The following is a 65,914-nucleotide window of genomic DNA, read 5'->3' as shown; positions in this document are numbered from 1 at the left end:
AACTGAGTCAATGGATGGAAGACTGATTTGCGTGCTGGACTGGGCTATGTTTACAACCTTTTGTAGTTTCTTGCGGTCTTGATCAGAGCAGGATCCGTACCAAGCTGTGATACATTTTATGGTGCATCTGTAAAATCTGGTGAGAGTCATAGTGGACGTGCCAAATTTCCTTAACCTCCTGAGAAGTAGAGGCATTGCTGAGCTTTCTTAACAATAGCGATGGCATGAGGGACCAGGACAAGTTGTTGATGATCTGAAAACCTTGAAACTTGAAGCTTTTGACCATCTCCACTTCATCACTGTTAAAATAGACAGGGCATGTTCTCCCCTATGCTTTCAGAAGTTGGTGATTAGCTCCTTCATTTTGCTGACATTGAGGGAGAGATTATTGTCATTGCACCATTTCACAAGGTTCTCTCTCTCTGTCTTGTCATTATTTAAGAACTGACTCACTACGGTGGTGTCATCAGCAAACTTGAAAATCAAGTTGGAAGGGAATTTGGCCACTTAGTTTTAGGTGTGCAAGTACATGGTAAGGGTCTGAGGACACAGCCTTGTGGGGCACTGATGTTAAGGATAATCGTGGAAGAAGTGTTGCTACCTATCTTCATTGATTGCGTTCTATGTGTTAGGAAGTTGAGGATCTAGTCACAGAGGGAGGAACAGAGCCCTAGGCCACAGAGTTTGCAGATAAGTTTTGTTGGATTAATGGTGTTGAAGGCTGAGTTGTAGTCAATAAACAGGAGTCTGACATAAGTGTCCTTGTTAACCAGGTGTTCGAGGGTTGAGTACAGGGCCAGGGAAATGGTGTCTGCTGTGGACCTGTTACAGTGATAGGCAAAATGTGGTGGATCCAGCAATCTGGGAAACCGGAGTTGATGCATTCCATAACTAACCTTTTGATGCACTTCGTATTGATGGATTGTAGAGCCATTTGGTGGTAGTCAGCAAGGCACACTGCCTGGCTTTTCTTTGGTATAGGAATGATGGTCGTTTTCTTGAAGCAGATAGGAATCTCAGATTGGAGTAAGAAGAGGTTAAAGATGTCATCGAATACTCCTGTCTGCTGGTCCACGCAGATGCTAAGTTCTTGTCTGGGGATCCCAATCAAGGCTTTCTGTGGGTTGACATCTGATGTCTGTGATGGTGACGTTGGATACCGGTTTGACGGAGACTGTCGGGGCAGGTGACATCCTCTCACTGTCCTCGTGCTCAAAATGGGCACAGAATGAATTGAGCTCGTTGGGGAGGGGTGCATTGTTGTTGGTGATTCTACTCGTCTTCACCTTGTGGCCTGTTCATGTAAACTTTGCCACAATCGATGGGTGTTTGTGTGGCTAGCCTGAGACTCTAGCTTGGTCCAGTATTGTCTCTTAGCATCTTTGATAGTTCTCTGTAAATCGTATCTGGATTTCTTGTATAGGTCAGGGTCACCTGACTTGCATGTTTCAAATGTCCCTGCTCATGTTTTCTGGTTGGGAAATACTCAGATTGGCTTCTTTGGCAGTCTTCTACACACTTACTAACGAAGTTTGTTACTGTAGTGGCATACACATTTAGATTAGTCGTTGAGTTCATGAATATTGACTAGTCCATTAACTGGAAGCAGGTCCGTAGGAGATCAGCCGTTGCCTCAGACCAACATGCACGACTTTCTTTGTCAGATTCTCCTGCTTCAGTTTTTGCTTGTAAGCTGGGGAGCAGGAGGTTTGATTTGCCAAAGTGTTGACAGAGGATAGAGCAGCCTGCATGGATGAGAACAAGGACTGCAGGTAACACAAATAGCTGCCCAAAGCACTGTGGGTTGGCCATTCAAATGGGAGAGTGAAAAGGAATGTAGTAGTTGGAGACTGTCCAGTTAGGGAGATAGCAACTCATCTGTGCAGCTGAGAGAGAATCCTCAAGGTTATGTTGCCTGTCTGGTGCCAGATTTAAGGACACTTCAAGATTGAAGAGTAACTTAGGGTGGAATTTAATTCCTCAAACATGCCAAGCAAAGCAGTAATCATCAAGCTTGAGAGACAATTTGCCACCCACAGTATCCCACCCAGTGTCATGACAGACAATTTTTGGCAATATGGGGCAGCATGGTAGCACAATGGTTAGCACTGCTGCCTCACAGCTCCAGGGACCTGGGTTTGATTCCTGGCTTGGGTCACCGTATGTGCGGAGTTTGCACATTCTCCCCAAGTCAATGTTGGTTTCCTCTGGGTGCTCCAGTTTCCTCCCACACTCCAAAGATTTGCAGGTTAGGCACATTGGCTATGCTAAATTGCCCCACAGTGTCCTGAGATGCACAGGTTAGAGGGATTGAGGGGTAAATATGTGGGGTTTGCGAGGATAAGGCCTCAGTGGGATTGGTGTCAATGCAGACTTGATGGGCCAAATGGCCTTCTTCTGCATTGTAGAGTTTCTATGATTTCTGATTCATTACTGATGAATTTTGCACGCACATGGAACTTTGAGCATATCTTGAACAGTTAAATTCACAGTTAAACCATTTGGTGAAGTGGGCAGTTAGCTCACTAAACATCTTCTAAAGAAATGTTATGGGATTGCACAGACTAGTATGCTGCACTTCACAGCCTGCAAAATCTACTACGACTGGGCCTACTCTCGTCAGCACAACAACCTTTTACAGGCACAGCAGGACCATGACTTGTAACGTTAAACTCTGCTGCAGTCTAAACTTGAAATCAATGTGAATGATTCCCTCCTGTAATGCAGATCGAGAAGCCCACAGGCTTGGTCCTCTAACACCAGGTCAAAAGGTCAAGTTTCAGTCTACATGTGACTATCACCACTTGGCGGGGATCACAGTAATGCTCACAGCTGAACAGTTGCGAGGTAGTCTCAGATAATGCCCACTATGTACGCAATCGGGGTCAATTCTGCAAGTAGTCGAACCAGCACCAATTTACAGCTGAGCACTTCAGTCATCTGACCTATGGCACCCGCCCCCTACACCACGGATATGTGGATTCCTGCAGAGGCCAGTGCAGTGAATCCTGCACCTGATAAACACACAGTTGTTAACAGTGAGGACGCTATTCACAAAAGGACAACAGTATCACCAACTGGTGTAATTACACGCTCAGGGAGCCTGAGCAAGCTGAACACAAGATTTTATGACTTCTTTACCGCAGAGTTTTGAATTTCAGTATTTACTTTCAACAGAAAAACGGGAGAGGGGTAGAGATGCGATTGGCTATGCACTAGCTGCTGCAGCTTAATCCGTGCCTCAATATATGTAAATAGTCATGATTGTCAATTTGTTTAATTGCATGTAATACAGTGCTCTGTACATAATTTCCTATTTCACTGTTATATCTCCCCGACAATCACATTTTGATTTGATGTGTCTTAAGTTTCCTTTGTACCTTTGTTTTTGTTTGGGCCGTTCCCCTTCCTTTTGGGGAGCTGCCCCTTTTACTTCGTCCTAACGTAATTTGAGTTTGTCTACTTGGCTTGAGCCGAAGCTACCCCCCCCCCCAAACACCCAACTCCCAACTAAACGGGAAAGATGTAGACCGAGTGGTCGTGTGAAAACGTAATGGCATACAAAAGATTTCACGTGGCAGAAGCGCGGGCAGATCATAAATATTGTAATATAGCTATTGAGCTCCGGAATTGTTGGAAGTCCTCGTCATGGGTAATTAGCGAATGCACTACTTTATCCACTACCAAAGTGGATAGGCTGACAACTGCTGTGCCTTCTTAATGCCTTTTGACAATCCATATATACAACAGGCGCAGCATTTTCTGATTGCTATAGATTGATTTTTTTCTATGTGGTATTGACCTTCATGAATAGCTAAATAAATAACAAATTGTTCACTTCTAAATGTATACCCTATGTGATTTTTAAAGGAAAAGTTATAAAATCTGATAAATCAAATATTGAGGGCAAATATATATAATAAATTAGAAAGATATTTATGTATTTAATTTTATGAATCAATTTATTAGCTTGGCCTGTGTTCGTTTTTCACGTACCTTTATCATCCTCAGAAAGCCCACCAACACCTCCAATTTCTGAGGGAACTAAGGAAATTTGATACTCCACTACAACTCTCATCAACTTTTACAGTTACACTAGAGGAAGCATCCTTTTCGGAAGTTTTGTAGCTTGGTAAGGCTCCTGCTCTGTCCAAGACTGCAAAAAACTGCAAAGGGTTGTGAACATAGCCCAGTCCATCAAGCAAACAAGCCTGCCATTTATTAACTCTGCCTACAGTTGCCACTGCCTCAGAAAAGCGACCAGCATAATCAAGGACCCACGTACCCCGGACATATTTTCTTCTCCCTTCTTCCATTGGGAAAAAGATACAAAAGTCTGAGCTCACTTACGAACCGACTCAAGAACAGTTTCTACCCTGCTGCCATCAGCCTTTTGAATGAACACACCACATATCAAGTCGATCTTTCTCTGCCCCCTAAAGTTTAAAGTTTATTTATTATTGTCACAAGTAGGCAAATATTAACACTGCAATGAAGTTATTGTGAAAGTTCAGTAGTCACCATGCTCCAGCACCGGTTTGGCTTCACTGGAGGGAGAATTTAGCTTGGCCAATGCACTTAACCAGCATGTCTTTCGGACTGTGGGAGGAAACCCACGCAGAAACAAGGAGAATGTGCAGACTCCATACAGATGGTGACCCAAGCCAGGAATGGAATCCAGGTTCCTGGCTCTGTGATGCTGCAGTACTGACCACTGTGCCACTTTTGAATGGACCTACCTCACACTTAAGTTCATCTTTCCCTTACGACTATGCCACTATATTCTGCACTCTCTCAAAGAACAAAGAACAACACAGCACAGGAAACAGTCCCCTTGGCCCTACAAGCCCGCGCCGCCCATTTTATCACTCAGTGAGTGCCTCATTCCAATCCTCCTTCTACCTACGACTTTTGTCTACGCCTCTTGGACTCCACAATAAAGGGGTGCGAATTTAGGGAATTATATATGCACCAGATTAAGGGAGAGCCAATTTAGGGACAATTTATTAACACCAATCAGCCTAAAAGCACATTTTTGGGGTGTGGGAGGAAACTGGAGCACTCAGAGAAAACCCACGCAAACACAGGGAGAACGTGCAAACTCCCACAGACACCGACCCAAGACGAAGATCCGACCCGGGTCCTTGTAACTGCACAGCAAACAGTGATATTCACTGAGCTGTCGTGTTGCCCGTGAATTGGTCCAGTTTAAGCGTAAACTAACGACGTGAAGCACTAGGCAAATCTCGAAGCAACATCCAAGAGTAAGTAGCCCTTGCACGACCCACCGCATATATGCCCCTTGTTGGTCAACAAGGTGGACTGAATCGCCTGTGGATGTAAAAAAGAGACTTACAACAGCCTATACAGACATTAGCGGAAGATCCCCAATAGCTCCAACGTAAGAGACAGGTGAGCCATAAAATTTGTTGGTCGGCCAATAGGAATCAATTAATTCCCAGGAACGTCCTGAGGCTCTTGATCCTCAACTAGAACATTCTTTTGGATCCCTCCATCTCTAGTCTGATCACGAGCCTATCTAGGTAAGTCTTAAACATCCCTAGCGTATCTGCCTCCACCACTCCACTTGGCAGTGCATTCCAGATCTCCTTTCCATCTCTACAAATGGTATGCCTTGTCTGTATAGCATGCAAAAAACAATACTATTCACTGTATATTAACAATGTGACAATAATAAATCAAATCACAACAACACTACATTCTGCACCCTCTCCGTTCCTTCTCCCGTGTACTCTATGAACGGTATGCTTTGTCTCTATGGTGTGCAATAAACAATACTTTTCGCTGTATCCCAATACGTGTGACAATAATAAATCAAACCACTTGTTTGTAAGGGAAGCATCTTTGCTTCTTGTGTCCTCCTAGAATGAACAAGTGACGGGCAGCGGCAGAGGCAGCCGGCATCCGGCGAAAGTGAAACAAGGCTTAGCGGAGTCTCTTCCTGCTTCTGGAACCGAGCGACCGAGAGAGTGAGGAAGGGGGGAACTATGGGCCGCACCGGGAGCTGGTGGCTGTTTCTGGCGGTGCTGATGATTCTGGTACCGCTTTCAGGTGAAGGACGAGACGGGCGGCGGAGGCGGGGAACGGGAGGGAGCGCACATTCCGGCGGATTGCGGCCAGGTCGGCCAAGCGCGGCGCGGCGCGGTGCGGGGCGATCCGGAACCGCACCCCGCCCAGGGTGGGGTCTGCACCGGGGACTCCTGTTGGTGATTCTGCGGGGCTACAGATTAAGGACAGGGGCCGAAGAGGTTGAAGTGAAAGCCACAAACATTGAGTTCACCCTGATCAGGGCCATTCGGCCTATAGTGACTAGTACAGCCCTTCCGGTTAGTCCCACTCTTTACCCATTCAGCCCCTTTTCCCCAACAGATTTCTTCCCCCTTCCCCCTTCCCCCACCCCCCGTTCCCCCACCCCACTTCCCCCTTCCCCCACCCCACTTCCCCCTTCCCCCACCCCACTTCCCCAACCACCCCATTTCCCCCACCACCCCATTTCCCCCATTCGACTATTTAGCCAGTTTCCTTTGGAAAGTTATTATTAGGTCAACTTTTTAATGTCGTTTGCAGTTTCAAAGTAAGAGTTGTTTCTCCCGTGTACAACAGGGTTGTTAGTTTGATCTGTAAGGGTGACAAAAGGTTATTGGGTGGGTGGTCACCCATTGAGAGGCAACCGTACTGAGATATGTTGGATTTTTCCCCTTGAAAATCCTGTATGTCTCAGTAAGGTTGCCTCTCCGTCAAAATTACAATGAATATAGCCCCGAACATTAGAAAATCCTCGGGATCAACCGAGTGAACCTTCTCTGTATTGCCTCAGATTCCAGAATTATATCCTTGGGTAAGGGGACGAAAACGGTTCACAGTTTTCCAGGTGTGGCCTAACTAGTGCCTTTTATAGTTTCAGCAAGTCTTCCTATTTTTATACTCCACTCCTTTTGAAATAAAGGCCAACAATCCACACGCTTTCCCTATGACCTGCTGAACTTGCGTCCTAGCTTTTTGTGATTTATGCATGAGGACCCCCTCTAGCTGGAGCTTTCTGTTGTCTTTTTCTATTTAAATAATATTCAGCTCCTTTGATCTTCTACCATAAGTACATAACTTCATATTTTCCTACATTATATTCTATCTGCCAAGTGTTTTGCCCACTCATTTAACCTATCTAAATACATAAAGGACAAAACAGTAACAAAGAGAGAGTAGGGCCTCTTAAGGATCAACAAGGTCATCTATGTGCAGATTCACAAGAGATTGATGAGATCCTAAATGAATATTTCTCATCGATATTTACTGTTGAGAAAAGCACAGATGTTAGGGAATTTGGAGAAATAAATAGTGATGAGGAGTGTACATATTACAGAAAAGGAGGTGCTGGAAGTCTTAAAGCGCATCAAGGTAGATAAATCCCTGGGACCCGATGAAATATATCCCAGGACGTTGTGGGAGGCTAGGGAGGAAATTGTGGGTCCTTAGCCGAGATATTTGAATCATCGATAGTCATGGGTGAGGTGCCTGAAGATTGGAGAGTGGCAAATGTTGTGCCTTTGTTTAAAAAGAGCTGCAGGGAAAAGCCTGGAAACTACAGGTCAGTGAGCCTCACATCTGTAGTGGGTAAATTGTTGGAAGGTATTTTGAGAGATAGGATCTACAGGCATTTAGAGATGCAAGGACTGATTAGGGACAGTCAGCATGGCTCACAAATTTAATTGAGTTTTTGAAGAGGTAACCAAGAAGGTAGATGAGGGCAGTACAGTTGATGTTGTCTGCATAGACTTTAGCAAGGCCTTTGATAAGGTACCACATGGTACATTGTTGCATAAAGTTAAATCTCACGGGATCCAGGGTGAGGTATCTAAATGGATACGAAATTGGCTTCTTGACAGAAGCCAGAGAGTGGTTGTAGAGAGTTGTTTTTCAAACTGGAGGCCTGTGACCAGCGGTGTGCCTCAGGGATCAGTGCTGGGCCCACTGTTATTTGGATAAGAATATAGGGGCATGGTTAGTCAGTTTGCAGATGACAACAAAGTGGATAGTGAAGAAAGGAGAAAGTTATCTCCAATTGCAGCAGGATCTTGATCAGTTGGGCCAGTGGGCTGACGAATGGCAGATGAAATTTAATTTAGACAAATGCAAGGTGATGCATTTTGATAAATTGAACCAGGGCAGGATTTACTCAGTTAATGTTAGGGCGTTGGGGAGAGTTACAGAACAAAGAGATCTAGGGGTACATGTTCATAGCTCCTTGAAAGTGGAGTCACAGATGGACAGAGTGGTGAAGAAGGCATTCGGCATGTTTGGTTTCATTGGTCAGAACATTGGGACATCTTGTTGAAGTTGTACAAGACATTAGTAAGGCCACACTTGGAATACTGTGTGCAATTCTGGTCACCCTATTATAGAAAGGATATTATTAAACTAGAAAGAGTGCAGAAAAGATTTAGTAGGATGCTACCGGGACTTGATGGATTGAGTTATAAGGAGAGGCTGAATAGATTGGGACTTTTTTCTCTGGAGCGTAGAAGGCTGTGGGATGATCTTATATAAGAGGTCTATTGTATCTTATAGGTCTATAAAATAATGAGGGGCATAGACAAAGTAGATAGTCAATATCTTTTCCCAAAGGTGGGGGAGTCTAAAACTAGGGGGCATAGGTTTAAGGTGAGAGGGTAGAGATACAAAAGTGTCCAGAGGGGCAGTTTTTTCACACAAGAGGGTGGTGAGTGTCTGGAAGAAGCTGCCAGAGGTAGTAGTAGAGGTGGGTACAATTTTATCTTTTAAAATGCATTTAGATAGTTACATGGGCACGATGGGTATAGAGGGACATTGGCCAAATGCAGGCAATTGGGACTAGCTTAGGGGTTTTAAAAAAAAGAGTGGCATAGACAAGTTGGGCCAAAGGGCCTGTTTCCATGCTGTAAAACTCTATGAACCTCTATGACTCTATCTGTGTTCCTTTGTAGACTTCTTTGTCATCCTAATTGCTTGCCTTCCCATCTATTTTTGTGTTATTGGCAAATTTGGCAATAGTACCTTCACTTCGCTTGTCCAAATCATTAATATATATTGTAAATAATTGTGGCCTTACACTGATCCCTGTGACACTCCACCATCCTGAAAACGTCCCTCTTATCCCAACTCTCTCTTCTGTCAGCCAACCCATCTATGCTAATACACTGCCCCCAATGGGCTTTTATCTTATTAAACAGTCTCTTGTGCAGTACCTTATTGAATATCTTTGGAAACTCAAGTATATTACATCTACTGGTTACTCTTTATTTATCCTGCTTGATACCATCTCAAAGAATTCTAATAAATTTGTCAGGCATGATTTCCCCCTCATGAAGCCATGCTGACTCCATTTGATAATATTACGTATTCCTAAATCCATCCTTTATGAGCAACTCTAACGTTTTGCCAATGACAGATGTTAAGCTAACGAGCTATAGGTGGCTCTTGTCATCATCCTCCCTTTTTGAATAAGAGTGCTTTCATTGACAATTTTCAAATCACCTAGGACTTTTCCAGAATTTAAAGATTCTACTAGTGCATCCACTAACTCTGTAGCTACTTCCTATGATATCCTAGGATTTATTGGCCTTTAGCCCCATTAGTTTCCTTAGTAATTATCTAGTGATTTTTTTTTATTTCCCCGACCCCTTTTGCTCCTTGATATCTCGTATTTTTGGAATGTTATTAGTGTCTTCTACTGTGAAGATTGATGCAAAGTATGTCCTGATTTCCCATTATTATTTCCCCAGTCTAATTTTCTTATGGGCCGATGATCACTTTGGCCTCTCTCTTTTTAATATATTTAATGAAGCTCTAACTGGCCATTTTTATGTTGTTAGTTTACCCGAATAGTTTACCTTCTCCCTCATTGTTTTTTTTTGATCATCTTTTGTTTGTTTTAAAACTTTCCCAATCCTCTGACTTACTGCTAATCTTTTCCATTTTGCATGCTTTTTCTTTCAGTTTAATGCTATTCTTAACTTTCTTGGTTAACTGCGGCTGATTTATATCCTTCATAGAATCCTCCTTCATTATATTTGCTCTGAGTCACGAACTATTTTCATAAAAATGTCTGCCATTGCCGATCAGTCTTTTCTGACAGACTCCTTTCCCAGTCCGCTCCAACAAATTCTGCCCTTTTTTTTGTTAATTACCCTTATTTAAATTTGGCACAGTTGTTTCAGGCCTTCAAAGCAAGGGGACTTGAGTATAGGAGTAAGGATGTCTTGCTGTAGTTTTCCAGGGCCTTGGTGAGACCATACCTTGCATATTGTGTGCAGTTTTGGTCTCCTAGTCAGAGGAATTCTTGCTATTGAGGGAGTCCAGCAAAGGTTCACCAGACTGATTCCTGGAATGGCAGGACTGACATATGAAGAAAGACTGGATCAACTAGGCTTGTACTCACTGGAATTTTTGAAGAATGAGAGGGGATCTCTTTGAAACATATAAAATCTTGAGGGGACAGGACAGGCTATATGTGGGAAGAATGCTCCCAATGTTGTGAAGGTCCAGAACTAGAGGTCACAATCTAAGAATAAGGGGTAAGCCATTCAGGACTGAGATGAGGAAGAACTTCTTCACTCTGAGAGTTGTGAACCTTTGGAATTCTCTATCACAGAAAGCAGATGGGGCCAGTTTGTTAGATATGTTCAAGAGGGAACTGGATGTGGTCCTTGCAGCTAAGGGATCAAGTGGTATGGAGAGAAAGCAGGAGTGGGACATAAGAACATAAGCAATAGGAGCAGGAGTAGGCCATCTAGCCCTTCGAGCCTGCCCCGCCATTCAATCAGATCATGGCTGATCTGTCGTGGCTCAGTTCCACATTCCCGCCCTCTCCCATAACCCTTAATCCCCTCTCTTATCAAAAACCCATCAACCCGCGTCTTAAAAATATTTAGCGAGGTAGCCTCCACCACTTTAACGGGCAGAGAATTCCAGAGATTCACCACCCTTTGAGTGAAGAAGTTCCTCCTCAACTCCGTTCTAAACTGCCCCCCTTTTATCTTGAGGCTGTGCTCCCTAGTCCTACTATCCTTTCTGAGTGGGAAGAGTCTCTCCACCTCTATCCTATCCATCCCATTCATCATCTTATACGTCTCAATGAGATCTCCCCTCATTCTTCTAAACTCTAACGAGTACAAGCCTAATTTATTCAGCCTCTCCTCATAGCTCAACCCCCTCAACTCCGGCATCAGCCTAGTAAACCTCCTCTGCACTCCCTCCAAGGCCAAAATATCCTAGTGCAAGTACGGCGCCCAAAACTGCACACAGTACTCCAGCTGCGGCCTCACCAATGCCCTATACAGCCGCAGCAAGACCTCCCTACTTTTATATTCAATCCCCCTCGCTATGAAGGCCAGCATCCCATTCGCCTTCCTGACCACCTGCTGCACCTGCAAGCTGGTTTTTTGCGACTCATGCACAAGGACCCCGAGGTCCCTCTGCACCGTCGCCTGCTGCAGTTTTTCGCCACTTAAGTAATAACCCTTCCTACCATTATTCCTGCCAAAGTGGACCACCTCGCACTTGCCAACATTAAATTCCATTTGCCATTTCCTGGCCCATTCTCCCAGCCTATCTAGATCCTTCTGCAGACTCTCCACACTCTCCACACCCTCCACACAATTTGCCGTTCCACCAATCTTGGTGTCATCAGCAAATTTCAACACCTTACACTCGGTTCCCTCCTCCAGATCATCTATATAAATGGTAAATAGCTGAGGCCCCAGCACCGACCCCTGGGGCACTCCACTAGTCACCATCCGCCAATCCGAATAGCACCCATTGACCCCCACTCTCTGCCTCCTATTTGACAACCAATCCTCTATCCACGCTAACACCCTACCCCCAACTCCATGTCCCCTGACCTTCTGCACTAACCTCTTGTGAGGTACCTTGTCAAACGCCTTCTGAAAATCCAGAAAGACCACATCCACCGGCTCTCCTCTATCCACCGCCCTAGACACATCCTCATGGAACTCCAGTAAATTTGTCAGACATCACTTCCCTTTAACGAAACCGTGCTGCGTCTGCTCTATCAAGCAGTTCCCCTCAAGATGCCTCGCTATTTCCTCCTTGATGACGGATTCTAACATTTTACCTACAACAGACATTAAACTAACCGGCCTGTAATTCCCTGCCTTTTGCCTGGCACCCTTCTTAAACAACGGCGTAACATTAGCCGTTTTCCAATCTTCCGGCACTTCCCCGGAATCCAGCGATGTCTGGAAAATAACCACCAAGGCATCCACTATCACCTCCGCCATTTCTTTCAGAACCCTCGGATGCATTCCATCCGGTCCTGGGGACTTGTCCACAATCAGCCCCTCCAGTCTGTCGAGCACCACCTCTCTAGTAACAGTAATGTCATTAAGACCCTCCAGTCCTACCACCTTTCCGTCGCTAACACCCGGCAAATTATTCACGTCCTCCTCCGTGAAGACAGAAACAAAAAAGTTATTCAAGACCTCAGCCATATCCCCATCCCCTACCACTAAGTCCCCCTTCTCATCCTCTAAGGGACCAACGTTCACCCTAGCCAGCCTCTTCCTTTTTATATATTTATAAAAACTCTTGCTATCCTTTTTTATATTAAGCGCTAGCCCAGCTTCATAGTTTATACTACCCTTCTTTATCAACTTCTTCGTCAATCTTTGTTGACATTTAAACCTCTCCCAATCCTCTTCTCGCCCACTACTCTTAGCTACTCTAAACGTCTCCGCTTTTAATTTAACACTTTCCTTTACTTCCTTCGTTATCCACGGCTTATTACCTCTTCTCCTACAGTCCTTTTTGACCATCGGAATAAATTTCTGCTGAACACCAAGAAAGATCTCCTTAAAGATCCTCCACTGCTCCACTGAGAGTGCATGATCAGCCATGATTTATTGAATGGTGCTACAGACTCGAAGGACCAAATGGCCCATTTCTGCATCTACTTTCTATGTTTCTGTGACCGAAGTTTCTCACATTCAAACTGAATGCTAAATTCTACCATGTTATGGTCACTGTTTCCTAGGAGTTCTTTTACTCTGATATTGAATATTAAACCTGTCTCATTCTACATCAGATCCAAAATACCCTGATCCTTGTTTGGGTCCAGAACATATTCTTCGAAACTATCCCGAATACACACTATGAATTCTTCCTCATGGCTACCTCTGCCAATTTAATTTTCCCAATCCCAAAGAAGATTAAAGTCACTTATGATTAAAATACTACCCTTTTTGCATTCTCTCCTGATTTTTCTTGGTCCTACATTATAGCTACTGTTAGAGGGGCCTATAGATTACTTCCACAAGGTCATCTTCCCCTTGTTATTTCTTGCCTCCACTCAGGTGGATTCTACATCTTCCAATCCAAGATCTGTTTTGTGCTATTGTACTTATTCCATCTCATACTAACAAAGTTTCCTTCCTATCTGTCCTCATGAAAAGTCACATACCCTGATTATTTACTTCCCTGCTTTGATCTCTTTGTAACCACACATCTGTAATGGCTTTAAGATCATACCCAATGACCTCAGTTTGTGCCATTCATTCATTATTTTGTGATGCATACTATGCATTTAAGGAAAGAGCCACCAATTTTGCTTTTTTTTTAACCATCCCCCCCCTCCCCCGCTCTTACCCTATTTGCTGCTGTTGTTATGTTGTACCTTTTCTCCCTTCCTATCCCACTCTGGGTATCATTACCTAAATAGCTGCCTTGCAACACTGCCATTTCCTTTTGCTTTGTAAGCCTACTCTTATTCAGAATGATTTTCCTGAACACCCCACCCCACACCACACCACACATACATTTAGTTTAAAGCCCTCCGTACCTTCCTAGCTATGTGGTTTGCAAGAACACTGGTGCCAACACAGTTCAGATGTAGGCTGTTCCAATGGTACAGCCCTATTTTCCCCAGTGCTGATGCCAGTGCATCCAAAAACCAGTCCTCCCAGAGGAGTATGGTCACGCCTTGTGCCTTTATTGGATTGCCCAAAAGCACAGAAGCCTATGCTTCTGTGGTTGCTTTCTGCATGGCAGCATCCACTTGATGTGGGTATGCCGGCGTTGGACTGGCGTAAACACAGTAAAAAGTCTGACAACACCAGGTTTTAGTCCAACCTATTTATTTGATAATATTCTCACTAGCTTTCGAGGGGACAGCCTCTTCGTCAGGTGAATGGAGAGTTCTGGCCTCAGACAGAGCATATAAAGCACAGACAGTTTAGAGATTACTGATTAAAATGCGAATCCTTACACCTAACCTGCTGTTCAAGACCTGAAGTGGCTGACAATGTGAGTGGTAGGAGCACTGATCACAGTTTAAAGAGATGTGTATTGTCTCCAGACAGTACAGTAAGTGAGGTTTTGCAAACCCAGGCAAGTCACGGGGGTTACAGATAGTGCGACATGAACCCAAGATCCCTGTTGAGACCGTCCTCATGTGTGCGGAACTTGGCTATCAGTCTCTGCTCAGCGACTCTGCGCTGTCGTGTGTTGTGAAGGCCGCCTTGGAGAATGCTTACCCGAAGGTCAGAGGCTGAATGCCCGTGACCACTGAAGTGTTCGCCAACAGGAAGGGAACAGTCTTGCCTGGTGACTGTCGAGCGATGTTCATTCATCCGTTGTCGTAGCGTCTGCATGGTCTCCCCAATGTACCATGCTTCGGGACATCCTTTCTTGCAACGTATCAGGTAGACAATGTTGGCCGAGTTGCAAGAGTATTTACCATGTACCTGGTGGATGGTATTCTCACGTGTGATGATGGTGTCCATGTCGATGATCCGGCATGTCTTGCAGAGGTTGCTGTGACAGGGTTGTGTGGTATTGTGGTCACTGTTCTCCTGAAGGCTGGGTAGTTTGCTGCGAACAATGGTCATTTGTTCGCAGCAAACTACCCAGCCTTCAGGAGAACAGTGACCACAATACCACACAACCCTGTCACAGCAACCTCTGCAAGACATGCCGGATCATCGACATGGACACCATCATCACACGTGAGAATACCATCCACCAGGTACATGGTAAATACTCTTGCAACTCGGCCAACATTGTCTACCTGATACGTTGCAAGAAAGGATGTCCCGAAGCATGGTACATTGGGGAGACCATGCAGACGCTACGACAACGGATGAATGAACATCGCTCGACAGTCACCAGGCAAGACTGTTCCCTTCCTGTTGGCGAACACTTCAGTGGTCACGGGCATTCAGCCTCTGACCTTTGGGTGAGCATTCTCCAAGGCGGCCTTCACAACACACGACAGCGCAGAGTCGCTGAGCAGAGACTGATAGCCAAGTTCCGCACACATGAGGACGGTCTCAACAGGGATCTTGGGTTCATGTCGCACTATCTGTAACCCCCGTGACTTGCCTGGGTTTGCAAAACCTCACTTACTGTACTGTCTGGAGACAATACACATCTCTTTAAACTGTGATCAGTGCTCCTACCACTCACATTGTCAGCCACTTCAGGTCTTGAACAGCAGGTTAGGTGTAAGGATTCGCATTTTAATCAGTAATCTCTAAACTGTCTGTGCTTTATATGCTCTGTCTGAGGCCAGAACTCTCCATTCACCTGACGAAGAGGCTGTCCCCTCGAAAGCTAGTGAGAATATTATCAAATAAATAGGTTGGACTAAAACCTGGTGTTGTCAGACTTTTTACAGCATCCACTTGCCCACCAATCAGCAACCTATTCTCCTGTAGTATAAATTATCGTGATTACTTGAAATTTGCTATTCTTATGTTTGTTCTGTGAATGCAAGACAGAAAGCGTCAGCAACATGTCTGTCTTTTTATTGATGCTCAAGTTCTGTCCTGTCAAACAGCTAGTTGATGTTAGGACAGTTGACCAAAATGTTGGCTGAAGATGCACGTTTGAAGGACCCTCTAAAGAAAGAAAGAGAAGAGGAGAGGTTTAAGAAGCAAATTCCAGAGCTTAAAGCTGAGACAGTGGAAGGCATGGCCACCATTGATGGAGTGATTAAAATTGGGGATGAACAAACGGGCAGATCTGGCAGGCTGCATCCATCTCAGATGGTTTCAGGGACGGAGAAGATTACAGAGGTAGGAAGGCCCTGGTGGGATTTGAAAATAATGAGAATACCTCACCTTGATGAACCAGTATCAGCAAGCACAGGGATCAGGTGAGATAAAGGGTAAATGGGATTGGGTGGGTAGGAAAAGGGCAGTGAAATTTAGAATGAGCTGAAATTTATGGAGGTTGGGAGGTGGGAGAGTGACCAGGAAAAGCATTGGAATAGATTGAATAAGCAAATGAGGGGGGAAGGAATAGGAGGTTAGATGAAGCAATGTGCGAGGAGACTGATGTAGAGCTGTTAAGCTGGGATGGTGTTTTTACATTCTTTATTACATTGAAATAAATGTAGACATGGTCTTGTCTGGTGGACACTAACCAAAATGGTCTGTTCTTATTAAATCTGCAGAAAGCAAGTTGGAATTGAGAGTGAGTCAAAGTCCTGTGGAAGTAAATCACAATGAAAATGGTCTCCTGCTGTGCGAAATTGCTCAACTCACTGGGGCTACGTTGAACTTGAAAAACTTGGGCATATTATGGACTGTCACTCGTGGCACTGAAACATCAACAGCCTTTTCCTACGCTTCTGGAAATATAAAGGAAGCATGGCCAGAAGCTGAACTTTTGGAAAGCTCCATTCTACATGGAAACATGTCACTGTTGCTAAGAAATGTCACATTTAAACACACCGGACAATATAAATGTGAAGTTGTTATTCCACCAAATGATAAGGCATTTAAGATAGTGAAGTTTGAGGTTTTAGGTAAGCTGAATTACATGCAGAAACAGTAATTTTTTATAACTTGCAGTGCAACCAAATGCCAGCAGTTTCACATTTAAGTTTGTCTTTATAGCTTTTGGAAACATAATCTGGTGGAGGGAATGCCCTTAATTATAAAATCAGACTGCTGCAGATGTTGGAAATCCTGAAATGAAAACGCTGTAAATAATCAGCATGTCAGGGAGAATCTGGAGAGAGAAGCAGAGTTCGTTTCATCAGAATAGTTAAAAAATAAATAGTTTTTAACCTAGCGTTTAATGCTTTCTGACCTGATGCGCGTTGATATCAAGCTATGTAATTTAACTATGTTGTACATCATCAATTAGTTGAATCAATAGCAAGAGTAAAATTGGAAATATTGGCTGTGTAAGACAGCATTTTGAGAAGGAAATAAAAAAAACAAATGTGTGTTTAGTTGAGGGAGTGACATTTGCCTCAGATAAGCACATTGTTGCCTAGGGATAAACACTTAACTACTGTTAAATATGATTAATTATTTGTAAGAGCCATTGAAGTATTTTTCACATTTGGAACTGAAACAGATTAAAAGCGTGCACATCCATAGTTAGGCTTCTCTGAAATTTTAATGTTACTCTGTATGAAGAAAGAAGGAGCTTACATTTATCTAGTTCCTTTTACTTCTGGAAGATGTCATTCATTCAGTTATGTTGAGTCTGCAACACAGCAACAGGTCTTTTGGTCCACCTGGTCACGAAACCTTTTTGTTATGTTGAAGACAACTATCACCCTCAGCTTCTCGCTTCTAGAGAGAAAAGCCCAACCTGTTAAGTCTTTCTTGATAATTTTGCAGTTCTGGTATCATCCTTATGAATTGTATTGACACCTTCTCTGATGGCTGTATATTCAGTGTATAGTATGGAAACCAGAACTGTGCACTGTACTTTGAATGGGGTATAATCATATTTCATTGCAAGTTTAACACTGTTTTTCAACTGTATTCTTCTATAAATGAATCCCAGTACTGGATTTGCCTTTTTTAATAGCCTTATTAACTAGAACTGCTTCTAGTGATTAATGTATCTGAACCCCATAGATTCCTTCTTCTCTACCTCACTTCCACTTATTATCCAGCCAGTATGTGGCCACCTTATTCTTCTTGCCAAAATGCACCAGCTCCCACTGTTGCAGGCAAATGAATTTCAGTGATCCATTTTGTTTAATAGTTTATTGATATATATTTTTGTCACTTCTTCACTGAGATGTCTATAGCTTCCACTTTGCTGCCTCGTGCAAGTTTTGGAATTGTACTTTGGTTCCAGTGTCCGAATTGTTAATGTAAGTGGTGAACAAAGTGGTCCCAGCAGTGACGAGCACCACTTCCCATCTTTTGGCAGTCTGATTAGCTACATCAAGCCCTACACAGTGCATTTTCGCCATTCGGCCGTGTGTTCAACTCTCTTTTTAAATATAGGAATCACACCGGTTGTGCTCTATTTCTCTGGCACCATTCCATTTACAAATTATTTATTTATATAAATAGCTAACAGTGCCTCTGCTATTTCTTCACTAATTTAGTTTAGCACGCTCATATCCAATCTAATGCATTACTGTTCAAGTGTAGCCACAATTGTTAGTGACACTAACTGTATCCTTCTATTTTGGCAGCACGTCCTACAGTGACTGTGATTTCAGAAAATATCGTGGAAGTTGGCACGGGGGGAGAGATGGCCTTGGGTTGTCAGTTAAGTGGATATTATCCTTGTGACAGCAGTGCTGAATGGTTTCAGATAATCCCGTCACGAGAAAAGACAAGATTATTAAAGGACATTTGCATTGCCCCGCCAGTCAAAAACCCTGATGGAACATGTAACATAACCACTGAAGTTAGGTTGGAACCTCGTGTAGAAGACATTGGCAGCATTTTCGAATGCCATGTCACACACAAGACGTTTTCCGAGCCCCTCTCTGTGAAAGCTTCGGTGATTTTGAAAGGTCAGTTGCAGTGACACATGCAAAGTATAACTTTTTTTATTCAGAAATGCTTATCGTTATCCAATGTACTGCAGTTTTTACTTTTTGTGGAAACAACTAAATTAGAAACTTTTAGATGGATTTGTTTGATGCTGACAGCTAATGAATTTTGAACTTTCTTGTGTTTATTAAGATATGTTTTTACAAAAATGTTGATATTTAACTCAATCAACTTCTTTCTATTGATGTGATCTAATTAGATTACTTGTATATTATGAATAATTATTTTGTTACAGTTCTAAGCATGTGGGAGGTTTATCAAATTCATAAATATGTATTTTTAAATACAAAATTAGCATTCCATCGAATGAGTTGAACACCTTTTCCATACCAAGCATCTATTTCTGACCACCAGATACATCTTGATGACTGCCTGATCTAGAGAAAGTTTAATTGATTTCAATTTTCCACTTCTTTATCTGAACAAATCTTTTGAATGGAAAATGATTGTTTCTGAGACTTGGCTCCAATCTCACCTAAGTTTTTTATATCAAGTTGCAAATTAAATATAGCACTGAAAGAGGCCATTCAGCCGGCTATTCTGCTGGTGTTTATAACCACACTGGTTGTAAGTTGGAGTAATTCACACTGTCTTTTTTAGTGGGAGTTCACACTGGGATCTCCTACACTTTGTGCAATGCATTGGCCGCCAGCATGTATATCATTAGATTTCAGGGCCCGGGCCCTATTCCTGCCTGGGTGCTGAAATCAGCGAGTCTCTGCGCATGCGCAGTGGCTCCAAACAGTCAGCCTTCCTGTTTTAGTAGCCAACTTGGTCATTGGCCAGCTCTGGGAACCCACAGTGCTGCCCGCGCCCTGCCCCCCCCCCCCACACCCCAGGTCCCCACAGCCTGATTGTGGGCCCTCTGGCAATTCCCAGGCCAGCCTTGAACCCCCTTCCTGTCCTGGATGGCTCTGATCTCCAACAACTCCCCACATGTAGTGACAATACCCCCCTACCCTCCCAGCCCGCCTGATTTTCAGCTCACCTCCCCCCAGCAGTCCTGATCTGTCTTGATTGCTGGCGTCCCTCCAGCCCCTATCAATCCCCATGCAGAGTGGCAACAGAACCCCCCTACAGGGCACACTCTCCTATTGGCCCCATCCCCTTGGCACTGCCCGATGCCTGGTGGACAGTGCCAAAGTTTTCCATGGGTATGGGCTTGCATTGCCAGGGTCCCCATACCCAGGGGATGGCACCCTATACCACCCGACCCCCTAGGGGGGGCCCCAATTGCCTCCCCCTTCACTGCAGTGGTGTTGGGCTGCTAGTTTCCCGAAAGTGGGGAGCTAGACTGAACCCCGCTGGAATGAAATACTGGGGTGGCACAGTGATTAGCTGCCTCTCAGCACCAGGGACCCGGGTTCGATTCCTGGCTTGGGCCACTGTCTGTGTAGAGTTTGCATGTTCTTCCCGTGTCTGCATGGATTTCCCCCAGTTGTTCTGGTTTCGTCCCACAGTCTGAAAGATGTGCTAGTTGAGTGCGTTTACCCGAACAGGTGCCATTAGTATGGTGACTAGGGGAATTTCACAGTAACTTCGTTGCAGTGTTCATATAAGCCTTACTTGTGACTAATAAAAAGACTTTAACTTTAAATACTCCTTGTGGGGTAGGAGATGTTAATGGGCCCAGAGAATTCCGTTCTGGGCCCTCTAATAGCATTAAAATGACATTAAAGTGAGATGTAAAGTACTTATCTGGTGTTCCTGTCGTTTTCCAGCGCAAATCAGATGGCACCAGAAATCCAGCGCTGGGAGATGCGCACATGGCGGGAACGCATGTGTGAATCCTACACATGTCTTGATGTGAGATTCTCCCACCACGCAGTGCTAGAAAATTAGCACGGCAGGGTGGGAGAATTGCCCTCATTGTTTCATTTCTATCTTGTCCAACTGATCTGTAATTTGAAAGACCGCTATCGGGTCACCTACAAGTCTTCTGGTTTCCAAAGATGATGGCTCCAAGCTATTCAATATTTCATCAATAATCTGTTAGTTCTGGTACCATCCTTATAATTTTTTTTCCACACTTTCTCCCATAATTGTGTGTCTCTTTTCCTAGTACATGACCAGAACTGTACATAATACACTGAATGCAACCTGACCAGGTTCCTATACAAGTTTAACAAATTCTGTACCTCTAGAAATAAATCCCAGAGTTTTCCTTACTTTTTAAATGCTTTTTGTTGCAATGCTGCTTTGAGCAATTTGTTCACCTCTTTGCTGAGATCCTCTTGCAGTTCTACTTCATTGTGTTTTTATGATTGTAAAGTGCAGATGATGATTCTGTTTTTTCTTCACAAGTGCACCTCATTTATTGAGGCTAAAGTTTATTTTTAAATACCTGGTCTGCAAATATTCCAATATCTTCTCTAATTATGTTGCAGTATTTTTCAGTGTTAGCTATGCCCTCTTGATGTTTGGTATCAGTTGCAAGTTTTGATCTTAAGTTACATGTTTTCTGTGAGCACGTGTAACAGTGTTAGATAAGACGGATGAGTTTACTAATTCACTCTTGTGATAACAGGAGACATTGTTAGATGGGGAGTAGAGGGGATGGAAACTTGGGGCACCTCGAGCCAATAGGGGAATGACAACACATAGATGGGACAGGGACCACCAATTAGGGGAGAACAACACATTGCAAAGCCATTACAATGCTTGTAAAAAAGTATAAAATGTGCTGCAAATCTATGTAAGGTGTGCCTATTTTATTGGACACCCGGTCTTGCAAGAACGTTAAATAAAATATCTTGCTCCTTCGGAACTTGACTTGACTAAATTGTTTGACTGTGAGCTGCGTTTCTCACATTTTCAATTCCAAAACATCAGTGTAAATTATAAATAACAGTTTCAGCACTCACCCTTGTGGAACACTGCATTTATGTTACAAGTAACCAGTTTTCCAAGTAACACAATTGGGGTACAAACAATATAAGATGTTTGGGTTTGAAAATAAATGCCAATTAGCCGTGAGCACTGGCTGGCCCAGAGCTGTGCTAAATATTTATTGACTATTCTTTATCCTGTTCTACAATATTACATGGGTGAATTGTGGTACAATTGAAACCAGTTGTGTGAGAAATATGAAACTTTTCTTTTACAGAAGCAGAAATTCGTCTGTCAACTTCATCAATAGTCGGAAGCGTGATTGCGAGTATTATTATTTCTGTTGCCTTAATAGCACTTGGAATTTTCCTCTTTATGCGGTTCAAATATAAAGGTAAGGCTGCATTCTAGGCATTGTGTGTCAATTTGGACAGTTTAGGGAATAGCCTTGACAGTAAGATGACACCAAAGGAAATTCGGGTTATGGACTGGGGAGGGAAGCTGTGCATTGAGAACTTTTACTGCTGGTTGGTTGCCGTTATTGCAGCAAATTTGTGCATCTTCTGGTTAACCAATGGTATCTCAAATTTGCTAGGATTTTGTTTTTTGCTTCTGCTTATGGCAGTTCCAGCCAAATTTGTTTGCAGGCACATTGGCTTTGAAACCACTCCACAGGCTTGTAATGCAAATACATAATTGTTTCTGTATTGCTACAAAAAGAGAAACTGTTGAAGCTTTTTGTTTTGCGCTCATTAAGATAAAATCTCAAGAATGCCAAATTTCAAAGGGAACTATAATTTATCATGAAGAAGGAGTGCCGATTGATTGGCAGGTGAGCGTTGATTGTTGGAAGTGTTGCCATGGAGAATGCACCATTAACAGTTTGCAAGTTTTAGGTTAAATTGAAACTAGCCAAGTCGATTTTGCGCACGGCGTTTCTATGAGAATACCCCAGGGAAATGTTGCACGCCTCACCCCCAAGCTTTTCTTTCATTGAAAAAGATGCAATGCCTGGACTTGTTATTTTTGTTCACAGAGGACATGACCCTCTGTGATTGTGTGAATAGCTGTAGTTTCTGGTAAGCGTAAGTGAGCCCCATTGTAAAAACCACCCCCCACCACCGCAACAGATGACCTTGAAATGGTTGTTATAAATGACTGAAACAGCACAGTTTGGATTTTTAAGTAAGTGCTGCCTGATTCCAGAATTACGTTTAATGTTTGACCCTGTTTTCTGAGCTCTGCAAGCACTGGCTGATTGAGTGCAGTCCATACTCTGCCTGTTGAGAACAGCCAAAGGTATGTGCTGTTTGTTATGATCCACCAGATATTGGAATATAAGGCCTGTATTCCTGGCATCTCACTGGAACAGGAACTCAAGTCACATTACTCATTGATCTTTTTGGCTTAATGGCAGCATCCTGTTGGTGGTGAATACCACTCATTGCTACTGCATGATAGCGGCTTGAAACAGCTAGCTTCACCTGTTGTTCAAATTCTTTTGATACCTTGTCCTTCTAGGGTACCAGAATTGTTAACCTTGGGGCCTATTCATGAGTTTGTCAGCAAGCAATGGCCTGATCAGGGTAGCCAGTTTCCTGCAGGAAAGCTTTGATGTGGCCTTTCTTGGCATCAAGATTTCATGAGCACGTGGCTCGGGACTTATTACTGAGGTTGCCAAGAAGACAAATCTTGTAGGGTCTGGAGCTGTCCTGTATCGACATGTATATTCACCACAGAAAGTAGGCTTGTAGCAGTAGTAGTAAAAATAGGTAGTAGACAACTGTCAGATTTCTCAATTAGAAAATTGAGGAAAGGAAGCTCATTAGATTGTTCTACTTCAAAGGTGAATTTGAATGTGGCATGGAGCCCATTAAGATGTTTAAGGAAATTCTTACCTGCAGCTTCAAATATAGCAAATGTTTAATCTACTTCTCAGAAGTATGAATGTGGTAGGCAGTTAGGGGTCATTCTCTTAAAGAAGTGCTTCTCCTGGAAACCAACAAAAATGTTAGCAAGAACTGGGCCTAGAAGTGATAAAGTTGAATTCAGATGCACAAGTGGCTGGGTTTATAAGTTCAGTGAATGTTGTGGGGGATTTATTGAATTCATAAATATGTGTTTTTAAGTTTGAGATACATTCCATCTAATAAGTTGAATATCTCTTTCTGACCTTCAGATATGTCTTGATGACTGCATAATTCTTGAGAAATTTTTCAATTTTCCACTTCATTGCACGAACAAATCTTTTTAGTGAAAAATGATTCTGTGACCATTGTTCCCCATGGTTCACTGCATCCACATTTATATAGGTTGCCCAAGATGCACAAAAAGTTTTTTTAAAAATTCATTTATAGGAAGTGAACTTTGGCTAGGCCAGTGTTTATTTCCCATCTTTATTTGTCTTCAAAAAGGTAGTGATGAGTTGCCTTTTTGAACCGCTGCAATCTCTGTGGTGTAGATACACCCACAGTGCTGTTAGGAAGAGCGTTCCGGGATTTTGCCCCAGTGACAGTAAAAGAACAGTGATATTTCCAAGTCGGGATGGGATGTGATTTAGAGGGAGCTTCCAGATGACAGTGTTCCCATATGACATGCACTCTTATCCTTACGGATTGTAGCAGTTGTGAGTTTGGAAAGTGCTACCTAAGGAACCTTGGGTGTGTTCTGCAGTGCATCCTGTAGAAGGTACACATCACTGCCACTGTTCGTTGGTGGTGGCAGGATTGAATATTTGTGGAAGGGATCCCAATCATTGTCCAACTTCTTCAGTATTGTTGGAGCTGCACTTATCCAGGCAAGTAAAGATTGTCCATCACACTCCTAACTTGTGTCTTGTAGATGGTGAATAGAGTTTAGGGAGTCAGAAGGTGAGTTACTTGCCACAGGATTCCTAGCCTCTGACCTGCCCTTGAAGTCACTGTATTTAAATAACTATTCTAGTTTCTGGTCAATTGCAACCCCCAGAATGTTGTTAGGAGATTTAGAGCTTTATGCATTATCTTGACTGATTCAGCACAACATGAATTGGCCAAATGATTAAATGAGTTGCTGCAAACAATCCTGAGTGAAGTTTCTGATAAATACTTCACCTTCATAAAAATTAACAAGACCTGATGAGTGCAAGATGAAAAGCCTTTACAGTATATTCTCCTGGCCAGCAGCGATAATTATTTTTGTTGTTTCTCATTTATTCCTTAATGACCTATTATATTTTGAAATTTTTTCTATGCTCCATTGCCAAAGATCTGCCTGTCTAGCACTCTTTCCAGGTGCTCTTTATATTTATCCTCACATCTTGAAACTTCTGAAATAAAAGCAAAATACTGTGGATGCCAGAGATCTGAAATAAAATGCTGGAAAAACCTTTCTGAATGATTCAACTTGAAAATGCTTTGTTTTTCTTTATTCCTAGTTGCACCAAAAGTGTCACAAATTCAAGGACCTGCACAAGTTTTACACAAAGAACTTGCACAGTTTGTGTGCCAAGTGTCTGGATATCGACCCAATGTTATTACTATCAGCTGGTATTTGCAGAGGTGCAATGACAATGAAATTAAGTTGATCGCTGAATGGCAAGAAAACGACATATTCCGTTTCCCTTTCATCAGTGACAGGAAACTAGAAAGCACTGGTAATAAAAATGAAAATGATATGGCATGGAAAGTCAAGGCAGTCAGTTTCCAGAAAAATGATGATGGAACATTCAGCCTTTCCAGTGTTCTTGAGGTTTATCCTGACATCAATGTGGACAATAATGCAAAAATCACATGTAAAGTGATGCATGCATCTGACAGTGAAGGCATCGCCAGAAAGATTGACTTAAAAATTAAGGGAGGTAAGATTTTAATCAAAATCTACTATTCCATTAGGTAGAACATCTGAACTCTTTCCAATCTCCACTGTTTTGTGATCATATTAAATGTTGCAAACCCAAGACCTGCCACTCCTAGATCTGCCACTCTTGAGTTTTCAAATTAATGATTAGTGATATTTGCAGCAACCTTTTATGGATGTCCACATGCTTCTCCAGTTGAATATTGCCATGTTGTTTCAGTGAGAGTGGGCCTCTTGACAAAGTTTGCCCTCCTCTCATAGATGACTGTGTTAAAATTACATGTATTGTAGTAAAATTATCCATCTAGAATTCTATCTGAGTGTTTTTAAGTTATATGCTTACTAACTTAAGAAATAAAGCTATATGAAATTGAAAAGGTAAATTGGAGGGACAGCAGCACTGAAATGTTCAATATAGCATCAATAGACTAGAATATACCTGGAACCAAGGCTGTGAAAAATTGTGGAGGGAGTGGGGGAGAATTTCAGCAATCCAGCAGAGAACAGAATGGAACCTTAAGAAAAGTCTTTAGTCATTAGTTACCAGCAACAAGGTATAAAACATGTTGCTTTGTAGTTCAGTGTTTCCTCTTCTAACCCTAATGCCAAAACGCAGTCTTATAGATTTTTTTCCATTAATAGCATTATGACTTTTTTAATTAATGGCACAAAGTAGGAAAGGAGTGTTCTACCATAAATTATATATTTTTAAAAGGAAATAGTATAGACTTCAATATCATTTTGTAACCGTTTTGCAGCTTTTCTGGCCCTTGCACCCTTTTCACCTTTTTTTTTAATGTTTTGATTTTCTATCACACTCTAGCTCTAGTTTTGTCATATTTCTTTCCCGTTTATCTTTTACCTCCACTCCTTCCTTTGTTGCATTGTTTTGTGCCTCATCTAACATTTGAAAAATCTTCACTGCTGATCCATGGTCCTATTTACCAACTTAAAATCATACCATCGTATTACCCAATTATTCTTATGTCTGTCTGAGGTGTTGACATATTTCATCTGCTATCTTATCTTTACTATTTGCTGGCCTACTTCAGTACACAGAAACATTTGTCTTCTTTTCCTTAACTTTACCCATATAGATTTTGTTCTAACCTAAGCCTTTAAAATATCCTTGCATTTTAACAGTGGGATAAAATGCTTAATGCACACTTGACCTCACTTTTTTCCTTCTGCATCTCTCCTGAAGAAGCTTAAGCAGGAATATTAAGTTCCCAGTTTGTCCAAACCTTAAATAATTTTGATTATAGCTGCTATATCATATCCATAAGCTACCAGTTCATTCAGTTTGTTTTAACTGCTTCGTCCATTTGTTTACATACCACTCAATTTTGAGTCCAATTTTCTGTTTGGTTTATTGTTTTATTTCCTTTTTCCTAGTTATAAGCTTTTGCTATCTTTTTATTCTTTTTGCTTCTCATTACCTTAAAGACCCTTTCTCGTCTAACATTTTACCATTGCATTTTCCCAATTAAGCCTTCTGCTTCTACTCCAACGGCTTGTCCCCCTCTAATCTCAAGCCTATTTTTCTCACCACTTCCTCAACATACTTGTTATAGTCTTCTTGCTGACCTATTTATCCTCTTCACAAGGATGTTAGTGTCACTTTGGATGAGATGAAGGCTCCTTGGCCTCAATTTGCTCCCTTCTGTGGCTTTGGTGCTCAAGTTGGACATGCTGTTCGTTTTCAAACCCATTGACTTTGGTTTTTAGCCGTAAATAAAAAGTTATTTTATTGATAGACTGGGAAATAACTGGATAGTTGGAGAATATGAGGTTATTTATCTGATTTTAATCTGCTCGAGGTGATTCTCAGCAAATAATGCAATTGAGTTATTGGGAGTGTCCCTTTTTGCCTGCCTCTCCCTTCTTTCCCTCTATTCCATCACATTTACAATCTCCTGTTTCTGTCACTGCCCTGGAGTCAGAGGTGAGATTCTGACCAATTTTTTTTCCCCATTAGCAAAGGAGTCTAGAATTTTGGAGCAATTTTGGGCTGGGAAAGCTGTTGAGGTTAGGTTGGTTTGAATATTTCAGAGTTGAGGATGATAGATTTTTGTTGGGCAGGATCATTGAAAGAAAGCATTGTTAAATAATGTCCTTTACAATCTCATGACATGCCAAGGCTCTTTACAACCAATGAAGTACAATTGAATTATAGTCTCTGTTGTAGTTATGAGTTATGGAGTCAAGATGAATGGATGGAGTATATTATGTGACAAGTGAAGATGTTCACTTCAACAGAAAGATTGAAAAAATAGAGAATTAAGTTTAAAGTTTATTTATTAGGGTTACACGTAGGCTTACATTAACACTGCAGTGAAGTTACTGTGAAAATCCCCTAGTCGCCACACTCTGGCGCCTGTTCGAGTACACTGAAGGAAAATTTTGCATGCCCAATACACCTAATCACGTCTTTTGGACTGTGGGAAGAAACTGGAGCACTTGGAGGAAACCCACGCAGACACTGGGAGAATGTACAGACTCTTCACAGATAGTGACCCAAGCCAGGTATTGAACCTAGGTTTCTGGTGCTGTGAGGCAGCAGTACTAAGCACTTTGCCACCAGTCCACTCCATTTATTACTTAAATGGCTGCAGAATCCTGAGGTACAGAGGGATCTAGATTTTCTAGCGCATAAGTCACAAAAAATTAATATGCAGGTACAGCAAGAAATTAAGAATGTTAATGGAATTATATCCTTTATTATACGAGGAATTGAACAATAAAATAAGGATTTTATGGTTCAGTTTCAAGGATATTGTTGAGACCCCATCAAATAATCTGTGCAGTTCAGAGGAGATTTATTAGATTGATACCAGGAATGTGTGTGTAATTCGGAAAGGTTAGGCAGACTGGACTTATTTCCCCTAGACGTTAGAAGATGAGAAGTGAGCAGTGTTGACAAAGGGGTGGTGTAAAGCATGTTTCCTCTTGTGGGCAAGTCTAATACTAGGGAGCACAGTTTTAAAATTAGGGGTTGCCCTTCTAGGAGTGAGATGAAGGGAATTTTGTTTCTCTGAGGGTTGTGTGTTTTTGAACTCTCTGTTTCAAAAGAGTCATTGAGTGCCAACTTGAGTACCAAAGCCATAGCTGGGCCATTGAACGTCTTTAAGATGGAAGTTGATAGATTTTTGTTAGGTGAGGAAATCAGACCAAAGATTATTGGGCGTAGAGGGGAATATGAAATGTGAAACATAACAGACTTAAGGGGCTGAATGGCCAACTTCTATTTTATTTGGAGTTAAGCTAGTGAACACCGATATCTAATTAGATGGTGGAACATATAGCTGGTCCCATGTTTCCAATTCCATCCTGAGTGACGTTATCTGTTTGTTATGCTTGTCCTGAATTTGGAATGGCATTGCTGGCGTGTTGGGGGATTGGTACGTGATAAAAACAAGAGCAGCAGCATGGGTTAGGATGCAGGAGGTAGAACAGAGAGCAGATCACTTGTATGACTTACAGAAAAATGAAAAGGTGTAAGATAATGGACACAATATTGTTTGCTTAATACATAAATAGATAATATCCTCTAATTATAAAAAGATGAACCAATAACATTTATCTTGAGAAGTTGTACCATTAAAACTGAATGCTTTGTGTCTTTTTTCCCTCTTCAGTTCCTCCTAAGTTGGCTAACATAATTAAACCTCCAGTTGTGCACCATAACAATTCTGTGATGCTGACTTGTCCGATAAATTTCTTCAAGCCACACCCTCTGAAGATCCTATGGTATAAAATAATAGATGGAGAGAAAGTCCTTTTGCTGAAACACGATAATGGAGCTGAAGAGAATTTCAATGTGAAGGAATATACCCATTTAATGATTAAATTTGATTATCCTGACCACACTCACAGTGTCTGCAGCATGCTGCTCTTTACTGCAACAATCCAAGGAGATGAAAACAGTCAGTATTCCTGTGAAGTTGGACACATTGGTTTGAAAGATCCAGTGGAGAAGTCTGTTCGACTGAATGCAAAAGGTAACAGAAACATTTTGTTGATTCTCTTTTGTAATGTATTGGTGCCTTCCTTCTTCTAACATTGCTACGAGGAATTTCAATATGAGGGGACAGAACAAACATCTATTTTGGGCATCTGTTGTCAGGATTAAGCATTTCCAAATGTTTAATTGAATGGATGTGAGCAACTATTGCAAATTTGATCACTTCTTATGTTAACCCTCTGTGGCCTTTTTGTGAGAAATTATTCCTTGGATCCTAGACCATCAGGTGTTGAGCTGACTCCAACTTTGCTTGTGTAGGACGTATAGGGCATTAAAAGGGGGAGATCATCTTTTTTTTTCTTTGAACGTATTTAAATCCAGAGGTGAAAGTATAATGTGCTAAATCATGACACTACCCTATTCCAGACTTCTGGATTACAGATAACCTCCATAAATTTGTGTGAATCTAAGTTTATTAAAAAATTTCATTCAAATTTCATAAAGAATTATTCTTGTAATATAACATATGGAGTACTTTTGTACATCATTGGAGGAAAAGGGCTGATGTTACATTTGTGGTGTGAGGTGTTTCCCCTTGACACATGAAGCAAGACTGGATCAACTGGGCTTGTACTCACTGTCATTTAAAGGAATGATGAAAGGGATTCTCATAGAAACATATAAAAGCCTGATGGGACTGAACAGGCCAGATGCAGGAAGAATGTTCCCGATGTTGGGGAAGTCCAGAACTAGGGATCACAGTCTTAAGAATAACGTCTACTAGTATTGCAGTGAATTTTCACAACAGGTGCACCCAGAGTTTTATTTAATGAATGACGCTGATGAGAAAAAGCTGGTAAGTGAGAGTTATGTCTGGGTTGAAAGCCATATTGTATGGGGTGGAGGTCAGAAGTGGCATTCCAGCATGCGCAGGTTGCTTGTGTGTATCCTACTTGCTGCCTTCAGTGCTGATGTCTGCATCAGCAGTGAAATGTCATGGATATAGATGGACATCCTGGAATTTGGTGGATGTGAAAAGGGTAGTGCTGCAGAATACAGCTCTGCCTCATGGCCCTGCAATTGCTCACAATTCCAATTCCATTAAGGCAGCAATTTTTCAATTTACTGTCACTTATTCTATTATCTATTTATCACAGATATTTTTCTATTCAGATTTCCCATTTTTTTAAATCCAGCTTCGTGAAGCTTTTGCTTTCCTTGCACATGGTGAGGTTCTGCTTTCTGTCCTCACTGTTCCATTAGATGCATTAGCCTTGTGCTGTTGTTTTAAAGGCTTGTTCTCAGTATTAATTAGTTTCTTTCATTTCATCAGGTCTTTATTGCATTGATATTTGTGAGAACTTGCTGTGTACATGGTGATCTTGGACATGTCAGAGTCATTTAAGTTCACATTGCTCAGCCTGCCATCCATAAGGTGTTGAAAAACTGCAAAGAATGTTAAAAGTGTGCTGACCTTTCTGGGAAACTGCAGCTAATATCCATGCATCCGTTATTGTGCAACCCAGAAGGACAGAATTGTGGGCGCGTGCAACATAAACCCACGTGTCATCAGTGATCGAACAACAGAGGTCACCAGCTTCGACCTCCAACACAACAGTGGATGGCACTCAACATTGCCCCTCATTGGGCACACACAATCTGGGGAGCGATTGTGACCATTGGTTCCTGACAATGGAACCCATCGCAACAACCTTTCCACTAATATCTATTACAGGAGGCATCCCATTTCTCCTGGCAATGGAATACATCGCAACAACCTTTCCACTAACATCTGTTGCAGGAGGCATCTCATTTCTCCACTGAGAAGCCACAGAATAGATAGTAAAACCAGACATCTCATTATAAGCTGTCCTTGTCATACAAGAGTAGCAATAGTGAAAAAAATGGAAGATTGTTGTGATAAGAAAGCTCAATGAGTTGGAACTAATGCCCTTACATAGAGTTGATTCTGTACCTTAACTTAGAATTTAATGTTGATGGAACACAGTGGAAAATGGTATTGCAGAATCTACTCCCTTCATCGTTAAGAGTCCAAACCTAAAATAATCACATCTCTTTTCACAGCTGTTAGTGGACCTGCTGTTCATTCCTAGTGTTTTTTACTTTCAATTCCAATATGCCATCTCTTTTACTTTTACTTTTTTGTTGTAATTTATTCTATCAACATCACTAAAAACATACCATCAAGTCTTTATTGCATTGATGTTTGTGAGAACTTGCTGTGCACAAATTGGTTGCCGTATTTCCTAATTAATCAGTTGGAAAACATTTTGACGCTTTAAAAAAAATTCCTTTCCCATTCTGAATAATAATCAATCTCCTCCGGCACCACCTGTCTAGGATCCAGTCGTAGAGGGAGGAGCTGAGCCCTAGGCCACAGAATTCGGAGATGAGTTTTGTAGAAATAATGATGTTCAAGATTGAGCTGTAGTCAATAAATAGGAGTCTGACATAAGAGTCCTTGTTATCCAGGTGTACAAGGGTTGAGTGTAGGGCTGAGGTGGTGGTGTCTGCTGTGGACCTATTGCAGTGATAGATGAACTGTAGTGGATCTAATCAATTGGGTGGCATGGTGACACATTGGTTAGCACTGTTGCGCCTCAGCACCAGGGACCCGATTTCAATTCCTGGCTTGGGTCACAGTCTGTGTGGAGTTTGCACATTCTCCTTGTGGCTGCATGGGTTTTCTCTGGGTGCTCCGGTTTCCTCCCACAGTCCAAAGACATGCTGGTTAGGTGCATTGACCCGAACAGGTGCCGAAGTGTCGCGACTAGGGTAATTTCACAGTACCTTCATTGCAGTGTCAATGTAAGCCTTACTTGTGCCTAATAAATAAACGTTAACTAACTTTGTGCAAGGCCGGAGTTGATCTGTACCTTTTCAACACATGCCCATATACACTGTTTGATATTTTATACAAATTTACCATTTCCTATTCCAATATCCGCTTGACTTGGTTGGTAGTGAATGTTGGAGATTACAGTAATGAGTATTGCGCTACTGTCACATCTTCTTTTGAATGGACTGTTTAAGTGAGGCTTCATTCTTCTTAAGGTGGATGTCAAAGAGACTGTTCTACTTCAAAGAAGAAAGGTAGTGCTCTGGCCATTATTGAAAATGGAGAGCTCTTTTCTTTCTTTATTTATTCGTGGGACAGAAGCATTGCTGGTTGGCCAGCATTTATTGCCCATCCTGAGCTACCCAAGGGCAGTTGAGAGTCAACCACATTGCTATGGCTGTGGAGTCACATGTAGGCCAGTTTAGGTAAGGATGGCGGATATCCTTCCCTAAAGGATGTTAGTAAACCAGATGGGTTTTACCAGCCTTCGACCAGTGTTCTATATTGCCAATATTGGAGATATGTATATGTAAATTTATGTGTACCTGTACTAATGATCTACTGATTTATGTTTTGCAGCTTTTCCTACTCTTAATGCAATCATCAGTGAGCCAAGGAACCCTGTAATTGGAGATCAATTGACTTTGACCTGCAAAGTGCATTCATTTTACCCTAAAGATATTAGTGTTCAATGGTTGAAAAATGAAGATGTTATTACGGATACAAAAACATCTGAAATAGTTAAAAATCCTGAAAGTGTGTTGTATGAACTTACCAGTTCATGCACATTTACTACAACATTATCAGACCTAAGCAGTAAATATAAGTGCCAGGTTCATCATGAGAGTCTTGCGTATCCAAGGTTTGCAGAATATATTCCTGAAAGTTTAGGTATGTTTATTCTTAGTTTTAAAAATATAAAAATGAGGATGTCTTATTTATAATCAAATTATCTTGCATTCTAATTTCACAAAATGGATTTAGTAAAATTAATGATGTTGTTCCCCACCTTTAACTTTTCATGCTTAAATGTAGTTATCAGCTGTTTCTGTTGTGCAAAGAGCACTACTGGAATTTAAAAGTGTTCTAATGGTACAAAATGGTTAAGTGCACCTCATGGTACCCCAAATAGGTTTGTAAGAGAATTTCACTACTACAAGTAATTATTCAGGGCAAATTTCAGCTGAGACACAGGTTATGCTGGTAGCTATCTTACTTTGGCTGTGGTAAAATCAGCTTACTGTCATCAAAATTAAATTCAGTTTTGAAGCTATTGGTGCGTTGATGGGAATTTTTTGTTCCTGGGGCCTTTATAAGTTTTTGGCATGCTGTACTTAAAATAATCTAGGTGAAGAGGAGAGGAAAGGCACAAAACCGGGTGCAAGAAATTGGGTTACATTCTTACTAGGCATATTAAAAGTACATCTGGTATTGGTGAAATGGTATTGTTCATTAAAATGTCTTATTTCTCAAAAACGTGATCAGTGCCCAGGAAATTATGCTTGGCCAGACATTAAGGCCCTGATTTTACCGGCACGTCTGCCCAAGGCTCGTAAGATCGCGTCCAAGGCCAACTGAGAATGCCGTTCTATGAGCCTCGCCCGCCCTGGTTTCGAGGCAGGTGTACCCGTAAAATTAGGACCCAAGCCCTTGATTTTGTAAATCTTACTAGAGAAACAAATATTTAAGAACATAAGAAATAGGAGCAGGAATAGGCCATCTAGCCCTTCAAGCCTGCCCCGCCATTCAATAAGATCATGGCTGATCTGAAGTGGCTCAGTTCCACTTTCCTGCTTTCTCCCCATAACCCTTAATCCCCTTGCCTACCAAAAACCTATCTACCCGCATCTTAAATATGTTTAACGAGGTAGCCTCCACCACTTCAATGGGCAGAGAATTCCAAAGATTCACCACCCTTTGAGTGAAGAAGTTCCTCCTCAACTCTGTTCTAAATTGCCCCCCCTTATCTTGAGGCTGTGTCCTCTAGTCCTGCTATCCTTTCTGAGCGGGAAGAACCTCTCCACCTCTACGTTATCCATCCCTTTCATCATCTTGTACGTCTCAATAAGATCCCCCCTCATCCTTCTAAACTCTAACGAGTACAAGCCCAGTCTATTCAGCCTCTCTTCATAGCTCAACCCCCTCAACTCCGGTAACAGCCTAGTGAACCTCCTCTGCACTCCCTCCAAGGCCAAAATATCCTTGCGCAAGTGCGGCAACCAAAACTGCACACAGTACTCCAGCTGCGGCCTCACCAGTGCCCTGTACAGTTGCAGCAAGACCTCCCTACTTTTATATTCAATCCCCCTCGCTATGAAGGCCAGCATCCCATTTGCCTTCCTGACCACCTGCTGCACCTGTAGACTGGGTTTTTGCGACTCATGCACAAGGACCCCCAGGTCCCTCTGCACTGTAGCATGCTGCAGCTTTTCGCCCTGTAAGTAGTAGTCCTTTCTACTATTATTCCTACCAAAGTGGATAACCTCACACTTGCCAACATTGTATTCCATCTGCCAGGTCCTCGCCTACTCGCTCAGCCTATCTAGATCCCTCTGCAGACTTTCTATACCCTCAGCACAATTTGCTGTTCCACTTATCTTTGTGTCATCAGCAAATTTTGACACCTTACACTCGGCTCCCTCCTCCAGATCACCTATATAAATGGTAAATAGCTGAGGCCCCAGCACCGATCCCTGGGGCGCTCCACTAGTCACTAACCGCCAATCCGAATAGCAGCCATTGACACCCGCTCTCTGCCTCCTATTTGACAGCCAATCCCCTATCCACGCTAACACCTTACCCCCAACTCCATGCCCCCTAACCTTCTGTAACAACCTTTTGTGCGGCACCTTATCAAACGCCTTCTGAAAATCGAGAAACACCACATCCACCAGTTCCCCTCTATCCACCGCACTAGACACATCCTCGTAGAATTCCAATAAATTCATCAGACACAACTTCCCCTTAACGAATCCGTGCTGCGTCTGCTCTATCAAACAATTCTTTTCAAGATGCCTCGCTATTTCCTCTTTGATAACGGATTCAAGCATTTTTCCTACAACAGACGTTAAACTAACCGGCCTATAATTCCCTGCCTTTTGCCTGTTACTCTTTTTAAACAGCGGCGTAACATTAGCCGTTTTCCAATCTTCTGGCACTTCCCCGGAATCCAGCAAGGTTTGGAAAATAATCACTAATTTTCCTACTGTGGAATGACAAATCAGCAGCACGATTATTACATTGTCTATTTTCCCAGTGTTTTAAATTATATATAACCCAATTACTCTGTTGCAAGTTTAGGTAATGTGCCAAATTCCTAGTGACAATCTTCTGATAGTTATGACTATTCTCAGTTGAAGCTACAATTTTCTTGACCTGCATGATGTTCTAGTGGTAAAATATAGTTAATTTTTGGAAAGAAAGGCTGAGTAACTATTTCTGTGGAGTTTTGCAATGATAAACTAACCTGGAGAATAACATTAATTTAAAATTTTAAAACTCGTTTGCATAAGTGGGGCTATCTAAATGTAGCACCAAATGTGAATAGCCTACTTGTTTGCTGCTTTCCAGTTACAAGCCTTGAATAAATTCAACATAGTTTGTTACACAATTTTTGGTATTTATGTTTGCAACAAATATTGGAATGTTGTACTTCAGTTTTTCTTAATGTATTTCTTTTTATTTCAGTATCTTTTCCCAAAGTCTCTGAAATTACCTGCAATCCTGCTACCCCTGAACTAGGGAGAGAATTGACTTTAACCTGTAAGATAAGTGAATTTTATCCAGAGGATATTCAAGTTGAATGGTTCAGAAATGAGATGCGAATAAATGAAGATGCAAAACACAGAATAGTTACGGGAACATCACAGTGTGAAAATGGTCTGTACAACAACATCTCCACGGTAACCATGACTCCAAGTTCTGATGATCATCAAGCTGAATATAGAATTGAAGTCTGTCATTCCAAATCTTCAACCAAACCTTTTAAGCAATGTTATCAACTACTTCTTAAAGGTGAGTTTTTTTTTCTGTGTGGTGAAGCGAGCCATGTTGGTAATTTTTCAAAGACCTTAATGAGGAAGCTATTGTGAATTGATTACAGGATTTGTCTCTTGCTCTGTGAGAGGTTGACAAAAATGTATTTGAAATACTAAAACATCACCTTAATTGTGCAGTTATATCTTCCCTTTCATTTTATTTGTTCTGAATGAGTGGCTCAATTTGCCACTGTTTAATTAACATTATTGAAAAGTATATTTTTCAAACATACAAATTAAGAGCAAGAGTAGGCCACTTGGCCCCTTGAGGCTGCTCCTAATTATACAAAATTTGCCAATGTTAGTACCATTTTCTGCTTCATCTTAACCTGTGGAGCCTAAGGTAACCATGTACAACAATGAAAGGTCTGCTTACTATGTTTAACTTCTGAATATTGTTACAATGAGGTTAGCAGGAGTGAACTGACTCCTTTCTTTATCCCATTCCTGAGTTAATTGTGACAGAATTTGAATTTTAAAGGAAGCTGCTGTGGCCAATGCAATTATATATTTAACTGTGTATAGCTCGGTGGAAGAAATAAGCCAGCCAAGTTACTCAAGTTAGTTTTTTAATTGCTGAAGCTTAATCAGGTATAAGTGCAGAAAAAAATTAACAGAAGTTTTAAAATGTGCCAATATGTTCTAATAGCCCTGATGCAAAAACAACATGCACCAAACATGCACAAAATGAGAAAAAATTCTAACTGCCAGATCTTAAAATAAAATTGGCCAAGTGGCAAGTCAGAAAAAAAAATTCACAAATCGTCCAAGAGGACTTCTGTTTTAGAGCTGAAGAATCCCATTCCGCGTTGGAGCAGTTACCTGCGATCATGGCTGGTTGATTTAGAATTCTCCTTTGAGAACTCTTGGTTTGTAGCAATAAAGTCTCAAATTACAGACAGCTCAGCTTTGATGAGAGAGGTTTCAGAAGAGAGATGGGCTAACTTTCTGATTGTCTTACACCCAGCATATTTTTTTCACCCAAGAGTTGGAACATGTGACCCCTCTCTGAGAGCTGCATAGATTAAGGGTCTCTACAAAAGCAGCTGTTATCCTCCACTAATTCAGCGTAGTGGCTGCTATAGCCAGTATCCTTTGGTTAGAAAAAAAAATGTTCAGCCGATCATGTTATAGATGAATATTTTATGTAACATTTCTTCATAACAGTATGAAGGAAAACCTGACCACATCCCCTTGATGTTCAATGGCATTATCATCACTGAATCCCCACCATCACTGTCAATATCCTGGAGTCACCAACGGCCAGAAACACTATTGGATAAGCCACATAAATGTCTCAGCCACAAGAGATTTGACACTCTGTGGTGAGTGGCTCACCTGACTCACCAGGAACTTTCCACTTCTACAAAGCTGCGATTGAATACTGCCTGTGTAGCTCTTTGGGTGCACTTCAGCATAAATGAAGAATTTCACCATTAACTAATACAGGCTACCGAATTGACACCCTGTCTAGTATAAATGTTCTCTTATTCCACCTGTGGTGTACTGTGGGTGCAATGTGAACTATGTACAGGAAACATTGCAACAAGTTGTCAAAACTGCCCAAACCTGTGACCTTCAACACCTGGAAGGACATGATTTGGACGTACAATGCCGTTCCTTCTACACCTAGGCCAAATTCCTGAAATTCCCTACCTGTATGCAGGTTCCCTACCTATAATCTACGGGAACCTGATACAGCAGTTTATCACCTCTTTGAGGGTGAATGGAGTTGAGTAACAAATAGCAGCCTTGTCAATATGACCCGTCCAAAAAATAATTAAAATGACATGTTGGCAGATAGGATGTGGCTTAGTTTGGTCTTTTGTATTAATTAAATATATTATTTTTCTCTGTTTATAGGCTCGCCAAAGTTTTCAAAGATCAAGATGAAGCCAGAGGACCCTTTGTATGGCCAGCCTTTATTTCTGTCGACTTCAGTGTATGAAATTCCCCATAACGATGTTACAGTTGAATGGTATAAAGCATCTGAGCGCATTAAAGATGTCAAAAATTCAAATCCTGTGCGTAGCAGTGAAAACACATACAAAATAGACAGTCACCTGGAGTTTATAGTGACTGCAGAAGACTTTGAAAGAGATTTATACTTTGTGTACAAAGACAATTCTAAAACTGATGTACCTGTATTCAAAAGACGTATTCAACTGCCACTTAAAGGTGAGTGTATGTCATTCATTTATCTGTATATATGTTTGGAAAAGCAGGTTTTGTTGATAATTCATATGAAAATAAATATATAATTGAAGATGATCACCCTGTTTTGCTGAACAACAAAGGAATAGTTTTCATTATTCACCACATGTACAGTTGCGAATGAACCTTTCGTGGGTTTCTCAGGAGAGTTTTCCCAGCTTCATCTAAATTGGCCCAATTTAAATTAAGCTGGGGCAGTAACTGTCTGTGTAACTCTTTGGGTGCACTTCAGCAACAATGAAGAATCTCACCATTAACTAAAAACAGGCTAATGGGAGAATTGCAGGGTAAATACAGGGAGTTATGGCGATAGGGCTTGGGTAGGATTGCTGTCGGTGCAGGCTGGATGGGCTGAATGGCCTCCTTCTGCACTGTAGTGCTTCTATGATTCTATAATCTTAGATGGACTCTATTAGCATGGAATCTGAGACATCTGTGAACAGGTCTAGTAGCCTGCAGACTTCAACAAGATTGAAGGATCTTCACTGATGCGTGCAGATATCAAAGCTGGAAGTAAAAACAAAAATAAATATAATTCACATTAAAAGCATACAAGAAGCTTCAATAAACATATGGGATCAATGGAAATATGAAAAATGTACAAAACAGAAATGCTATATAAAAAATCATTAAATTTTCATATTTCTTCTGAAGCACTGAGACTCCACACTTGTCAAAATTAATTTATAGTGCAGTCTCTATAAACTCCAGATGACTGTCTAAAGTTACGGTTAATCCTGATTGAGCAGGCCAACCTTTTCGTTTATTTTTAAAATGAGAATAGTGGATAAATTAACTCAAGGTTTACGCTGTGACAGTGACTTCTGTGCAGATTCCATTGGCGAAGCCAAAGGTGGGGCAGGGTATCACAGATAACATTTCATTGTGCAAGTGAATTTTTATTATTTTGTACCACTCTTTGGAATTTAAAATAAATGTTCATCTTGAATAGTTACAGAGAAAGCATTTTAAATCCTTAAAACTATAAAAATAAATGTATTTTTAGGGAGTCTGATTGCAGTTGATATTTTGTTACATTTTGTTTCTGCATTTTTCACAGCTGTGATTCCCAAAGTGTCAGAAATCAAGTGTCACCCTGCTCATCCCAAAAATGGTGAAAATATAACTCTTACTTGCTTGGTTGAACATTTTTGCCCAGTGGACATACATATTCTTTGGAGCAAGGGATGGACGGAATACAAGGATAAGCAAAGTGTCGAAACACCCATAATTGACAGCAAGGGACTTTATTCCACAGTTACGAAGTTGTCTGTCACTGCAAATGAGGGTACAGCAGAATACAGCTGTGAAGTTCGGCACGCGAAAACCAATGATATTATAGAGAAGATGTTCACTCTGCGTGTTTAGGTATGATCTGCAATTTCCGTGCAGCTTGATAATTTACTTTTAATACTAGCCATTTTTGAACAATTAAACATGATAGATCCAACTTGAGGAGGTGAAGACCTGAAATAAAAACAGAAAATGCTGGAAAAGCCCAGCAGGTCTAGTAGTACCGATAGAGAGTGAAACAGTTCACTTTTTGAGTCGGTGTGACTCTTCAGCGATGGAGAGCAAATAATGATTCTGTACCTTGGAAGCTCATTGAAGCACTACTAGAGTCATAGAGGTTTGCAGCATAAGAACAGACCCTTCAGTCCAACTTGTCCAAGCCGCCCTTTTTTTTCAAACCCCTAAGCTAGTCCCAATTGCCCACATTTGGCCCATATCCCTCTATACCCATTTTACCCATGTAACTGTCTAAATGCTTTTTAAAAGATAAAATTGTACCTGCCTCTACTACTACCTCTGGCAGCTTGTTCCAGACACTCACCCTTTGTGTGAAAAAATTGTCCCTCTAGACACTTTTGTATCTCTCTGTTCTCACCTTAAACCTCTGGTTTTAGATTTCCCTACCTTTGGGAAAAGATATTGACTATTAGGCTGATCTGTGCCCTTCATTTTTTTTATAACATCTATATCACCCCTCAGCCTTCTGCGCTCCAGAGAAAAAAGTCCCAGTCTATCCAGCCTCCTTATAACTCAAACCATCAAGTTCCGGGAGCATCCTAGTAAATTTTTTCTACACTCTTTCTAGTTTAATAATATCCTTTCTATAATAGGGTGACCAGAATTGTGCACAGTATTCCAAGTATGGCCTTACCAATATCTTGTACAACTTCAACAAGATGTCCCAACTCCTGTATTCAGTGTTCTGACTGATGAAACCAAGCATACTGAATACCTTCTTCACCACTCTGTCCACCTGTGACTCCACTTTCAAGGAGCTATGAACATTGTTCTGTAACTCTCCCCTATGTCCTACCATTAACTGAATTCGTCCTGCCCTGGTTCAATCTAGCAAAATGCACACCCTGCATTTATCTAAATTAAACTCCATCTGCCATTCGTTAGCCCATTGGCCCAATTGATCAAGATCATTTTGCAATTGGAAATAACTTTCCTCACTGTCCACTATGCAACCAATCTTGGTATCATCTGCAAACTTACTAACCATGCCTAGTATATTCTCATCCAAATCATTAATATGAATGACAAATAACAGTGGACTCACCACTGATCCCTGAGACACAGAGCTGGTCACAGGCTGCCAGTCTGAAAAACATCCCTGTACAATCACCCTCTGGCTTCTGTCAAGAAACTAATTTTGTACCCATTTAGAAAACTCACTCTGGATCCCGTGAGATTTAACCTTATGCAACAAGCTACCATGCGGTACCTTGTCAAAGGCCTTGCTAAAGTCCATGTAGATGACATCAACTACACTGCCCTCATCTACCTTCTTGGATACCCCTTCAACAAACTTAATCAAATTTGAGAGACATGATTTTCCACCATGAAGCCATGCTGACTGTCCCTGACCAATCTTTGCTTCTCTAAATACCTGTAGATCCTTTCCCCCAAAATACCTTCCAACAATTTACCCACCACAGACGTGAGGCTCACTGGCCTATTGTTCCCAGGCTTTCCTCCGCATCCTTTTTTAAACAAAGGCACAATATGGCACTAGTTCAAAAGCACTAAAAGATTTTGTCACTGTGGTCTCATCCAATTTAAAAGTCTCCACTATTACAAAATGTAATATAATTAACAGATACAACAGCTTTTAGGTGCGTGTAATTGTTCACTATTAACATTAATGACCTGGGGGTGGGGTGGTAAAGATTTCCAAATTTGCCGATGATACAGAGAGGGTGAAAGGAATGTTACGAGGATATTGTGAATCTGCAACGGGATATATATAGATGGGTAACTGGGTGGAAACCTGGCAAATGGAGTCTAACGTGGGGAAATGTGAGCTCATGCACTTCACTAGGAAGAATCAAAAAGCACATTATTATCTAAATGGATTCTGTAAATGTCATGATGCAAGCTATGAGATTTAATTCAACAAATCTAATCATTTAAGTCTCGCACCAAAAGAAACACCACCATAGAAGCTGCCACATTATCAGGGAATCAGCCTTGCCTCCATGTGACTGCATTCCCACATTAGGTGACTCATACTAACAGTTTCAGGTCTCAGAAGATCTTTGGTCTCTCTAATCACTTAGTATTCCCTTGATGCATTTAGTACTTTCTGAAGTGGCCTGGCAAATTGATGAAAATAAGAATTAGTATTAAATGTGATCTCGCGAGCCAGAGGTCGCCATCATGTCTAGCTGCTTCTCCAACACTGGCAGCCTCCCAGTATTAGAGCTGATGGATCTATTTGGAAATTGGCCATAATGTAGAGTATTGCAATACTAATGGACCATTCTAGATGGTCATTGTCATGAATTATGATGTGAGGTAGCCAAGCTATTTTATTCCAATTTATGGTAAAGAGGATCCGAATTGAATTGATCAGAAAACCACTTTGAAAATTCTCTTGAACACTAAGGAGTTGTTGATAACCTGAATGATCTTTTCTTTTCGATTAATGTTTCCTAAAAATCATTTTATTAACAGCCCAATAAGTTTACTTTCTGAAATTAAATAATTAATTTCTATCCTATGTTGGGAAGTATGTTATTTAATAGTGGAAGAAGTTGTGTTTTATAATTTTACAATTGTACTCAGAGTATGATGAAACTTTATCTTTTCTATTTTGCAATTGACATTTTCTGTTTTACTATCTGCCCAGATTGAATGTGCTTGGCGTTGTTCCAAAGTTTCTTAACACTGAAACTTAAAACAACAATGATTCCAATGCCTGTCATGTCTTGTGCCAAGATGTTAAAGTTGCATGTTCACAAACATGTAAACTATGTAATTATATTTTAGATGTTTTTACAAAATGTGTTAAATATAATGAATAAATGTAAATTGATAAAAGATGTACAGACTAATGTTTTGGTGCTTTTTCTATGCAAATTTCATGTACAGTGTTCTGATTTAAGGAAAATAAAGATGTCTCAAACAGCAACTCGTGATTTTGTAGTTGTCATTTAATGTAGTTTTTAAGAATTTGAGAACTGAAAATACAGCGTTAAAATGTATAGATTTAGAGATTAGTGTTAATTATAGTACAGGGCACAGTATGACTCTGCCTTGTCACCTACAATTGACAATGTAACTCCTTCCACAGTTAAATTATTTTATTGTATTTGTTCCTGATTCTAGAAGGTAGTCAAACATACATTGCAAGTGAAACTTTAGCAGCAGTTTTATTTGCATTGCTGTTTCAGTAACTGATCTTCAGGGTCAGATTGTGGAGAATTCAAACTTTAAACCTTCTGAAATGAACTTTAGCATTTCAATCAATGAAGACAGTTGTAACAGGTTTGGGGACTTTACAGTTTGTGCATCAGTAAAATCAGTAGTATAACCCAGGAGCCCGGTCACTCTTAAACAGGCGAAAGGCAACAAAAGTGAAGCTACATAAAACTAATAGTTCCAGAGCGCTTTAGTTTCACAGACTATTATCCGATTGTATTTGGATTTGAATATAAACAACTCGCAGTGCAGTCATAATAAGAACATAAGAAATAGGAGCAGGAGTAGGCCATCTAGCCCTTCGAGCCTGCCCCGCCATTCAATAAGATCATGGCTGATCTGTCGTGGCTCAGTTCCACATTCCCGCCCTCTCCCCATAACCCTTAATCCCCTCTCTTATCAAAAACCCATCAACCCGCGTCTTAAATATATTTAGCGAGGTAGCCTCCACCACTTCAACGGGCAGAGAATTCCAGAGATTCACCACCCTTTGAGTGAAGAAGTTCCTCCTCAACTCCGTTCTAAACCGCCTCCCCTTTATCTTGAGGCTGTGCCCCCTAGTCCTACTGTCTTTTTTGAGTGGGAAGAGTCTCTCCACCTCTATCCTATCCATCCCATTCATCATCTTATACGTCTCAATGAGATCTCCCCTCATTCTTCTAAACTCTAACGAGTACAAGCCTAGTTTATTCAGCCTCTCCTCATAGCTCAACCCCCTCAACTGCGGTATCAGCCTAGTAAACTTCCTCTGCACTCCCTCCAAGGCCAAAATATCCTTGCGTAAGTACGGCGCCCAAAACTGCACACAGTACTCCAGCTGCGGCCTCCCCAATGCCCTATATAGCCGCAGCAAGACCTCCCTACTTTTATATTCAATCCCCCTCGCTATGAAGGCCAGCATCCCATTCGCCTTCCTGACCACCTGCTGCACCTGCAGGCTGGGTTTTTGCGACTCATGCACAAGGACCCCGAGGTCCCTCTACACCGTTGCCTGCTGCAGTTTTTCTCCATGTAAGTAATAATCCTTCCTACCATTATTCCTACCAAAGTGGACCACCTCGCACTTGCCAACATTAAATTCCATTTGCCAGTTCCTGGCCCATTCGTCCAGCCTATCTAGATTCTTGCAGACTCTCCACACCCTCCGCGCAATTTGCCGTTCCCCCAATCTTGGTGTCATCAGCAAATTTCGACACCATACACTCGGTTCCCTCCTCCAGATCATCTATATAAATGGTAAATAGCTGAGGCCCCAGCACCGACCCCTGGGGCACTCCACTAGTCACCATCCGCCAATCCGAATAGCACCCATTGACCCCCACTCTCTGCTTCCTATTTGACAACCAGTCCTCTATCCACGCTAACACCCTACCCCCAACTCCATGTCCCCTGACCTTCTGCAATAACCTCTTGTGAGGTACCTTGTCAAACACCTTCTGAAAATCAAGAAAGACCACATCCACCGGCTCTCTATCCACCGCCCTAGACACATCCTCATAGAACTCCAGTAAATTTGTCAGACACGACTTCCCCTTAACGAAACCGTGCTGCGTCTGCTCTATCAAGCAATTCCCCTCAAGATGCCTCGCTATTTCCTCCTTGATGACGGATTCTAACATTTTACCTACAACAGACGTTAAACGTTAAACTAACTGGCCTATAATTCCCCGCCTTTTGCCTGGCACCCTTCTTAAACAACGGCGTAACATTAGCCGTTTTCCAATCATCCGGCACTTCCCCGGAATCCAGCGACGTCTGGAAAATAACCACCAAGGCATCCACTATCACCTCTGCCATTTCTTTCAGAACCCTCGGATGCATTCCATCCGGTCCTGGCGACTTGTCCACAATCAGCCCCCCCCCCCCCCCAGTCTGTCGAGCACTGCCTCTCTAGTAACAGTAATGTCATTGAGACCCTCCAGTCCTACCACCTTTCCATCTCTAACACCCGGCAAATTATTCACGTCCTCCTCTGTGAAGACCGAAACAAAAAAGTTATTCAAGACCTCAGCCATTTCCCCATCCCCTACCACTAAGTCCCCCTTCTCATCCTCTAAGGGTCCAACATTCACCCTAGCCAGCCTCTTCCTTTTTATATACTTATAAAAACTCTTGCTATCCTTTTTTATATTAAGCGCTAGCCCAGCTTCATAGTTTATCCTACCCTTCTTTATCAATTTCTTTGTCAATCTTTGTTGACATTTAAACCTCTCCCAATCCTCTTCTTGCCCACTACTCTTAGCTACTCTAAACGCCTCCGCTTTTAATTTAACACTTTCCTTCACCTCCTTCGTTATCCACGGCTTATTACCTGTCCTCCTACGGTCCTTTTTGACCATCGGAATAAATTTCTGCTGAGCATCAGGAAAGATCTCCTTAAAAATCCTCCACTGCTCCTCAGCAGACCTACCTTCCAACGCGCTCCCCCAGTCCACATTCGCCAATTCCTCTCTCATCCTACCGTACTCCCCTCTGTTCAAACGAAGGACGCGTGTCCGGGAACCCACTTTGTCCTCCTCGATCTGCACCAGAAACTCCACCCAAACAGTTCTATTTGCTTTATGTGATCAAAGAGCTAAGTCTACAAAATGCCGTTCCTTATCATCAAACCAGCAAGCTGCATGTTTGAAAATCTGCTGTTCTCAAGCTGGCACAGTTAGTTGACCTGGATATTTCCATTATATCAGTTTGCAAGAAGCTATAAGCTGCAAGATTCCACAGACTGGTTTTATTCACATCTTAAATGCTGATCTTTGTTCTCTCTGGCTCTTTAAAAAAAACAAATACACGCAAGTTTGGTTTGGTTTGGAACAGAAAACTGCCTTAAGAGTAAACACGATCGGAATTTTCAAGTTTTAATACAATCTGTAACGTACCCTTATACCATAACTTTTATCCTCTGGTAATATGAGAAAAGTGACAGCAGAAACTGGATTCTGATTATCTAACAAAAATCCCAAGCTGACATTTTGGGTGGGATTCTCCCCTAAAAATTTGAAGTGTCGAATTCGCGTAAAAAAAACTGGAGTTAAATCACGCTAGATTTTCAAAATAAATCTCCCACACTCTCTGCATTGCGGAATGCACTAGCGTGAGTGAATCTTGCGAAAAATCAATGGGCAGGGCTTATTCCCACTGGAAAGGCCAGCAGCTGTGATGGCCACTGTACAATGCGCCGTTCCGTCAGCGCTGAGATCAGGGCATGAGCAGTGGCCCGCAGTGCCAACCTCCCGATAGCTAGACCACTGGCCAGCACACAGCAACCTTTATATCACTGCCCTCCCCGCCCCCCCCCCCCCCCCACCCCCCACCGCCCTGACCTCCTCATGGCCCGATTGCTGGCTTCCTGGACATGTCCGGGCCAGCCTCATTCACCCCCGCACCTCTCACCCCCATCCCCCCCCGCCCAACCCCGATTGTTGCCCACCCTCCTTCTGTCACTACTGAGTGCAGTGTGGTAGCAGGACATCCCATGCCCTTGGCACTGGTGCCTGATGCCCATTGGAAGTGCCAAGACACCCTTTGAGTTTTGGCACTTTGCTGCTTGGGCAATGATGGGGCCCCAGGCTAGCCTTGCCATGTTGGCAGTGCCCAGGGGGCACCCCCTGACTTCTGGAAGGCCCCACCCCATTCATTCCAATGGGGTCGGGCAGCCTTTTCCCTGCTAATGGGGACCTATTGTAAACCCTGCTGGAGTGAAATGCTCCTGTCCGGGACGGGGGGTGGGGGAGCGGAGGCTAGCGGGAGTAGAGGCTAGCGGGCCCGGAGACTTCTGTCCGGTGCCCACTAATGACATTCAAATACCCACTTATGTAATTTAGGCGCCCGAAATCCGACTGCCGCAGACTCACGGAGGCTGTGGCGCCCAGCGGGATGCCCACTACATAGTTTCCACTTGTGTCTCCCTAAAGCAGTGCAACAGGCTGGGAGAATCGCCCCCTTCACCTCGCCCAGTCTCCACCCCATGTTAAATGCAAAACAGAAAAAAAATGTATTCAAAGACGCCTGAAGTTTTATTAAATTGCATGACAATTTATTTTATATAGTATAAATTATGCAAGAACTGAACTCATTATCTTCTGCACGTCCTCCTATTGAAAAAAAAGCACAAATGGAATCAATTCTCCACAGTTATTTAATGATTTTGGTTCCGGTTGTAAATGTGAACATTTGAGAAGAAAAGTTTAGTACTTGAGACAAGTTTGAATTTGCTTGTGAGAGTTTACTACTCACTCTGATCCTAGTATTTTAATACCCTATCCGAAGTCTAACTCTAATGCACTAACCCTAACTGTTAAGCCCATGTCCTAACCATATCTTTAATTCCTTAACACTAATCCCAGCATTACCGCTTACTCTAATTCCTATTAATGCAGTAAATAAATGAAATTTTAAATTTAACATTAGCGTAACAACAGTTTTGTTAAGTAAATGAGAAAGGAAGTTTACATACACTCAAACCTCATTTCGTTTCAAGGTTTTAAATTTTTACAGATACAAATAGTATGGATGCCATGTAGACCCACTAGATGGCAGTTTTGTCTTTCTGAAAGGGAAGATTATTCAATGTCGCCAGAATGCATAAACAACGCTTACAAATGGATGATAACACATTTAAAATTTAATGGTTTGAGTGTGGGACGTGAATTCTCCACTTATCACAGCAAATGGGAAGAATCAGTTTTTCTAGGATTCTTGTAGCACCTTCCATCGGATCGTGTGGTGCTCACAGGGAAATCAATGGTGAAATACGGGGATTTGATTCCAAGCTAAAATAACGGGTAAATCTATCATTTAATTTGAAGCAGGTCTGAAGAAAAAAACAAGAGACTGACTGGAGTAGTTTTGAACCTATCAGAGATACCACCATGTTTGTGGTTACGAGTAGCTATCTCACAGTAGCGTGAATACTAATAACTACCAGGGCAGATCAGGACCTGAGAATTCTGTGGCAAGTAACTCACCTGTTGACCCCCGAAAGCCAGTTCACCATTTACGAGATACAAGTCAGGAGTCATGACGAATTACTGTCCACTTGCTTAGGCGAGTACAGCTCCAACAAGCAATCGAGAAGCTCAACAGGGTAAAGCAGCCCGCTTGACTGACACCCCAACTACCACTTTAGGCATTCACTTGCTAGACCCCTAGCATACAATAGCAGTAATGTGCGCCATCTATAAAATGCACTGCAGTAACTCACCAAGGCTCCTTCAATAGCACCTTCCAAATCAATGATCTCTACTGGATAGGACAAAGGTAGCAGATGCATGAGAATGCCACCACTTGTGAGATCCCCTCCAAGCCTACACACCTGACTGACTTGGAGCTTAAAAGCCAATTCTTTACTGTGAGCTAGTCAAAATTTTGGAACTGTCTTCCTATGGATGTAGCCACACGAGATTCAAAACAGCAATTTGAGAAAGTGGTTCACCCCCACCTTCTCAAAGATAAATGGGGATGAATGACAAATCCTGGCCAGCAATGCTCACATCCCATGAAAGAATAATATAAACCTTAACCATAAACCAACAATAACCGTAATACTGCGTCTCTAACCTCAACTCTAAGCCTAAAACCAAATATCGTTTTGGCTAGGTGGATTAGATTAGATCCAAAAACAATTAAAGTGAGACCTTATCAAAAACTTTAAGTGTTTGGGATAATGTAATTTAGCAGGATGGTCCTGAGATGGATAAAAGATAGAACAGATTGTCCCATCAGCAGAAACTTACATGCGTATTTTGACTTGTCTAAGCATTTAGTAACGCCTCATCCGGAGATGGATAATGGCAAACTAACCTGGACAAAAGGCAATAGAAAACATGAGAGAACCAAAAATGGCAGATTCTGTAGATTATTAAAGTCAAATGGGAATTTATAAACAAGACAATACAATCTCCTGTCCTAACCCCAACTATTATCCTAACACAATACAGCAAGCCCTACCCATAACCCTAGCCTTACTCTAACCTAACCCAACTTGGAAGTTTAATTCTCTGGGGTAGTCTTGAACTCTAACCTCCAATCATCAACCGTGAACCCCAAACACTAAAACTGAGCTCTGAACCTCTGATCGGGATTGGAGTTCCCATTTCCAACCTTGGTCTGGCAGAAGAATGCTCACGAACTTCCTCCGGTTTTTCTGGGCAATACTTCTGATGGGGGAATGCATCCAAACAGACGCAGTGGAGGAAGTGTAGGAGAGAGCAGTGAAGCGAAGCCCTGGAGAAGACATTCCCCTCTGTTTACTGTATGAGCTGCTATATTCCATTAAGTAAAGAGTTTAAATGTCCCAAAGCTACAGAGAGAGCAGGTAAGAGTGTAAGAAGGTAAAGGTGGTAAAGCTGAGTTGGGGGAGATGTCGAAATTTTGGTGAATGGTGATTTTATGTCAAATGCGAGTGAGTCGAGAGATCGGGATGGAGTTTGAGGTCAGTTATTTGATTACCCAGGAGTTAGTCTCAGATTTATCTGTGTAATGTTTTCTGGGGAGGTATTCAAACAAATACATCAGACTGTAACTCGGAGTTTGATACTTCCTCGGAGGGTACTGAGGATCAGGGGAATTACCCACAGCGGACATCCGAGGGGTCCCTTACTGTATCTTGGAGGGGGAGGGGGAAGATACATCTGATCTCTGGCTATCCAGAGACTGGAAGATTTGGACTGGTATGCTTAGGAAATAAGTATAGGACAGTGAAAGAGGAAAAGAATAAAAAGGAAGATCAGTAATGAGACGGCGGGGGGGGGGGTCAAATGATTAAAGGGATTATGGTGAAAGGCCATAGAGGCTGGTAATAGGACAAATAAAGACATAAAATATTGAGAGAAGGTGAAATGTGAAAACCGAGTTCATCACCAGCAATTGCTGAAAACTACAAATAACACTCGAAAGGTGGAGCCGCCCTCTGTATTTTCAGCATTTTCTGTTCTTATTTCAGAATTCCAGCATCCAATGTATTTTCTTTTAAAGAGTCAGTAGTGTAATGGGGCTGTCTCCCTGACCTCTGTAGGGTTCTTTAGGCTGAGTGCAGCTGTGGAAGTTGGCCTCAGTGCTGAGCCCCGAGGCTGCTATTGCGGCTGTCAGCCAGGCTTGATGCGGAGAGCGCATCCCGGGTTGTTCAGGATTTTGGAGCAGTTTTTGGCCGGCTTGAAGAAGGAGCAAAGCTCAGTGCCACAAGGGATGGGAAGAAGAAGAACCATTTTGGAAAAGGACCACATAAAATTCCCCGAGTTTGATTAATCCTCAAGATGGTTGAGGTACCACCTAGATGACAAGGCATTCAGCTTCAAGTGTTCGAAGGGAACTAATAAAATGAACGCGACGAGCTCTCAACTTCTGTTCTATTTCACTCTGCTTGAGTCTAGTTTTAAGACCAATCCCATTTTGCAAAGAGCGTGAATAAGGGATTGAAGAGAAAGTTTTACAATCACTAGCTTTCATTCATTTTGGCTCCCACTGTTTAATAACTAAGTCAACGCTGACTTGAGACAAAGAGTTGAGCTCTCAATAGTTTTCCAGTGTTTTAGGGTGTTGCGCAATAGTCACCCACCATAAGCAACTTTCAAGAATGTACATCTATGTTTATTGCCTGTGGATCACTGAGCTGGAACCTTTATGCATTGTGCGTGTTTTTTCCTACGTTGCAATCATGCATAAGGACATCTTGTGCCATCAAATGAGGACTAATGTAATCATATGAACTCACTGCACAGTAGGAAACCATACTGGCCCATTGTAGCTATTGTACTAAAGGGCTTATGATGCAGTGGGTAGCGGCGTCTTTGCCTCTGAGCTAAAAGCTGTGGCTTCGAGTGTCACCCAATTCTTGATGGCCAAGGAAGGTACATTTTTAATGTGATCAACAGGATGAGTATCAACCTCCAAAATTTTCCAATATATGGCGCTAACAGGTGGTAAGGGCGGGAGAGACTCCTGTCAGCCGTACTTTTGGAGCGGTGCTCCTCAAGCTATAAGCTGCTAGTGAACTATTTTGCGGGAGGTGGGGAATCATTGCGGGAACAGATGAAAGTCTGCCTTGTTGTGCACCATTAGCTGAAGGAAGGAAAACAACAGCCTATGTTAACTCAGTTTGGGGGACCATCTCAGGCTCACATGTTTGCTTAGGTCTACATGCCTTTGCTTCTTATTCTGGGGCAGAACTTCAATTCATACCGAATGCCAAAATTAAAATAAAAATGCAGAGAGTAAAATAACAGCTTCAATGAATTAATTGTTCCATGAGCAGCAGCGTTGAGATAGGCGAGCAATTTTTTTAAAAAAATGCCACGCGTTTGCAGATTGGGAAAGTACAACCCTGTAGATACCTACATATCCTGGGGGTGGCGGTGTTGTATTGCGAAAAACACATACCGAAAAACAGACCAAGCTCCTGTTGTTGAAGTCAGAGAGCGGTCGGTCTTCTTTGGGGGGGGGGGGGGGGGCGGAATGAAAATCCTTCAATGTTGACATAATACATAGAAATGTCAGCCAAATTTCTGAGAAGTATCTCTCCTGTCTCCTTGACGAAGCTGTAGCAACAACAGAAGAGAGAGAATTAGTCAAAGTAAGCAAACAAACTGAATGAAAGAATTGTTTCCACTGTGGGCACTCACATTAACATCCTTCCAACCCCTTCTGGCACTTTCCACCCGCAGACAATGGGGACTTGCATGACTTGCTGCAGACTTGTTCAATATGAGTTCAATCTCTGACACATATATGAGTTGAAACTCTTGCTGTAACAGTTGGAATGATCTATAAAATGGCCCTGACCATCCATCATCTATTGTTACTGGTGACCATAGCGACCCTAACTCGGTAAGGTTTAAGGTAGTAATGGAAAAGGACAAAGATGGGAGGCAGTAAAGGTTCTGAACTGGTGAATCGCCAATTGTAATAGGATAAAACAGGACCTGGCTAAAGTGGTCTGGAAACAGATACTTGTAGGAAAATCCACATCTACGGGTGGCACAGTGGTTAGCACTACTGCCTATCAGAACCAGGGACCTGGGTTCGATTCCTGGCTTGGGTCACTGTCTGTGTGGAGTTTGCACGTTCTCCCTGTGTCTGCGTGGGTTTCCTCCGGGTGCTCCGGTTTCCTCACACATTCAAAAAGACCGGTTAGGTGCATTGACCCGAACAGGTGCTAGACTGTGGCGACTAGGGGAATTTCACAGTAACTTAACTGCAGTGTTAATGTAAGTCTTACATGTGTCTAATAAATAAACTATCAGAGCAGTGGAAGTCATCCAAAAAGGATATAGCGTACAAAGCCAATACATTCCTGTAAAGGGCAGAACCAATAAATCCAAAGAACCTGGATGTCAAGGGATATAAAAGAGAGAGAGGACTACAAACAGAAGCAGGGAAGCAGACTGCTGAGGCTTTATAAGGTACTGGTCAGACCCCATTTAGAACATTGCGAGCAATTTTGGATCCTGTATCTAAGGAAGGATGGCCTTGGAGAGGGTCCAGAGGAGGTTCACGAGAATGATCCCTGGAATGAAAGAATAGTCATAGAAGAAGAAATTGAGAACTCTGGGTCTGTAGTCGATGGAATTTAGAACGATGAGGATGATCTCACTGAAACTTACAGAATACTGAAAAGCCTAGAAAGAGGGGCCGTGGGGAAGATGTTTCCATTAGTAGGCGAGACTTGAATCCGAGGGCAGTGTCAGAATGAAGGGCCGACCCTTTAGAACTGAATTGAGAATGAATTTCTTCAGCCAGAAGGCGGTGAATCTATGGAGTTCGTTGCCACAGAAAGCTGTGGAGTTCAGGTCATTGAGCGCATCTAAGACAGGATAGGTTCTTGATTCGTAAAGGGATCAAAGGTTATGGGGAAAAGATGGGAGAATAGAGTTCAGAAACTTATCAGCCATGATTGAATGGCAGAACAGATTTGATGGGCTGAAAGGCCTAATTCTGCTCCTATATCTTATGGTCTGATAGACTCCAACGGTTTTTCGATCTTTTTCTTTTTATTACTTTTTCAGTCGGGCTTCATAACATACTTTGGTTTTCCTGCTCTGACACCCTAACAATAGACAAACAATATTTCACAGCATTGTTTAGATGGACCCTCCAGAAAGTCAAACATCTCATTGATACATGCATCTTATGAGATCTCTGTTGTCTATTTAGAAGAGCCAGCTGTGTTTTTATAGTGGGCTGAGCACCATTCAGAACTTAACTCCACTGAATCTACCAGTGCATTGCCTACTTTATCCCTATTGTCCATGAAGAGTCTTCCACCGAGGATGCCTTGCCTAAGTACATGTTACATTCCATGGAGCATCACACTCCTGGAAAGCTGGTTCCATACTTTAGTCCCAGCTGAAAGCCTTCTTTAAAGGGCACCGCAGTGCACAATAGTTCACCAGAAAACCCCCTCCAGCACACCCCTCCCCTCACGCACCAGTCCGGGCACTGGCCCCCTGGGAGCAGTTAGGGGAGGTTTGGTGCAGAATCCCGATATAGATGCTGCTCTGAAACTTCCAAGACACATTGGGATTGATGGATCATTGGCTGTGTGGCGTTGAATGGTAAAGTCATTCAGACCGTGGTGTCCGCTTTCTCCTCACCAATAGAAATTGCATTTTCGAACATTAAAGCCAAATGTTTTTTATATTGACTCCGAAATCCCAAGGAATTTGCAGATCATTTTTGATTGTTGCTTAATGGGATGGTGCATCGTTTAACTTGTTAGTTGTGTATTTGTGAAAATGAGCAGATGCATCACGTGCAGATTGCTTAAGCTTCCAAAAGTTACATTCAGATAAAGCAAGTTTATTTCTGTTTTTCAAGCCACAATACGTGTTTTCATATGGGCATGTGGGAAAGGATCGTGATACACAGCTATGCATTTAATAATGCTTTTATAATACAGCTGATAAAATTGAAGGTTGGGTTATATTATGAGGAAAATGGGCATCATATATATTTGTAAACAAGTTTTTACATGTTGTGGCTAAGTGAGCAGTGGGAATGGCATCTCTCTGAAAGAAGCTGCATTTGTTACTTTTGAATTCTCCTAGCCACTAGAATGCGAGTCTATCAGCTGTCAGCAGCTTGCAAAAGTAGGTTATATATTTCCTGATACCAAAACATTGTTTCTCGACTTGCGGTCTGGCAGTACCGGTTTGTCTCTTCTGTGAATGCAATATTTACCATCTTGCATTCACAGAAGAGACAAACCGTCCAGAAAGACGGTTATTTAAGCAGGCATGTTTTAACAGGAAAAGAAGCTCTGATCAATGTGTGTATTTTCTTGGCTTTGACCTTCGGGTGCCAGGGTGGGGCGGAGAAGTGAAGCTGAACACGGAGCCTTGCTACACTGCCACACGAAAGCAGAATTAGAATAACTAATATTCACAACAGTAAACAGCTTCTGTCTGACTGAACACCACATTTACACAAGGAAAACACTGATTTTCCGGATATCACAGTATCCAGATTAGTACATGAAATCGACAAGCATAAACCAGCGACTGTAGTATTTTTCAAAGCAACTGACACATTTCTGCACAGAAAAAACCATCACCCTAAACGCACCTCCCAGCAGCTTGTGTAGTCACAGCTGGTGTGATTCCATTGCAGATGCACAATGATTGAAGACTTTAACCAGGCATCTGCCGACATTCTCACTGCTCCAAGAGAGAGAAGATACATCAAATGTGTGTTCAGGCCTGTCAAGTATTGAGAAGGAATTAGATCATCCGCAGCCAGAAAGCAGCAATCTTAATTAGTCATAAAAAGTTGCACAATGACCCAATAAATTAATAAAATAATTTAAAACCTTTTTTGGGGGAAAAAAAGCTGACAAGGCTGTAAATACACTCAATCAGCAAAGCATAACATCCGCTTTTTAAAGAGGCAAGAATAAGGATGCTGGCAATGTGGGGCGTGTAAACACTTAAAATTCAGCAAGTGATACAAAACAGGAGCCTTAATAAACATGGACATGTGAACAATATAATGTAATCTACACTATCTGATGCTTGCAGCGCCATGTTCTATATATAGAGGACAAACAGGCCCTTCTTTCAGATCCAGAATTACCAGCGGAAATCAGTGCGATTAATCCAGGAAATGAAGAACATAAAAACATAAGAACATAAGAAATAGGAGCAGGAGTAGGCCATCTAGCCCTTCGAGCCTGCCCCACCATTCAATAAGATCATGGCTGATCTGTCGTGGCTCAGTTCCACATTCCCGCCCTCTCCCCATAACCCTTAATCCCCTCTCTTATCAAGAACCCATCAACCCGCTTCTGAAAAATATTTAGCGAGGCAGCCTCCACCACTTCAACGGGCAGAGAATTCCAGAGATTCACCACCCTTTGAGTGAAGAAGTTCCTCCTCAACTCCGTTCTAAACCGCCCCCCCTTTATCTTGAGGCTGTGCCCCCTAGTCCTACTGTCTTTTTTGAGCGGGAAGAGTCTCTCCACCTCTATCCTATCCATCCCATTCATCATCTTATACGTCTCAATGAGATCTCCCCTCATTCTTCTAAACTCTAACGAGTACAAGCCTAGTTTATTCAGCCTCTCCTCATAGCTCAACCCCCTCAACTCCGGTATCAGCCTAGTAAACCTCCTCTGCACTCCCTCCAAGGCCAAAATATCCTTGCGCAGGTGCGGCGCCCAAAACTGCACACAGTACTCCAGCTGCGGCCTCACCAATGCCCTATACAGCTGCAGCAAGACCTCCCTACTTTTATATTCAATCCCCCTCGCTATGAAGGCCAGCATCCCATTCGCCTTCCTGACCACCTGCTGCACCTGCAAGCTGGGTTTTTGCGATTCATGCACAAGGACCCCGAGGTCCCTCTGCACCGTCGCCTGCTGCAGTTTTTCACCACGTAAGTAATAGTCCTTCCTACCATTCTTCCTACCAAAGTGGACCAGCTCACACTTGCCAACATTAAATTCCATTTGCCATTTCCTGGCCCATTCGCCCAGCCTATCTAGATCCTTCTGCAGACTCTCCACACCCTCCGCACAATTTGCCTTTCCCCCAATCTTGGTGTCATCAGCAAATTTCGACACCATACACTCGGTTCCCTCCTCCAGATCATCTATATAAATGGTAAATAGCTGAGGCCCCAGCACCGACCTCTGGGGCACCCCACTAGTCACCAACCGCCAATCCGAATAGCACCCATTGACCCCCACTCTCTGCCTCCTATTTGACAACCAATCCTCTATCCACGCTAACACCCTACCCCCAACTCCATGTCCCCTGACCTTCTGCAATAACCTCTTGTGAGGTACCTTGTCAAACGCCTTCTGAAAATCCAGAAAGACCACATCCACCGGCTCTCCCCTATCCACTGCCCTAGACACATCCTCATAGAACTCCAGTAAATTTGTCAGACACGACTTCCCTTTAATGAAACCGTGTTGCGTCTGCCCTATCAAGCAATTCCCTTCAAGATGCCTCGCAATTTCCTCCTTAATGACGGATTCTAACATTTTACCTACCACAGACGTTAAACTAACCAGCCTATAATTCCCCGCATTTTGCCTGGCACCCTTCTTAAACAACGGCGTAACATTAGCCGTTTTCCAATCTTCCGGCACTTCCCCGGAATCCAGCGATGTCTGGAAAATAACCACCAAGGCATCCACTATAACCTCCGCCATTTCTTTCAGAACCCTCGGATGCATTCCATCCGGTCCTGGCGACTTGTCCACAATCAGCCCCTCCAGTCTGTCGAGCACCGCCTCTCTAGTAACAGTAATGTCATTAAGACCCTCCAGTCCTACCACCTTTCCATCGCTAACACCCGGCAAATTATTCATGTCCTCCTCCGTGAAGACAGAAACAAAAAAGTTATTCAAGACCTTAGCCATATCCCCATCCCCTACCACTAGGTCCCCTTTCTCATCCTCTAAAGGACCAACGTTCACCCTAGCCAGCCTCTTCCTTTTTATATATTTATAAAAACTCTTGCTATCCTTTTTTATATTAAGTGCTAGCCCAGCTTCATAGCTTCTCCTACCCTCCTTTATCAACTTCTTTGTCAATCTTTGTTGACATTTAGACCTTTCCCAATCCTCTTCTCGCCCACTGCTCTTAGCTACTCTAAATTCCTCCGCTTTTAATTTAACACTTTCCTTCACCTCCTTCGTTATCCACGGCTTATTACCTCTCCTCCTACGGTCCTTTTTGACCATCGGAATAAATTTCTGCTGAGCACCAAGAAAGATCTCCTTAAAGATCCTCCACTGCTCCTCAGCAGACCTACCTTCCAACGCGCTCCCCCAGTCCACATTCGCCAACTCTTCTCTCATCCTACCATACTCCCCTCTATTCAAACAAAGGACGCGTGTCTGGGAACCCACTTTCTCCTCCTCCATCTGCAACAGAAACTCCACCATACAATGATCACTCGCCCCAAGAGGATCCTTCACCGCAAGGTCCCTAATTCTACCCGCCTCATTACATAGCACCAGATCCAAGATAGCTCGCTCCCTCGTCGGCTCCAACACACACTGTTCAAGGAAATTATCCCGGCAGCATTCCAAGAACTCCTCCTCGAGCCCACCTCGTCCAACATGGGTCGACCAATCAATATGCAGATTGAAATCTCCCATAACTACGGCCGTCCCATTCCTGCACGCCGCACTTATTTGCGCGTTAACAGCCCACCCCACCTCCAGATCATTATTCGGGGGCCTATAGACGACACCCACCAACGTCTTCCTCCCTTTGCTGTTCCTAATCTCCACCCACAACGATTCCACTTTCTGCTCTTTGGCTCCGATATCATCCCTTGCTACCACCTTGATACTATCCTTAATCAGCAGAGCTACGCCACCCCCTCTTTCCTCCTGCCTATCCTTCCTAAACACTTGATAGCCCTGTACATTCATCTCCCAGTCCCTGTCACCTTGCAGCCACGTCTCTGTAATGGCCACCAGATCGTATCCATTTGTGTCGATCTGCGCCACCAGCTCATCCACTTTATTCCGAATGCTTCGTGCATTCAGATAAAGCGCTTTCATCCCAGCCTTCACCTGGACCCTATTTGCCGTAACGCCACCAATTGGGACATCCTCGGCCTCTTCCCTTACCTGTACCCTATCCTTAACTTTAGACCTCGTAACGTCACCTACCCTCGCACCCTCCCCCCCCCCCCTAATTAGTTTAAAGCCCTGTCTACAGTCCTCTACTCGATTCGCCAGCACTCTGGTCCCAGCACGGTTCAGACCAACCCCATCCCGCCCGAACAAGTCCCACCTACCCCAATACTGGTGCCAATGCCCCATAAATTCGAACCCATTCCTCCCACACCAATTCCTGAGCCACCCATTCACTTCCTTTATCCTGTCAACCCTACGCCCGTCTGCACTCAGTTCAGGCAGTAGCCCAGAGACGACCACCTTGTCGGTTCTACTTTTTAATTCCATTCCCAGCTTCTCATACTCCCTCCCCAGATCCTCAGTCCGCACTTTGCCTATGTCGCCGGCACCCACATGTACTACAACGACCGGGTTCTCACCCTCCCACTCCAGATTCCTCTGCAGCCCAGCTGCGACATCCTGTACCCGAGCACCAGGCAGACAACACACCCTTCTGTGCACTTTGTCATTGTGACAAAGGACAGTGTCAATACCCTTCACCCCACTATCCCCAATCACTACTACGTTCCCTTTCCCCTTCTCTTTGCCTATGTCCTGCTGCATCACTGTACCGTGTGCAGTTTGCTCACCAACCTCACCTGCCTCGTCCTCTTCCAGAGTGGAAGCAAGAACCGCAAACCTGTTATGCAGATTAAGAGGCTGAGGCCTCCGCTCCTCACCCCCCTTCCTCCTCCCAGCAGCCCCCTTTTGTCCCTGACCCTTAGATTTAGCCAGTCTAGGGGGGGTGGATGTCACTTGCACCCCATTGACAATGGCATCCTCTCTCCCCCTGATGAGCCTCAGTGTCTGTAGCTCAGAGGCCAGCTCATCCACCTTGAGCTGGAGCTCTTCCAGCAACCTGCACTTAGTGCAGACATGGTCACTGGGAAGGACCCTGGGGTCCACCAGTTCCCACATCATACAGAAACCACACATCACATGCCCCTCCATTATTCACTGTAATTTTTTATGGGGAAAAAATTTTTTTCCTTGTTTCTTGCTGTAGTAGTTTTGAAAAACATTTTTTTCCTTGTTTTTTCAAACAAACTCACCTGGCCTTTTTTCCTTCAAGCCCTTTTTGATATTAAGCCCTATTAGCTCACTCTGCTTCCCACTCACTCCGCTGCCCACTCAGACGCTGCCCGCTGTCTACACCAGGCCTCCTTTTAAACCTGGCGCTGATTTAAAGCAGGCATTTCGTGCACTAGGGGAGATTCTGGTGTTTGAAGCCAACAGGACCCTGACAACATCACTAAACAAAAGGGGAGTGAGAGCTGGAGGATTGCAAATTCAGAAACCCAGTTACCAAATGGCATTAATTGATTTTCAAGTTTGCTGATGACATAGTGGGTGGGACCTCAAAAATGATGAGACAGAGTAAAGGAATGAGATAGAGAATCTTGTGAACTGGTTCAATGACAATAATCTGTCCGTCAATGTCAACAAAATGAAGGAGATAGTCATTGACCTCAGGTTGCGTACTGGAGAACATGCCCCTGTTTATTTCAATGGGGATGAAGTAGAAATGGTCGAGAGATTCAAATTTTTCGTTGTCCTGATCACCAACAACCTGTCCTGGTTCCCCCTCTGCTGACACTATAATTAAGAAAGCCCACCAATGTCTCTACTTTCTCAGAACATAGAACATAGAACATAGAACACTACAGCACAAACAGGCCCTTCGGCCCACGAGTTGCACCGATCACATCAACACCTACCAACCTACAGACCTATCTATAACCCTCAATCTCATTAAACCCCATATACTCATCCAGAAGTCTTTTAAAAGACCCCAGCGAGTTCGCCTCCACCACCACTGACGGCAGCCGATTCCATTCACTCACCACCCTCTGAGTGAAAAACTTACCCCTAACATCACTTCTGAACTTCCCTCCCTGCACCTTAAATCTGTGTCCTCTCGTAGCAACCATTTCAACCCGGGGAAATAGCCTCTGAGAGTCCACCCTATCTATTCCTCTCAACATTTTGTAAACTTCTATCAGGTCGCCTCTCAACCTTCGTCTCTCCAGGGAAAAGAGTCCCAGCTCCCTCAACCTAACTTCATAAGGCATGCCTCCCAGTCCAGGCAACATCCTTGTAAATCTCTTCTGTACCCTCTCAATAGCTTCTACATCTTTCCTATAGTGAGGCGACCAGAACTGCGCACAATACTCTAAATGAGGCCTGACAAGGGTCTTATAAAGTTGCAGCATTACCTCCCGACTCCTAAACTCAATCCCTCGATTAATGAAGGCCAGTACACCATACGCCTTCTTGACCACCTCCTCTACCTGCGAGGCCGATTTAAGAGTCCTATGGACCCGGACCCCAAGATCCTTCTGCTCTTCAACACTACTCAGACTTCTGCCCTTGATAGTGTACTCGTTCATCCCGTTGGTGCTGCCAAAATGGACGACTACACATTTATCCGCGTTGAAGTCCATCTGCCACTTCTCCGCCCAGTCCTGCATCCTATCTATGTCCTGCTGCAACTTTTGCCATCCTTCCAGACCATCCACAACACCACCGACCTTAGTGTCATCAGCGAACTTACTTACCCATCCCTCCACTTCCTCATCCAGGTCATTTATGAAAATGACAAACAACAAGGGTCCCAGAACAGATCCTTGAGGCACTCCGCTGGTGACTGACCTCCATTCAGAAAAAGCCCCATCCACAACCACTCTCTGCCTTCTGCAGGCAAGCCAGTTCTGAATCCACAAGGCCAAAGGCCCTTGGATCCCATGCCCTCTCACCTTCTCAAGAAGTCTTGCATGGGGGACCTTATCAAACGCCTTGCTGAAGTCCATGTACACTACGTTCACGGCACTTCCTTCGTCAATGTGTTCAGTCACATTATCGAAGAACTCAACTAGGCTTGTAAGGCACGACCTGCCCTTGACAAATCCATGCTGACTATTCCTGATCATGTCAAACCTCTCCAAATGTTCGTAAGAGTAAGGAAATTTGGCATGTCAGCTATAACTCACCAACTTTTACAGATGCACAATAGAAAGCTTGGTATTATTCCTGCTCTGACTAAGATTACAAGAAACTACAAAAGGTCGTGAATTTAGCCCAATCCATCACGCAAAGAAGCCTCCCATCCATTGACTCAGTCTACACTTCCCACTGCCTTGGAAAAGCAACCAGCATAATTAAGGACCCCACGCACCCTGGACATATTCTCTTTCCTCTCCTTCCAAAAGGAAAAAGATAAAAAAATCTGAGCTCACAATCCAACCAATCCAAGAGCAGTTTCTTTCCTGTTGCCGTCAGACTTTGTTTGTTACCAAATATTAACCATATTAAAGAAGCTATTTTCCAATTTACAGCAATCAACTTGGCATCTCGAAGAATGTATGTCTGATGTTCAGCCATCATGTTCCACAGTATTTCAGTTAAAATGCATCTTTAAAACAGTCATTTCAAAACAAGGTCCCATCAAGAATTCATGGCTCTCTTTCGCAGTAAGTTGATCTTTCACTACACCATAGCTATGACAGTAACACTACATTCTGCACTCTCTCCTTTCCTTCACTATGAATGGTATGCTTTGTCTCTATAACACACAAGAAACAATACTTTTTACAGTATGCCAATACATGTGACAATATTTTATTTTCTTCTTTTCTTTCCTCTATTCAAATACAAAGGAGGAAATGTCTTGTCCAGATCCAAAATTAAAAACAAAATGCCCAAAGTCTGCTGTGTGAAATGATGCCTAACCCTAAACACCTATCCTAAATGCCACAGATATCTCAAAGTTGACTCAAAATCTAAACTGACACATTAATCCTAATATTTACTCACATCTCACAATACTAATCCCAGGCACCATAATACAAACCTTAAGTTGTATGTATGTGTGGCCATTTGGAAACCTTAAAAAGAACACGCAATGCAATAGACAGGCCGCACTTACCAAAGGGGAATTAATAGGGAACATATGTCCACATCCTATCTTAATGCTGTAGGTTCTTTCTCTTTCAGTATATGTCTGATTACCACACATTCACAAAATGAAAATGAAGTGAAAATACAGAAGATGAAATTTTAAACTAGATGCAATGGTCTGGATTTTACAATTGCCATCCACATTCCTCTGGAACTGATTGTAACTTCACTATTTGATTCATGGACATTTAGTCCTGAAATTCCACTCCTGTCATTCGCTGCTCCATCATAGGCTGTGCTGTATACTCCCCCTCCCCCTTCTCCTCCCACTCTCCTGCCAAACCAGCAACCAGTCGGGTGTAACTGGATTTTTAATGGCAATGCAAAAAATAATGAATGTTGAAAACCAGAATTTTATAATTGTGGTGTGTTGATAAATGTCCTCGTTATGATTACTATGTTCTGAAGCTACATTTTTAAAATCATAATTTTGAAAGAGCGTTTTGCATGTTACTTCACCTTCCACTGTCACCCCATGTCAATGATGCAACCTTTATTTTGCATTAATTAACATTTTTTTAAATAAAGAAATTTAATTTTGGTACCTTTCATTTCCTGATTGGTTCTCTGTGAGAATTTTTTAATGTTGTACAGCTTGCTGGCAGTCCTGCAACTCCCCATTAATCTATGCTACAGCCCACTGCATGGCAAGGCCATGTAAGATCCAGCTAGAATGATCACTGGATTTCTCAGCACAGCTTTCTTTGAGGCCAGTGGTCCTTGTTCCTCTGGAGACCACAAACAATCCAAATCCCAAATCAAATCTCTCTCCCCTCGCCCCTCATTCTCTTCTCCCCTCTCTTTTCTTCCCACCTTTGTCTCTCTTCTCCCCCTCTCTCTCGCTTCTCCCCACCTCTCTCTCTTCACCCGCTCACTCTCTTCTCCCCCTCGCTCTCTCTCTCTTCTCCCCCTCCCCCTCCCTCTGCCCCCTTATCCCCCCTCTCTCTCTTCTCTTCCTCTCTAGGGTAGTTAGCATTGCTGCCTCACAGTGCCAGAGCCCCGGTTCGGTTCCTGGCTTGGTCACTGTTTGTCCGGAGCCTGTATGGGTTTCCTCTGGATGCTCCAGTTTCCTCCCAACAGTCCGATAGATATGCTGGTCAGGTGCATTGGCCATGCTAAATTCTCCCTCAGTGTACCCAAACAGGCATTGGAGTGTGTCAACTCAGGGATATTCACAGTAACTTCATTGCAGTGTTAATGTAAGCCCACTTGTGACATTTAAAAGTACACTTTAAACTTTAAAACTTTACGTGGACCCTGAGCTGCAAGTTACCCACCACCTCTTTAAGTGAAGGTTGGAGGTAAGGGAAGAATAGCACTGGAGCATATGTTCAGCTGTATGAAGTTAACAATGGAGGATGCAGGTTAAAGCTTGTTGCTCTAGTGGATTCAAATGAAGAAAAAACATTGACTTATTTTAGTAGATGTAGAGGTGATGTGGCAATTAAATTGGTTGGAGAGAGACGACCTCTGACAAAACACTAGCCCTATTACCAACAGCTGGGATTTCCCTCCCATAACCCTGCTGCGATCCTGGGGAATCTTCAGGATTTTGAGAGAAGGTTGGGAATCAGGAGGTTGCGTGACCTGCTGAGTATGTCCAGGATTTTCAGGTTTTTTTAATTTAGGATTTCTGACGTAGGTGTTTTGCCTTTACAATAGCTTGTACAAAAGGCTAGTTCTGTGTATTGTAACTATTCCAGGATGGAAGGAGAGCTTTTGGCCCATCATTTCTACACCAGTTCTGTACTAGAACAATCCCCGATTGATTCCCCTATTCCTGCTTTCTCTTCTAAGTCGTTTACCATCCCCTAATTGAAACATTTATCCAGGCTTCCCTCGCAAAATGCAGTGGTCTTTGCTTCAACCATTTGCCATGGCAAATCTTTGGGGCTCCAACAAGCTTTTACCTGCACATGTCTCCAAATTCATGACTACTTGTCACCAACTCCCTGATCCGGGGGGAACATTAGTTTCCCCAATTCCAGTTAACAACCTTGAAACAAATAAATGGCGCTTAAAATAAAGCAGTCTCACATTTTTCATTGGGCAAAACAGATTTTTTTCGAGGAAAGGATAAAAATGGATACCAAAATTACATTTGATGCAAAATATTCCCATGCAGGAGAACTTAACCACTTCAGTAATCTGACTTCACTCAGAAAAATGCAACCATTCATCGTGGCTTTCCTTCCTCTTCCTGCAGTTTTTGCAAGAGGCTCACTATAAGCAGCCACCCCTTGGTGTGGTTCACTAATTCCACATCAATTAACCCTCACATGAGTCTTAGAAAAAAAACCTTCTTTCAATAAAACAGAGACTGTGCCTAGGATTTCTAGACATAAAATGACTCTCAAAGAAAAGATAATTTCTAATCATTATTGGCCTGGATTAAAGTGGACCAGAGGAGTATCTTCTGTTATTTCATTTCTATGACTGAATCCGAGTGAATTATAGACCATTGCTTAAGTTTCAATAACCCATAGGTTTTTTGATCTATTCTTGCTACTTATTATTGTTCTTTGCACATAGGGTGATGTTTCGTTAATAGAAACATAGGCGGGACAGAGGGAAGCCATTTTGTCCATTGTGCCTGTGTCAATGAGAAAAGAGCTGTCCAGCCCAATCCCATTTTGATTTGAATTGATTTATTATTGTCACATGTATTGGAATACAGTGAAAAGTATTGACTTAGAATCTCTACATTACAGAAAGAAGCCATTCGAGACTGCACTGACCACAATCCCACCCATGGACTACCCCCATATCCACCCACTAATCCCTCTAACCTATGCATCTCAGGACACTAAGGGCAATTTTGCATGGCCAATCAACCTAACCCACACATCTTTGGATTATGGGAGGAAACCAGAGCTCCTGAAGGAAACCCATGCAGACATGAGGAGAATGTGCAAACTCCACACACACAGTGACCCAAGCCAGGAATTGAACCCAGGTCCCTGGAGCTGTGAAGCAGCAATGCTAACCATTGTGCTACCGTGCCGCCCTTGTTTTTTGTGTGCTATGATGTGGGTATGCCGACGTTGGACTGGCGTAAACACAGTAAAAAGTCTGACAACACCAGGTTTTAGTCCAACCTATTTATTTGATAATATACTCACAAGCTTTCGAGGGGACTGCCTCTTCGTCAGGTGAATGGAGAGTTCTGGAGAATGGAGAATGGAGAACTCTCCATTCACCTGACGAAGAGGCAGTCCCCTCGAAAGCTTGTGAGTATATTATCAAATAAATAGGTTGGACTAAAACCTGGTGTTGTCATACTTTTGTGTGCTATACAGGTAAAACATATTGCTCATAGAAGATAAGGAAAGGATAGGGCACAGAATATAGACTTGCAGTTACAGAGAGGGTGAAGAGAAAGATCAGCCTAATATATGATAGGTCCATTCAAAAGTTTAAAGTTTATTTATTAGTGTCACAAGTAGGCTTACGTTAACACTGCAGTGAAGTTACTGTGAAAATCTCCTAATCATCACACTCCGACACCTGTTCGGGTACACTGAGGGAGAATTT

At 42.6% G+C, this 65,914-nt stretch overlaps 1 protein-coding gene across 1 annotated transcript; it reads left to right on the top strand.

Annotated features, from left to right (window-relative positions):
* The first annotated feature begins 5,964 nt into the window (after positions 1-5,964).
* Positions 5,965-42,994, top strand: LOC145343787 (uncharacterized). Its single transcript, XM_080190121.1, has 10 exons — positions 5,965-6,072; positions 16,469-16,822; positions 18,467-18,793; positions 21,940-22,056; positions 25,078-25,500; positions 29,138-29,500; positions 32,903-33,214; positions 36,011-36,337; positions 38,224-38,538; positions 39,635-42,994. The coding sequence occupies exons 1-10, from the start codon at positions 6,009-6,011 to the stop codon at positions 39,940-39,942; spliced, it is 2,910 nt and encodes a 969-aa protein (XP_080046247.1). The 5' UTR covers positions 5,965-6,008; the 3' UTR covers positions 39,943-42,994.
* Positions 42,995-65,914: the final 22,920 nt, after the last annotated feature.

The sequence above is a fragment of the Carcharhinus amblyrhynchos genome, chromosome 6 (assembly GCF_965287045.1).
Source record: "Carcharhinus amblyrhynchos chromosome 6, sCarAmb.v2.hapA, whole genome shotgun sequence".
In the NCBI taxonomy this organism is placed as follows: domain Eukaryota; kingdom Metazoa; phylum Chordata; class Chondrichthyes; order Carcharhiniformes; family Carcharhinidae; genus Carcharhinus; species Carcharhinus amblyrhynchos.
Note: the sequence above shows the minus strand (reverse complement) of the source record. Positions and strands in the feature narration are given on the sequence as shown.

What these genes read in the sequence shown, in the direction of transcription:
- LOC145343787 (XM_080190121.1), top strand. Translation starts at nt 6,009, where the DNA reads ATGGGCCGCACCGGGAGCTGGTGGCTGTTTCTGGCGGTGCTGATGATT. An exon ending in AGCTTCGGTGATTTTGAAAG is followed by an intron (nt 18,794 to 21,939) that starts GTCAGTTGCAGT and finishes TTTCTTTTACAG; the next exon opens with AAGCAGAAATTCGTCTGTCA. An exon ending in TGTTCGACTGAATGCAAAAG is followed by an intron (nt 29,501 to 32,902) that starts GTAACAGAAACA and finishes TATGTTTTGCAG; the next exon opens with CTTTTCCTACTCTTAATGCA.